At 44.6% G+C, this 72,089-nt stretch overlaps 2 protein-coding genes across 2 annotated transcripts in view; one reads left to right on the forward strand and one right to left on the reverse strand.

Annotated features, from left to right (window-relative positions):
- Positions 1 to 5,953: 5,953 nt before the first annotated feature.
- On the forward strand, positions 5,954 to 27,696 carry LOC119777611 (opioid-binding protein/cell adhesion molecule homolog; the record flags this gene model as incomplete). Its single annotated transcript, XM_038276565.1, has 5 exons — positions 5,954 to 6,092; positions 13,754 to 13,874; positions 13,989 to 14,140; positions 16,724 to 16,759; positions 26,796 to 27,696. Coding segments are annotated over 5 exons (549 nt in total), but the record flags the coding sequence as incomplete, so codon positions are not given.
- A 39,967-nt stretch (positions 27,697 to 67,663) lies between these two features.
- Positions 67,664 to 72,089, reverse strand: part of LOC119777613 (opioid-binding protein/cell adhesion molecule homolog) — a 17,460-nt gene continuing 13,034 nt past the window's right edge. The window contains exon 5 of the mRNA XM_038276566.1: positions 67,664 to 69,254. Within this exon, the coding sequence (XP_038132494.1) occupies positions 69,154 to 69,254 (101 nt within the window). The 3' untranslated portion in view covers positions 67,664 to 69,153. The remainder of the gene's footprint in view (positions 69,255 to 72,089) is intronic.

Below are 72,089 nucleotides of genomic sequence, written 5' to 3' on the forward strand. Positions count from 1 at the left end.
ATTTTCTAGCCCATTTTCCCAGTATTTTGCCCAGTATTGATGTAAAAAACATATTTGGCACAGTTTGGTGACATTTATGGATAAATGTGTCAAAATGGCCTCTCCGCCTAAGAAATTTCTCACTAATACCATTCTAAAATAAATATGATTCATCTGATTGAGTCCAAATTTGGTATATTTTTACACAACATTTAGATTTGAAAGTCTGTAATACTTTTTTGTGCTATAAATAATATTTTGGTAGTGTTTTGCAATGTTTATTTCAAAGAAAATTTTGGCGAGGTCCAAAAATCTAAAATATTTTGTATTTTGTCCCTAATATTTCAGGCAGGGTTAAAGCTACAATGGTGTTGACACCAGAAAACCATTCTATGACATCTTATCTTTACAGACGTACCAAAAGTTTCTTCTTAAATCTAATAGCTTTGAGGCTATAAGTGATTTACTTTTGTGTATTTTTGTCAGGCAGAAATTTATTTATACCCCCTTAGGGTGTAAGAGGTTAGTGTGGCGACTAGAAGAAGCAGGCAGAGGCCGGTTGGTTTAGACTTTGGTGGAACGTTGGCTAAAGCTTTGCTGAATGTTTCATGGCTCTGCAGAAAGTGACTGAAAAATAACAATCTGTTTTCTAGACAGTTTATTTTATAAAATCCTGTCGGCTGAGAATGTCTGACTTTCATTTGTTCGTTTTCACAGAGGTTTGATTTATTCTTCCCTTTCTATTTATTTTTTTATTGTTTTTTTCTGATTCTTGTTTTTTTTCTTTGATGCTGGAAAATAAATCAAGACAATAACTCATGCAAAAAGTTGTGAGTATGAATCTGGTTTGTTCCTGCTGCATGTCAGTGCGCCGCTGAGCAAGTCGCTCGTTCTGTGGATGATTGGAGACGCGTTGGGGGGGTGAGAGCGGCTCCACTTTATTCATAATTCTCACTGCTGTTTACTGAGCAAATGGAACAGGATCCCAGCCTCATCAAAAGGACTGCATCACCTGTGTGATGATGTAAGAGGCAGCTGTCATGGCTGACCAGGTAAAGGAGGCTCTCTGTCCCACATTCCCTCCATTCTTTCCTTCCTGAAGGAGCTGATTGGTGAATCTCCCACCGACAGCTGATGTTTGATTATTGCATTTATATAAATGTGAAGTTTGAAATATTTTCCTGTGTGATAAATTCCTTCGACTGGCATGTTCAAAGGAAAGGCGTCTAAATCCGTACGTATGATCATGGCTTCATACATCCCATCACGGTTTGTCTTAATGAAAGAGGCTCCAGGTGAGAAGGATGCTGATGCAGGCAGAAGCAACTGAAGCCAGAATGAAAACATATCAAAGATCAGATGCAGAGTAAAGAAACAGGATTTCTGGTTTGATGTAGTGAGAGAAACACTGTATGGCTTCATGGCTGAGACTCCAGTGCTGGAGCTGCAGGAAGTTCTCCGTCCAACAGGATCAGCTGTCTGCTGAGGGTTTCTCTGGCTTCACCTGGTCTCTGCTGGCTGGTGACTTCATACTGTAGCAGCCATTCAATATAGCCAAACGCCAGCAAAATCCCCTCCAGCTTCCAGCCACTGCAGTGACCCCCCCTCTTGCATATTTTTTACTCTGACTCCACCCTTTCACTGATTTACAAGGTCTGACAAGGAGGTGGCGCTTCTCTTTAGATCTTAATGTCCACAAATCATGACAGAAAAAAAATTTTAGTACAAAGATTGATGTTTAAATAGGAATTGTAGGGGACCAGCCAAGAGCCAGCCAAAGACCAGCCAAGGACCAGCCAAGGACCAGCCAAGAGCCAGCCAAGAACCAGCCAAGGACCAGCCAAGGACCAGCCAAGAGCCAGCCAAGGACCAGCCAAGGACCAGCCAAGAGCCAGCCAAGGACCAGCCAAGAGCCAGCCAAGGACCAGCCAAGAGCCAGCCAAGAACCAGCCAAGAGCCAGCCAAGGACCAGCCAAGGACCAGCCAAGGACCAGCCAAGGACCAGCCAAGGACCAGCCAAGAGCCAGTCAAGGACCAGCCAAGAGCCAGCCAAGGACCAGCCAAGGACCAGCCAAGAGCCAGCCAAAGACCAGCCAAGCACCAGCCAAGGACCAGCCAAGAGCCAGCCAAGAACCAGCCAAGGACCAGCCAAGAGCCAGCCAAGAGCCAGCCAAGGACCAGCCAAGAGCCAGCCAAGGACCAGCCAAGGACCAGCCAAGGACCAGCCAAGAGCCAGCCAAGGACCAGCCAAGAGCCAGCCAAGGACCAGCCAAGAGCCAGCCAAGGACCAGCCAAGGACCAGCCAAGGACCAGCCAAGAGCCAGCCAAGGACCAGCCAAGGACCAGCCAAGGACCAGCCAAGAGCCAGCCAAGGACCAGCCAAGAGCCAGCCAAGGACCAGCCAAGAGCCAGCCAAGGACCAGCCAAGGACCAGCCAAGGACCAGCCAAGGACCAGCCAAGGACCAGCCAAGGACCAGCCAAGAGCCAGCCAAGAGCCAGCCAAGAGCCAGCCAAGGACCAGCCAAGGACCAGCCAAGGACCAGCCAAGGACCAGCCAAGAGCCAGCCAAGGACCAGCCAAGGACCAGCCAAGGACCAGCCAAGAGCCAGCCAAGGACCAGCCAAGAGCCAGCCAAGGACCAGCCAAGAGCCAGCCAAGGACCAGCCAAGGACCAGCCAAGGACCAGCCAAGGATCAGCCAAGGACCAGCCAAGGACCAGCCAAGGACCAGCCAAGGACCAGCCAAGGACCAGCCAAGAGCCAGCCAAAGACCAGCCAAGGACCAGCCAAGGACCAGCCAAGGACCAGCCAAGGACCAGCCAAGAGCCAGCCAAGGACCAGCCAAGAGCCAGCCAAGGACCAGCCAAGAGCCAGCCAAGGACCAGCCAAGGACCAGCCAAGGACCAGCCAAGGACCAGCCAAGAGCCAGCCAAAGACCAGCCAAGGACCAGCCAAGAGCCAGCCAAGAACCAGCCAAGGACCAGCCAAGAGCCAGCCAAGAGCCAGCCAAGGACCAGCCAAGAGCCAGCCAAGGACCAGCCAAGAGCCAGCCAAGGACCAGCCAAGGACCAGCCAAGGACCAGCCAAGGACCAGCCAAGAGCCAGCCAAGGACCAGCCAAGGACCAGCCAAGGACCAGCCAAGGGCCAGCCAAGGACCAGCCAAGAGCCAGCCAAGGACCAGCCAAGGACCAGCCAAGAGCCAGCCAAAGACCAGCCAAGGACCAGCCAAGGACCAGCCAAGAGCCAGCCAAGAACCAGCCAAGGACCAGCCAAAGACCAGCCAAGGACCAGCCAAGGACCAGCCAAGAGCCAGCCAAGAACCAGCCAAGGACCAGCCAAGAGCCAGCCAAGAGCCAGCCAAGGACCAGCCAAGAGCCAGCCAAGGACCAGCCAAGAGCCAGCCAAGGACCAGCCAAGGACCAGCCAAGAGCCAGCCAAGAACCAGCCAAGGACCAGCCAAGAGCCAGCCAAGAGCCAGCCAAGGACCAGCCAAGAGCCAGCCAAGGACCAGCCAAGAGCCAGCCAAGGACCAGCCAAGAGCCAGCCAAGGACCAGCCAAGGACCAGCCAAGGACCAGCCAAGAGCCAGCCAAAGACCAGCCAAGGACCAGCCAAGAGCCAGCCAAAGACCAGCCAAGGACCAGCCAAGGACCAGCCAAGGGCCAGCCAAAGACCAGCCAAGGACCAGCCAAGAACCAGCCAAGGACCAGCCAAGAGCCAGCCAAAGACCAGCCAAGGATCAGCCAAGGACCAGTTAAGGACCAGCCAAGAGCCAGCCAAAGACCAGCCAAGGACCAGCCAGGAGCCAGCCAAAGACCAGCCAAGGACCAGCCAAAGACCAGCCAAGGACCAGCCAAGAACCAGCCAAGGACCAGCCAAGAGCCAGCCAAAGACCAGCCAAGGATCAGCCAAGGACCAGCCAAGGGCCAGCCAAGAACCAGCCAAGGACCAGCCAAGAGCCAGCCAAGGGCCAGCTAAGAGCCAGCCAAGGACCAACCAAGGGCCAGCCAAGAGCCAGCCAAGGGCCAGCCAAGAGCCAGCCAGGGACCAGCCAAGAACCAGCCAAGGACCAGCCAAGAGCCAGCCAAAGACCAGCCAAGGACCAGCCAAGAGCCAGCCAAAGACCAGCCAAGGACCAGCCAAGAACCAGCCAAGGGCCAGCCAAGAGCCAGCCAAGGGCCAGCCAAGAGCTAGCCAGGGACCAGCCAAGAACCAGCCAAGGACCAGCCAAGAGCCAGCCAAAGACCAGCCAAGGACCAGCCAAGAGCCAGCCAAAGACCAGCCAAGGACCAGCCAAGAACCAGCCAAGGACCAGCCAAGAGCCAGCCAAAGACCAGCTAAGGACCAGCCAAGAGCCAGCCAAAGACCAGCCAAGGACCAGCCAAAGACCAGCCAAGGACCAGCCAAGAACCAGCCAAGGACCAGCCAAGAGCCAGCCAAAGACCAGCCAAGAGCCAGCCAAGGACCAGCCAAGGACCAGCCAAGAGCCAGCCAAAGACCAGCCAAGGACCAGCCAAGAACCAGCCAAGGGCCAGCCAAGAGCCAGCCAAGGGCCAGCCAAGAGCCAGCCAGGGACCAGCCAAGAACCAGCCAAGGACCAGCCAAGAGCCAGCCAAAGACCAGCCAAGGACCAGCCAAGAGCCAGCCAAAGACCAGCCAAGGACCAGCCAAAGACCAGCCAAGGACCAGCCAAGAACCAGCCAAGGACCAGCCAAGAGCCAGCCAAAGACCAGCCAAGGATCAGCCAAGGACCAGCCAAGGGCCAGCCAAGAACCAGCCAAGGACCAGCCAAGAGCCAGCCAAGGGCCAGCCAAGAGCCAGCCAAGGGCCAGCCAAGGACCAGCCAAGGACCAGCCAAGGACCAGCCAAGGACCAGCCAAGGACCAACCAAGGGCCAGCCAAGGACCAGCCAAGGAGCAGCCAAGGACCAACAAAGAACCAGCCATGGACTAGCCAAGGACCAAACAAGGACCAGCCAGGAACGAGCCAAGGACCAAACAAGGACCAGCCAAGGGCCAGCCAAGGACCAGCCAAGGACCAACCAAGAGCCAGCCAAGGGCCAGCCAGGAGCCAGCCAGGGACCAGCCAAGGGCCCATCAAGGAAATAGGGGAAATGTTGAATGGCTGCTACTGTACCTGAAGGAAAAGCAGAAACTAGAACCTGCAGACTTCCAGGCCTCCGGATGCTCCTCATCAGGTAACGAGTGTCTGAGGGAACCTTTCTCTCCATAACAGGCTTCCCTGGTGCCTTCAGGAATGTACCGAACGCAGCCGGCTTAGCCTGGGAGCAATTTATGACTGTCACCTCGTACATCTTTGGAGGGAACCTTTAGTCAATTATGCCGCTTTGTTTTCTGCGCTGAATGCTTTATTAAAGCATGCCCCATTCTTCCAGCAGTAAAAGGAAAGATCTGGTGTTTTATCCTGTTCATGTTCTCCTATATCAGCACCAGACATGAGAGGCAGACTAAAGAGGAGAATAATACGCTGACAGACGAGACATAATGAGTGGAGGCTGAACAAAGCACTAATCAAGTGTCCTACTTGGAAAATGTCAGCGTGCAGAAGAAGGCCTCTTTGTAAGGAGACCAAACAGGTGCATGAATGGTTGACAGCAGTGGGCAGATGTCAGCATATTTAGCAGCTTCAACACTGTCTGGTCATGTCAGATCAAAGTGCTGCGCTGCAAACATGAAGGAACCTCCCCTCATTGCTGTAAATCCTGCCGTTTTTAGCCCCGCAGGACGTTTCTAAAGCCTCAGAATGAAACTGTTGATGTTGTTCATCACAATCCAAACGCAAGGAAACAGAAATGATGAGTAACCGTTTTATAAACTCTCCATTAGCCCTGTAATCATCTCCCTTCTTCTCTCATGCAGCAGAATGAAGAGGTGCGACACTGAAGCCAAATGAGGCCACAGATGTTGACTCATCATATTAAGCGTTAACGACCCTCTCCACTCCCTGTGTCTGATCTCTCACAGGGGATCTGGCTTCAGATGATGAGCTGCTGGAAATCTCATCCATCTCCAGACAGAGGGCCGGGGTGTACCAATGCACGGCAGTCAATGATATCGACACAGACGTACAGACTGTAGACATCACCGTCAACTGTGAGTCCATTCCTTCTTCTCTCATTTACATTATTAATGATGTTTAAACTGGGCTTGACAGAAGTCACACTCTGGCTCTTTAAGCAGATGAGACCATTGCTCCCAGTGATTAACCTCCACTTACTGGGCAGCATGTGACCTTCTAGACAGAGCTTTGTCTCTTTAGATTCTCTGTAAGGACGGAGTTAGAATCACTTATCCAGGCTCAGGTAGCATCCTTTATCTCATCAGCTGAAACATTGCAATGATGTTTCACTTGTTTAAGGACAGCACACCTGGATTACCGTCAGACTGCAATATGTGCTCAGTGTTAATGTAGCCTAATGCTGCGTTCACATCAAAGTTTCAAAAATGCGTAAACCTGAAAATCTGGACGCTCGATCAATCTGTGTTCACGTTACTTTGACGTTTCAACGCTCTGGTCGTTTATCTGCTGTGTTCTTTAGCTTCAAGAAAGAGAGCAGTTTGGCTTTTTAAAATACGTTTTTAAAATAGTTTTAACGCATTTTTTTGTGATAAAGTCCACCTCCAAACATCCTCTGTTAATCAGAATTATAATCCCCCTAAAATCCACAGTTCTTGTTGGGAGCTCCAGACCTCCAGCATACCGCTGGGAGGCAGCGCTGGGAATCCCCGCTGGCTCTATTGTATGTAATTTCCAAACATGCAGTGACATCAACTCAGTTTGTAAATGAATTGTTATTTTAACACACATAGATGTATTTTTTAAGCATAAAATTCTGTGTGATGCTAGCATAGATTTTCCTGCCAATTTCTGTCAGGTTGTAATTTCCACCACATTGGTGGAAATTAGGCGCAACTCATAGATACACATACAAGGCCCTTGCTCTCTCACATTTTATTGATCTCATTTTATTATTACACCAAAGTGGTAATATTATAAAAAACACTTTTTTAGACAACGTTTGACATGTTTCTCACTATAATTTACATGCTAAGCATTTTGCACAACTGCAATTGATTTATTATTATTGTCAGGAAAGCGGACAGATGGATCCAGTATTCAAGAAGAGACAGTCAGTAGGAAAGTTCAAAAGGTTTATTAAATAACAAACAAAACAAAAGTGGAGCTGTGGCTCGCGGACACTGCAGGCCGGAACTTGAAGCAGGACTTTAAACTGGTCTCCTCCCTGGAGCCAGGCTTACTGGATAAAAACTGAACCTCCCCACATATTGAGCCAAAAACCCAGAGGACTCTGCGGGGGAGGAACAGTGGACGATCAGGAGACGAGACAAACTCTAAAACTCTCTTTCCACTGGCAGCTAGGATCCAGGACACGAACCATGAACTAAAACTGAAACAACAGACTGACAGAAAGACAAGAAATGATCTGGCGCTGAATGCTCAGGCTGAACTGAATATAAACCAGAGGAAACAGGTGAGGGGAATTAATTATAATTGAGGCAGGGAAGGAAGAGGGCAGGTGAGAGGAATTACTAATTAGGGAGGAGCAAACAGGCCAGATCATGACAATTATTTAATAATGTATTTATTTATCATTATTATTTACTATTATTTAATAACAATAATAATAAATTTTATTTAACAGCACCTTTCTGGACACTCAAGGTCACTTTACAGAAAATACAAAAATATAAATACAGGAACATAAAAACAGTTATGGATATGGAAAAGATATAAAATAATATTTAATAATATTATTCAATATTAGGGTTGTAAATTGAAAAGATTTTCACGATTCCGATTCCCTTTTCGATTCTATGAAACGATTCGATTCTTTATCGATTCTTTTTTCGATTCCAATTTGGGGGAAAAAGGAGAACAAACTGTTTGATTATCAGAATCCACTTTGTTTACTTAACTATTGCACAATCTTACAAACTCAACAAGATCAAGATGTCCACAGGAAATGTGAAACTGGAGTAACATCTGTGTTTAAATGAAAAATGAATACAAGAACAAACTTAATAACCAACAATGTCTAATAACAAATGATGGGATAATAACCTATTTTAAATAACAAAAAATACTAATTATAATACAGTAGCAGGGAAAATTAACAGTTCTTTTGCAGAAAGATGAGCATATCTGCTTTTTCTGGAAGGATACGGGATCTTTCAGCGCTTATGGTGTCTCCAGCCATGGAGAACACCCTCTCAGATGGGGTGGAGGAAGCCTGCACACAGAGGTAGTTTTCAGCCAGTCAGATAGCAAGGGCAGCGTATCTTGCTTGTTCCACCACCACAGTGTGGCGCTATCCCTGCAGGGGATGGAGGGCAAGCTTTTATAGAGCTGGATTTCCTGATCTACCCTCTGGGCTAAGGAAAGACGGGGCTTTGATTCACAAAGTGACCGCAGCTCGTTGTCTTCCGTACTTGCTTACTGAACGCCGTGTGCGTAACTTGCGTAAAAAACGTGACGTAAGTCGTGCTCCCCAGAGCCGGCGCTCTAGGCTCTGGTGCTGCGGGAATCAAAAAAGGAATCATTCAGCGAGCTGCCAAACGATGCCATGGAATCGGAAAATACAGAACCGGTTCTGAACAGGAACCGGTTTTCGATTCCCATCCCTATTCAATATTAATGTACTTAGTGAATTCTTGAACTGGGTGCTCCATAAAGTTTTAAAAAAGAAAGGTTTGTTTACTGTATGGTCCATTCATTGTAATTTCCACAACAACCAGTCATTTCAAACACACCATTTGTTTTTAAATAAATTGTTGCAAAATTCTAATCACTGATTAAAACCTTCTTCATAACTTAAGAGATAATGTTCTGCTTTAATTAAAAACACAAGTTTTTACACCTTGAAATGTATCTTGCTATTCCAATGCTATATTTCGGGTTATGGCGAACTTCTTGTCTTCATCACAATTAATTTACCTAATCTTTAAATGTATCTGTTTTACAATAAAGACATAAACAGTTAAAAGTAAATATGAAAAAACATTATGTGTATCATAGTATTTTAGAATAAATGACAAATATTTATATGTGATGGAAATAATATTTGTGCCAGCCGAGTTGGGAAATCTGTTAAAAAACACCAATTTGTCTTAAAATATCAGCTCTTATGAATCTTCAAACTTGACTAGTTATGCTAACCGATTACATTGTGAGAATTTATGTTATATTATACTTTTTCTCTTCAAGTTTGCAAGGCCAATAATGCCCGTTGTCATGATTTAATTAAAGATCTGACCCAAAATGCAGAAGACCAAACAGAGAGACCAGGGAAAAGTTTAACAGGTTTATTATTATAATGAGATGAGTCCAGTGCTGCTCTGAACACTGTCCAACCGGAAGTTTCCAGAAAAGGTGTCTTTTATTGAATCCAGTCTGTGTGGGATGTTCCAGTGATTGTCTTGTTTGATGGAGGGTGGACAGGTTTACCCAGAGTGCGGTTGATCCTTGGTGAACGGAGAAGCTGACTACAAGTTAGATTTCCTGCGGTACTTGAACGGGTTATTGCAGAGCTCAGCTTAGTTTGGTTCTTAGAAGATCCTTCCAGGGGAGAGAAGGTCCGAAACATCCAGTTTGCAGAATGACTTCCTGCTGAGAGGCAAAGACAAAAACAGCAAGATTAAAACTCAGGAAAACAAGAAACTCAGTTTGACTCAGCAAACTCAGCTTGGCTAGAGTACCCAAAACTGGCAAACACTCTGGCCTCGAGGTAGTGGCAGTCAGCAGCTTAAGAGCACTCCACAGGTAATGAGGCAACGAGCTGCAGGTGTGCAGGGAGACCCAATGAGGACGGGGCACCACCTGGTGGAGGAGGAGAGGAAACACAGAAACAATCCACAAAGACTGGATTCCTGACACCCGTAGTTAAAGAATCACCCATAAACAGACGATGCACGAGGAAAACATAGACTAGAGCTGCTCCTGTGAGCCTTGCATTACCGCTAGGCTCAGTTAGCCACCTGCACAGAGCAACAATCAGTTCATCTATCCTAGTTTCTATTTCTACAGAGATAGAAATGTTGTACAGTGACCAAATTATTGCATTAACACTAAAGTTAGAAGTGACCTTTTTAAAATAGATTAAATAGTGTAAACCGGCTCGTCTTATTGATGGCATGTCCCTGTTTATCGCTTCGCTCTGCCTCCTGCTGAATTTAACCTCCACCTGTTGAGAGGCAGGTTTACCTTCTATGCATTCAGCTGTTCAATTAGAGAATGCAGGATTGCATATAAAATGCTGCTGAGCCTAGAAAAGCCTGAAGACAAAGAGGTCAGAGATCAATACCAGCATCACTGGAGAAACGTTCCTGCAGGAAGGTCATCAGCAGGCGTCCTGCAATCAGAACAACCGATCATAGGTCGTCTGCTGGCGCCGGATGCCTTCATGGCCGCCGTACTGCAGAACCAGCTTTCTGAAGGCTTCCTGCTGTTTAACTGGAAACTGGAATTAAACGTCTAAAGTAAAGAAAAACAAACTACAGACATGAATCATCATCAGAGCCAGGAACTGGCCTGCTGCTTAGACTGAATAGTTTTCAGTAAAACTGCCCCACTAGTTTTATCTGTTCACATTTATTCCATGTATTTATTCATAAAAGGACTAAATGCACAAAAAAACCTTCAGTAATGCTTCCATCCATTATTTTATTTTTATTTTTTAGGTGAATGTTTTGTATAATTTCTCCTAGATATGACTGATGGTAAATCTTTGTTCTGTTGCATTATTTAACATCCTTAAATGAAGGCGTGTCTTTATTAAACAATACGCTGACAGGAGGCCATGCTAACAGGCTAACAGGCTAACTGATGGTTTTACTCTGCAGTTTGTCTGCTTTCATTTCAGCTTGTATTATTTGCTTTACTTTCATTATTCAAACATGTAATAAATAATTTCAGATTTGATGTATTAATATAAAACTGTTCCCTTAATATAATTAGTATCAGATTTTCTGTTGAGGCCATCATTTCCTTTTTTTGTGACGATAATTCTCCATCATGTCCCATTAAAGTCTGCTGCCACTGATATATTCCTGATTAGGAATCTCAGCTTTACTGACATTTTTCCTGCACTGAATGATTCTTATTGGATTTGATTTGCGGCGTTGTTTAAAGCTCAGACAGACAAAGTGAGATGAGTCTTTTCTTTCTGCTGCACATTTAGAAAAAGGTCACTCCTGTGTTATTTCATCTGGACTTGATTATTGTGGCTCTTCATTTTCAGATAAGTAGGTGAAACATCCAGACAGTCACTGATACAAAATGCCACTGCTAAGCTTTTAAATGGAAATCTTCCACATTTCTCCGCTTGTCTTCTTCTTCCTCAGTCGCCCTTTAACTCATTTTATTGATTTTTCTCCTCCTTCCTTCATAGAGAGGCACTTCCTCATATATTTAAATATTTCATCTCTTAAGAAACACATAAAATGTCTCAGTTGCTCCATAAAGTCTTTAAGCATTTTAAAGGTTTTTCTATGTGTATTTGAGACGCATTCAGGATTAGATGCAGTCTGGATTTATTATCTATATGCAGATTAATAATCTGACTGGATAAACAGTCTGGCTGATTTTAGTGGGAGATAAACTAAAGTCAGTTAAAGTTTTAAACTAAATCTATGGAAGTAAATCTGTGCCGCTGGGATTTGAATTAAAAATGGCACTGAAATTTAAATGTTGTATGTTTGTACTTACTGTTTCAGTGTTAGAATATATTCAGAACACATTTTAGACCTAAAAAAAAAAACTGTATTGTCATTATTTCTACACAGTTGAAACTTCATGTTATTTTTTCTTCAAGCTAAAAATTCACATCACTATTTCAAAGTGGTTACATTTTCAATACTTATTTTTCAGTTTAATTTTTCAGTGTTAAAAAAAATCAGCATATAAAAAAAATTCAACCTTTCAAAATTCAAACTCAATATTTTCAGCCTCCTGAGATTCAACTGGCTCTATTTCACTGTGGTGTCTAAATTCAGCGTAAAAAGGGAAGGGTTACTTCAGGTCACAGACATTAGCAATGGACTGTGGCGTCCAACACCCAGCCAATCCCGTTACGTTTTCTTAGTCACGTGACGTGACGCATGTGGCGCTCATATTGAAGGAAAAACAGCATGACGGACCCGGTCATGCAAGCTAACGCTAACTCAACGGTGAGTTTATTACTTTCATTTTTCTGTAGTTGAGTTAGCGTTAGCTTGCATGACCGGTTCCATGATGCTGGTTTTCCTTCCGTATCAAGGCACCACAACTGCTTAGTGGCATTTTTAATTCAAATCCCAGCAACACAGATTTACTTCCATATAAATCACTTGCAGGACAATTAGGCTTCCCATAAAAAAAACATACTTTTCAAATTAGTTGATCTCTGTTCAAATATTCTTTCATTTTCTAAAGTGTTCATATGTTTAGAAAGTTCTAGTTTCTATTTCTGTGGATTTGAAGCTGATGAAGGAGGAACAGCCTGCAAAGCCTCCAGCAGAGATCAGCCTCCTGAGCTCCGTCAGCTCGGAACACGCATCGGATAAATGTCCACCGGTGGACCTTTATCTGACGTCCACCGGTGGACATTTAGCCGATAAAGGTCCACCGGTGGACCTCTATTTGATGTCCACCGGTGGACGTTGGCTAAATGTTTGTTTGGAAGCCATCTGTCCAGATGTTGGTCTGATGAGCTCAGACTGAACGTCATCGATGAGCTGGAATGATCGCCTGTTTCTCCAATCCTGTGAAAAGTTCAGTTCTCTGTTTTTAGTCAAACTGCACCGAAAGAAGTGAAATTTCATTTAGTGAATTTAAAATGTGATGTTTTAACTTAAAAAAAAAAATTATGGTTTGAAACCAATAATTTCCCTTTACCTGGGATTAAAAACCTTAATCGTGGAAACAATAACTGAAACATTTAGTTTCCAGGTAAATATCTACTTCAGGTCAAAGGTAATAGAGTCACTAAAGGTTTATCGGTTCACTGCTGAATGTGACCTCATCACCTCACTGATTCAGAGTAGATGTGAGCAGCACTGCACACCATCGGCGAGGCGCCGTTCCTGCTACTGCAGTCTGCACTGCATTTTAGTTATTAGGTGAAATGTTATCATATAGAGATGATTTTAAAAACTCTGAAGCTTTTCAGGTTCTTCAGTTTGTTAAAAAACAATTTAAACTATTGAGCTTTTAAAAACCTCTAAGTTTTCAGGAATCCTTTGACCGTCATCAATATAGTTGGTGCAAAGTATCTGTACGTATTCACTATTTGAAATAAACACAGTTTTGAATGTGGTCACTACTTTATTCCAAAGTACGTTAATAATGTATGGAATGGTAAAAATGTGTATTTTCCGATTTGAAAAATAAAGTTATAACAAAGCATAAAACCTGTTTATTATCTGTTATAAATTATAATTTCACTTTTTATGAATGCAGATTCTTTCTTTGTCTGAAGCTAGAAAAACATATTTCTAATAAATCAACATTTAGACTTTAAAACCATCTGATAAATTTTATTTGAGAAAAACTAATACATTTAAGTGAAACAAAAGATTTTTTTTTTATTGTTCCAAAGTTTAGTGCAGGTTTTTCTACTTTTTAACTAAAGCAGTCATTTCTTCTTGTAATTTTCCACTGTGATAAATGAACCTGAAGCTAATCTAGATTACGTTTAAAGCTGAGCTGTGTAGCAGGAAGCTTCCCTGAACGTCTCTCTGCTGCCGACTTCTTCCAGACGCTCCGAGCGTTTCAGACGGCAGAGATGCTGGAGTGACTCTGGGTCAGAGAGGAGAGCTGGAGTGTGAGGCGGATGCTGTGCCAGAGGCAGACTTTGAGTGGTACCGAGACAACAGAAGGTAAATTATGCAAACTTTACATTTTGGAGAAGGAAATATGAGTCATAAAGTTATAATGATAAACTTTCTGCCAGTTTTACTTTAATAAGAGTAGAACATCTTTGTGTTGTTTAGGATCTTTAACGGTTTTGATGGCATGGAGATCGTCAGCAGCGGCTCCCTGTCTAAGCTCACCTTCTATAACGTCACCGATGGGGATTATGGGAACTACACGTGCGTCGCCATCAACAAGCTGGGCAGCTCAAACACCAGCTTCCTTTTGTATGGTGAGTCTATTTCTATAAAAAAAAGCTGAATGAACAGAGTCTCTTTAGTTTTCACCTTTTTTAGACCCAGTCAGTGTCCTTCAAAAGTTTTCACACCCATTGAACTTTTTGACGTTGTACTGCATTCATATCTCAGACAGTGATGTCAGGTAAAGTTTATGCAGGTTAAAAGGTTAAGATCACATTTCAGTTCTGAGTTGGTTCTGTTGGGATTTGACTAGACCACTCCACCATAGACTGAGCTTGGACTGAAGCTGGAAGGCAAACCTCTTCAGGTCTGTTGGTTCCCAGTAAATCCGGTTTTGTTTTCACCATGAAGGCCTGACGGTAGAGAAGCAGCCGAGCTCAGACACCTACAGTAGCAGCCATTAGAAATTACCCCACTTCTCTTGGCTGGCTCTTGGCTGATAATTGGCTGGTCCCTGGCTGGTCCCTGGCTGGTCCTTGGTTGGTCCTTGGCTCGTTCTTCGCCCGTCCTTGGATGGTCTTTTGCTGGTCCGTGACTGATCCTTGGCCTGCCCTTGGCTAGTCCCTTGTTGGTCCCTGGTTGGTTCTTGGCTGATCCCTGGCTGTCCCTTGGCCGATTCTTGGCTGGTCTTTGTCTGGTCCCTTGTTAGTCCTTGGCTAGTCCCTGGCTGGTCCTTGGCTAGTTCTTGGCTGGCCCTCAGCTGGTCTTTGGCTGGTCCTTCACTGATCCTTGGCTGGCCCTTGGCTGGTCCTTTTTTGGTCCCTGGCTGGCCCTTGGCTGGTCCTTTCTTGGTCCTTGGTTGGCCCTTGGCTGGTCTTTGGCTGGTCCCTGGCTGGTTCCTGGCTGGCCCTTGGCTGGTCTTTGGCTGGTCCCTGGCTGGTTCCTGGCTGGTCCTTGGCTGGTCTTTGTCTGGTCCTTTTTTGGTCCTTGGTTGGTCCCTGGCTGGTTCTTGGCTGGCCCTTGGCTGGTCCTTTCTTGGTCCTTGGTTGGCCCTTGGCTGGTCTTTGGCTGGTCCCTGGCTAGTTCTTGGCTGGCCCTCAGCTGGTCTTTGGCTGGTCCTTCACTGATCCTTGGCTGGCCCTTGGCTGGTCCTTTCTTGGTCCTTGGTTGGCCCTTGGCTGGTCCTTTCTTGGTCCTTGGTTGGCCCTTGGCTGGTCTTTGGCTGGTCCCTGGCTGGTTCCTGGCTGGTCCTTGGCTGGTCTTTGGCTGGTCCCTGGCTGGTTCCTGGCTGGTCCTTGGCTGGTCTTTGTCTGGTCCTTTTTTGGTTCTTGGTTGGTCCCTGGCTGGTTCTTGGCTGGCCCTTGGCTGGTCCTTTCTTGGTCCTTGGTTGGCCCTCAGCTGGTCTTTGGCTGGTCCTTCACTGATCGTTGGCTGGCCCTTGGCTGGTCCTTTCTTGGTCCCTGGCTGGCCCTTGGCTGGTCCTTTCTTGGTCCTTGGTTGGCCCTTGGCTGGTCTTTGGCTGGTCCCTGGCTGGTTCCTGGCTGGTCCTTGGCTGGTCTTTGGCTGGTCCCTGGCTGGTTCCTGGCTGGTCCTTGGCTGGTCTTTGTCTGGTCCTTTTTTGGTCCTTGGTTGGTCCCTGGCTGGTTCTTGGCTGGCCCTTGGCTGGTCCTTTCTTGGTCCTTGGTTGGCCCTTGGCTGGTCTTTGGCTGGTCCCTGGCTGGTTCCTGGCTGGTCCTTGGCTGGTCCTTGGCTGGTTCCTGGCTGGTCCTTGGCTGGTCCTTGGCTGGTCCTTGGCTGGTCCTTGGCTGGTCCTTGGCTGGTTCTCTACAATTCATTTTTAAACATCAATCTTTGTACTAAAATATTCTTTCTGTCATGATTTGTGGACACTAAGATCTAAAGAGAAGCGTTATCTCCCAGTCAGACGCTGTAATTCAGTGAAAGAGTGGAGTCAGAGTAAAATAATATGCAAGGGGGGGGTCACTCCAGTGCCTGGAATTTGGGGAGGATTTTGCTGGGAGATGCAGGGAAGTGGGCTGCCATTCGGCTGATGTTTTACTGGTAAGAGCCATATTGAATGGCTGCTGCTGTAACTGTTGTGTAGAAATGATGCAGAGAAGTTCAGGATGTCGCTTTCTAAAGTTAACGTTGCTTTAACTCACAGCATTGGTCTGCTGTGTTCCTTCCCATTCATCCTGTTCACTCGTCTTCTCTAAAAATTCTCTATTTATAGAAAAGCAGCTTTCATGATGAGATCAATTAAAATTTGGACTTAATCAAAGGCAGCTGGTTGTTAGCTTTCACACTAAAGGTCACTCGTTTTAAATGCATGTTTTCGTTTTAATGGGTGTGAATACTTTTTCAGTTTAATGCAAAGCAGTGAGCAGTCAGCACAGAGCTGCTGGAAGGAGTTTCTTTCTCCATGTCAGACGTAGAAAATGTCGTCAGTGTTTCTAGAGATATAATTCTAGATGCAATGATCCCTGAATGAGAATTAGCATGCAGATTGTAAGTCGGCCTCCGGGCTCCACCTGCACTTTAATAAAGTTGTTGGCAGTTTTTCAGTTTGAGCCCTTGAGGATGCGTCTGTGCAGCCAGAATATAAAACCCTGCTGCTTTTCTCCAATCATGTCTTTCCGACTTGTTTCTCTCTTGCACTTGTTTCCCTGATGTAGCGGTAATTCAGCCCACTAGCTCCACACTGTTACAAGGTTAGTATTCCTCACCTGCATGTTTATCAGCCGCTGTCAGAAAGCAGCTTCTGCATGCTGAAACAGAAAAAATAAACGGTCATTTTCACATTAGAAAAGAACAAATTCATAATCTTTCAATCCTTCATTTTGGCTCTAAAGGCCTCAGATGAGAATGATTGTGGGACTGAATTACGAAGAGGATAAACGTGAACGCTAACTGCCACGCACTGATAATGTGACTCTTTGTGAAAATGAAACCAGCTTTCATTAATCATGTTTCATCTCTTCCCTTCCCTCCTGCCCTCTGTGGGACTCTGCCTTCATTGTGATTGTTGCATGCTCCCATTGTAAGTATTCATCACCTTCTACCATTTATTATGACCTTCAGTCAGTCTGTGCATTTAGCTCTAGCTTTGAGAACCTGCTGCTTCCTGGGTTTGATCCTGCTGTAGTAGGAGGACCGGTGATGTCATGAAGGGAGACATCCTGGCCTCCATTAGCTTCTTCACAGCCTTCAGGAGCTGAAGGTCCTGATTACATCCTCTGCTCATCTAACCATGACTCAGCAAACTCACTCTAAATCCCTAAATGATCATAAATCAAAGGTGGGAAAGAAAGAAGTTTCTATTGGTCATTTCAGTCAATTTAAATACTTTTATTGAGTAAATATTAGTGAATGATCCAATCAATAATAAATATCTATATGAAAGGAAACAAAACATACAATAAGACAAATATTTTATCATCAAACATTGTAATTTTAATTTATTTTAATATTTACTTTCTCTTTTAAAAATGTATTTATTTTAGGATATAATCATTTATTTTAAAACATCATTAGCTGCTGCTGTTAGCCATCATTCTGTCCCTTAAATATTCCTTCTAAATATCTTTTATTCCATAATCTAATACTTGTTAAAGTAGAGTCTGCTTTGGTGATGCTGATAATTCCCCTCATGTGTTTGTTAACAGTTAGAATAAAGTAGCTGCTGTATAACAGTGGGGCCTTCAAACCTTCATGTTTAGGTATTTAATAAACTGATTTTCAGGCTTTCCTCTGCAGCCTTCGGTTGCTTCTGGGGAGGAAATGAAATAATCTGCTGCAGCAGAAACACGTCTGGAAAAGAAAAACAGTTCCATGTTTGAAAATGTTTACCTCATAAATAAATGCCATAATCATTGCACTAAATGTTTAAACCCACATTTTAAACATTTACAGTTATAGCTAATTGGACTGATTTTAAATAGCAAAACATAGTAGTTTATAAAGTTTTATTTTTATAGAATAGAATAAAATAGAATAGAAAATCCCTTTATTGTCCCTCAATGGGGAAATTCTGGTGTTTCAGCAGCAAAAAGATTATAGAAAAAATGGTCACATAAATGTGGACCTTAGAAAAATGTATAAGAATAATATAATAGTAAAGAGTTAAAAGGATAAACAATACAATACTGAAAAAGTTTTTAACAATTTAGAACTGTTCATCTGGAGAATTAATAACCAATATGCAGCTGTGGACATTTTTACAGTGATGGATATTTGAAAATAGCAGCAACATCAGAGATGTGCAGAATGACAGCAGCAGGTTATTTAACTGACTAAAGCCGGCCGTACACTGTGCCATTTTTTTCAGTCGTTGCACGCAGCTTCTGCTCACACTGTACTTCAACTAACCGCAGGGTTTAGTCGTACAGTGTGAGCTTACAGCTCACCATTTATGTTCAGCCCGACGCTCTGATGCGATCTACCTGCTCACACTGTGCAACTAAAAACTAGGTAGCATTCAGCTCCACAGTGAGATGGAGCTGCTTTGACTCTTCTATCTGGAAGCCAAACAAATAGAGGAATATGAAGCTCACTATAGTGAACAAGCTGCCTTGGCTATTTGTGCATTTTTGTGCTGAAAGTCCTAAAAAGAAAAGACAACGACGTATTTGGACAAAGACATGGCTGAGCAAACGTGGCTACTACAGTCTGTCAATTTGACAGAAAGAACTCCATTTCACTCATTGCCCCCCCGCCATGCTGCTGGGTTTACATCTGAGAGGAAGAAGAAGAAGAAGAATCCTTCTGTGTGCATGTGCCCTGAGCTATTTGCCCACTAAATCAAACATGTTTGATTTTCTCCCAACCTCACGGTTCCTGATTGGGAGGTGGCGTGAGAGGCTGATCGCCGCTCGTAACCCCCTGTACACTAGACCACGCACCATCAGGCTGAAAGTCTAGAGACTAGACTAGATTCTAGAGTACTCTAGGCTAGAGATCGAAAGATTCTCGCACACCTGGAAAATCGACCCAAAAATCTCACAGTGTCGCCAGGCTTAAGGTAGAAACTGCAAAATCAGCATGAATGGAAGAACTGATTGAGGTTGTTGGGAACAGTGGTGGTTCTAGAGTCTTCCAGCTGCTGGGAGGAAGGATCTGTGATAACGCTACCTGGTGCATTTAGGATGCAGCAGTCTGACACTGAAGGAGCTCTCCAGTTCACCACCAGCTTCATGCATTGGGGTGGGAGACATGATCCAACAGAGATGTTCATTTAGTTAGGATCCATCTGTTTCCCACCTCCTGCACTGAGTCCAGAGGGCATCCAATCACAGCTGGCCTTCCTAATCAGCTGATCCAGACGCTTCCTCTCAGCTACAGATAAGCCACTGCTCCAACAGACGGCTCCATACAAGATGGCTGATGCCACAACAGAGTCATAGAAGGTCTGTAGGAGCGCCCCCTGCTGTCTCCTCAGCAGGAAGACTCTGCTCTGACCTTTCTCATCCAGAGCCTCAGTGCTGGGAGTTCAGTCCAGTTTGTTCTTCAGATGAACACCTCGGTACTGAGAACCATCTTCTATGTTTTTGTAAAGTTAACAAAATATATTTTATTTCATTTACTTTGTTCGATCAAGATAATCGACTTTAAATGATTCATTTGTCAGGAAATTTTCCTTAAACAGATCATTTCTGTTTGGTTAAAAAGCTTAAATAATCCCAGCATCTGAAACTCTGTAACTGAACTCTAGCAGCACCTGTGCTCTTCCTCCTCCATCCTCATCATCAGTTCTGCATCTTCTATGTTGTAGTTTAAACCTGTAGAGATTAATCAGGTTGTTTTCCCACGATCATCAGGTCACATTTTGGCTCCTTATGGAGCTAAAAAAGCTCGTCCTAAACATCTATATTGATCTGTTGGTGACATGATGCTCCCCCGTTACTGAAGCATTATGTCCTCACCAGGCGGAAGAAAAGTAGTTCCCATCAAATGTCTGCATTTCAGCCAATTTCTTGTTAACAAACATTACTTAAAATAACTAGTATGAAAAGTATAGAATTTTGAGTTTAAAAGTTGATACTAGAGGTTAAAGTTCTGGTTTGTAAGGATCTATATTTTAGTGTCAGTCTGCAGATCCCAGTATGTGGATGCACTCGTTTAGGAGAGAGAAATTCAATGGTGCACGAGATGCATGTGTCACTCTGTCAGTGTGAGAGCTGAGCTCCCTGATGGTGACCAAAGCATAAACCCAGTGAACCCTCCATGGCTTCGCTTCATCCTTTCATCTCTTCAGGAAGAAAACTCAGCTGTTTACCAGCGATGGACGAAGTATTCAACAGCAGTACTTCAGTAAAAGTATCGATACTAAAATCTTACTCAACTAACAGGAAAAGTTACTCGGTCAAACATTTAATCAAGTTGAAGTACTAGTTCTCATTTTTATTCATAATTAAGTGTTGAAAATTAAAAATTTCATTTTCTAACATTAGAACATTTCTGTCTAATTTTCAGAGTAATTTTAAAGAACCTGTAACTTTCAGAAACCTTCTGATGTATTGATGCATAGAACCGCCTGCTATAGATTCTACACCACCTGGAAAGAACTTCAGCATTAGAAATAAGGACAGATATTTTATTAGTATTTCTAATTTAAAAACACAACAAATGATAAAATAAAAGAGAGTCTTGATTTTCCTCATTCTTCCATTATAGAATAGAGGTTAAAGGTTTAATATGTTAGAAATTATAACTGATCTGAGACTCATTCTCCTGATCAACTTGGCCTCATGGCAACAACCAACGCCTTAATGATAAACTTCTAATTAAGTTTCTCTCATCGGTGGAACATAATTAAATCTGTAAATCAGTGGCGTCCAGATTCAGTCCTTAAGGCTACTATCCGCCATGATGGATGAAAAACAGAAACAGAGGATTAGCAGAAAATCACTGAAGTAAAGATACTCAAAAAAGTACTTAAGTACAGTAATCAAGTAAATGTTCTTTGTTACTGGATGATGTTTTTGCCTTAATTGCATGTTTAAAAAAGCTTTGATCCAACAGCAGCAGAGAGAAATATCAATGATTAAAAACACTTTAAATACATTTAAAACTAAAGATAAAAGCTATGAGATCATTTTAAATATTCATTCATTTCTCACCTGAACCCAAACTACATAAATCAATCTCATTATGTGATCGGATTTATTTTCAATTCAATTCAATTCAGTTTATTTATATAGCGCCAAATTCACAACACACATCATCTCAAGGCACTTTACAGTTCAACCAGATCATACAGTCAAATTGATACAAAGTTTTCTATCTAAGGAAAACCAGTTGATTGCATTGACTCATTGACTCAAATACAATCCCTCACACTAAGCATGCTTGTAGCGACAGTGGAGAGGAAAAACTCCCTTTTAACAGGAAGAAACCTCCAGCAGAACCAGGCTCAGTGTGAGCGGCCATCTGCCGAGGCCGACTGGGGTTCAAGGAGACAGAAGCAGAGATACAAAAAGCAGCTGTAAAAGGCGGCCCCGTCCAGGAAACACACAGCCAGGCAGACGAGCTCCAAGGCAGCTCCCATGCCAGAGGACGAAGAGAACACATCCACTCAGTCACGGTCAGAGAAACAGGACCACACTGGAAAACAGGCCGATCTCCAACATCTATTAACAACGGTGTTGATGGAAGCAGCACAGCTGATGTTTCTTTCCAGGATGACGTCACAGCCAAACAGGAACAGACGAGGCAAAGCTACTCTGAGGAAAAGCAGAGAGAGCAGAAGGTTAGAGATTGAACTAACAGATTCTGCAGAATAGGAGAACAGAGAGAGAATGAAGCAGAATGATGAAATGGGGGTCCCTATGTCCTCCAAAAGTCTAAGCCTATAGCAGCATAACTATAGAGATAGCTCAGGATAACCTGAGCCACCCTAACTATAAGCTTTATCAAAAATGAAAGTTTTAAGCCTAGCCTTAAAAGTAGACAGGGTGTCTGCCTCACGGACTAAAACTGGTAGTTGGTTCCACAGGAGAGGAGCCTGAGAACTAAAATATCTGCCTCCCATTCTACTTTTAGAAATTCTAGGAACCACTAGTAAACCTGCAGATTGAGAGCGAAGTGCTCTGTTAGGAACATAAGGAACAATCAGATCTCTGATATCAGATGGAGCTTGGCCATTTAAGGCTTTATATGTGAGAAGGAGGATTTTAAATTCTATTCTGCATTTAACAGGAAGCCAATGAAGAGAAGCCAGGATAGGAGAGATATGATCTCTCTTTTTCATTTTCATTAGAACTCTGGCTGCAGCATTTTGGATCAGCTGAAGGCTTTTAACTACAGTTTGTGGACTTCCTGATAGTAAAGAATTACAATAGTCCAGCCTTGAAGTAAGAAATGCATGGACTAGTTTCTCAGCATCACCCCTGGACAGGAGATTTCTAATTTTTGCAATGTTCCTCAGATGAAAGAAGGAAATTCTAGAACCCTCTTTGATATGGGATTTAAATGACAGGTCCTGATCAAAAATAACACCAAGATTTTTTACTTTATTATCTGAAATCAGTTTAATCCCATCCAAATGAAGTGACTGGCTAATCAGCTTCTTTTTCAGAGACTCTGGTCCAAAGACTATAACTTCTGTTTTGTCTGCATTCAGAAGCAGAAAATTAAGAGTCATCCAGGTTTTTATGTCTTCAAGACATGCCTGTAATCTATGTAATGGGTTAGCTTCATCTGGATTTATAGACAGATATAGCTGGGTATCATCAGCATAACAGTGGAAATTAATCCCATGCTGTCTAATAATTCTACCAATTGGGAGCATGTATAAAGTAAAGAGAATTGGTCCTAGCACTGATCCCTGTGGTACTCCACAGGTAACCTTTGAGCGTGTTGAAGATCTATCATTAACATGAACAAACTGAATTCGATCAGATAGATAAGATTTAAACCAGTCTAGTGCTGTTCCTTTAATTCCAACAAAATATTCAAGTCTTTCTAAAAGAATATTATGGTCAACTGTATCAAATGCAGCACTAAGATCCAACAGGACGAGCACAGATACAAGTCCATTATCTGAGGCCATGAGAATATCATTAGTGACTTTCCCCAGAGCTGTTTCAGTGCTATGATGAGCTCTAAAGCCAGACTGAAACTCTTCAAAAAGTTCATTATGGTGGAAGTGATCGCAAACTTGTTTGGCAACTACTTTCTCAAGAATTTTGGATAAGAAAGGAAGATTGGATATAGGTCTATAATTGACCAAGTCATCTGGGTCAAGAGACGGTTTCTTAAGCAGAGGTTTAATTCCAGCAACCTTAAAAGCCTTTGGTACATATCCCTGTAACAGAGATAGATTAATCACATCTAAAATGGAGGAGGATATCAAAGGGAATACCTCCTTAAATAACCTGGTTGGAACTGGATCTAACATACAAGTTGAAGGCTTAGATGAAGACAATAGTTTTGCTAACTCTGAAAGTTCAACTGGATCAAAGCAGTCTAAACCCGGTTAAGATTCTATGATTACCACAGATGCTGCCCCACCCTCTAGGGACAAACCAATTGTGGATAGAGGAGTGCTAATGATCTTATTTTTAATAAGATCAATCTTATTTATGAAGAATCCCATAAAATCATTCCTGCTAAGAGCAGGTGGAATGGACGGTTCAACAGAGCTATGGCTCTGGGTGAGTTTGGCAACTGGATTAAAAAGAAATCTAGGATTATTCTTATTCTCCTCTATTAATGAGGAGAAGTATGCTGCTCTTCCTTTACAAAGGGTCCTCTTATACAGCAGTAAACTATTTTTCCAGACTAGGAAGGACTCCCGCAGGCCTGTGGAGCGATATTTTCTCTCCAGTTTCCTAGCATTTTGCTTCAAAGTACGCAGCTCTGCATTAAACCAAGGAGCAAGCTTTCTATTTTTAACGGTTTTCATTTTCAAAGGAGCTGCGTTGTCTAAGGCAATACGCAGAGAACTAGCAACCCCATCAACAAAATCATCAACCTGTGAAGGGGAATAAGCTAAGCTTTTGCACTCTGCAGCACTGCTCAGCGACACAGAGGAGAGAGAAAGTGAAGCAGATACTTTAAAATTTATAACTGCACTATCTGATAAAGATCTACTAAAATGGAACCTTCTTTTGGGGGAGGAGAACTCTGTTAAAGTAATCCTGAAGGTTATTAGAAAGTGGTCAGAGAGGACAGGGTTGTGAGATAATACTGTGTGAGTCAATGATGTTGAACTATCTGATAATAATCGCTAAAACTGAACTGTCTTTTGGGGGAGGAGAACTCTGTATGAAGAAATACTGTTATTTCTTCACATTCTATGCCGTATGTCAGCACAAGATCCAAAGTATGAAGATGAGAATGTGTGGGGCTATTCACATTTTGAACAAAGCCAATAGTGTCTAAGATAGCATTAAAGGCTGCTCTTAAGCTATCGCCTTCAATGTCAGCATGGATGTTAAAATCTCCCACTATGATGACCCTGTCAGTATTTAATACCAAATCAGAAAGGAACTCTGAAAACTCATCTAAACATTCAGAGTAAGGACCTGGTGGACGATACAAAGTTACAAAAAGAAGAGGTTTTGTTGCCTTGAAATCTGGATCAGGGAAATTAAGGGTAAAATGTTCAAAAGAGTTGTAGGTATTAACTGTTTTGGGAGTAATCAGTAAGTCAGACTGGAAGATTGTTGCTACTCCTCCTCCTCGCCCAGAACTTCTGGGGATGTGAAAATTTAAATAGCTTGAAGGAGTTGCCTCATTTATGCTCACATAAACCTCTTGCTGCAGCCAGGTTTCTGTAAGGCAAAACAAGTCAATGTGATTATCACAAATCAAGTCATTAACCAGAAGACTTTAGAGGAAAGAGATCTTATGTTAAACAGACCACATTTAATCGTTTTAACTTTCCCCCCAATTTAGTTATTTTAATTTTAATTTGATTATCATGATTTACTTCTTTGATGTGTGTTGATGTGTGTTATACCACAACTCTGCTTCCTGGTCTGCACCCTGGGTGGTCAGGGTTTTGGAGGACTAATAATGTGGCCAGATTCCTAGAAAGAACAGCTGCACCATCCAAAGTGGGATGGATGCCGTCTCTCTGAATCAGACCAGGCTTTCCCCAAAAGGATTGCCAATTATTAATGTAGCCCATGTTGTTTTCAGGACACCACCTAGACAACCAGCGGTTGAATGACGACATGCGGCTAAACATGTCATCACTGGTCAGATCAGGGAGGGGACCAGAGAAAATTACGGAGTCCGACATTTTTTTGGCAAACTTACACACCGAAGCAACACTAATTTTAGTGACCTCCGATCGGCGTAACCGGGTGTCATTACCACCAGCGTGAATAACAATCTTACTGTATTTAACCTTATCCTTAGCCAGTAGTTTCAGGTAGGATTTGATGTCGCCCGTTCTGGCCCCCGGCAAACATTTGACTATGGTCCCTGGTGTCTCTAATGCCACGTTTCTGACTATGGAGCTGCCAATCACCAGAGTGGGCTTCTCAGTGGGTGTGTCACTGAGTGGGGAAAACCGGTTAGAAACGTGAACGGGTTGGTGGTGACCAGTGGGCAGAGATCCACGACTACGCTTTCTGCGTACAGTTACCCAATCGCCTGGCTGCTCAGGCACTTTTGGAGGACAGCTACGTGGGGGGCCTACTTCAACAGCCTGAAGCCTGGATTCTAACTCTGACACCCTCGCCTCCAAAGCTACAAAAATACTACACTTATTACACATCCCATTATCACTAAAGGAGGCAGAGGAATAACTGAACATCTGACACAGAGAGCAGGAGAGAGGAGAGGAAGAAGGAAGAGTTGGAAAAGAGTCAAGGGAGGGAGAGAGAGAAGCCATAGCAATGCTAAGCTAGCGCTAGCCTAGGCTAGCTACTTCTTGCTATCAGAAATAAAACCGTGTGAAACTGACAAGTGCTCAGTAGAAAAGTGCAGCAGAAGGTGCTATGTGCTATGTGAACAGCTGCACACTCAGTTGCACACTCAGTTAATCCAAACAGGAGGATTTTACAGTAAAGACAGTAAGCAGAGATCAGGATCAGGATTAGAATCAGGAACTGGATCAGGATCAGGATTAGATTCAGGAACTGGATCAGGATCAGGAACCGGATCAGGATCAGGTTTAGATTCAGGAACAGGATCGGGATCAGAACCCGGCTCAGGATCAGGATAAGATTCAGGTACTGGATCAGGATCAGGATTAGATTCAGGAACTGGATCAGGATCAGAATCAGGAACCGGATCACGATCAGGTTTAGGTTCAGGAACCACATCAGGAACAGGATCAGGATCAGGAACCGGCTCAGGATCAGGATTAGATTCAGGTACCAGATCAGGATCAGGATTAGATTCAGGAACCGGATCAGGATTAGATTCAGGAACCGGATCAGGATTAGATTCAGGAACAGGATCAGGATTAGATTCAGGAACCGGATCAGGATTAGATTCAGGAACCGGATCAGGATCAGGATTAGATTCAGGAACCAGATCAGGATCGGGATTAGATTCAGGAACAGGATCATGATCAGGATTAGAATCAGGAACCGGATCAGAATTAGATTCAGGAACCAGATCAGGAACAAGATCAGGATCAGGAACCAGATCAGGATCAGGATTATATTCCGGAAACCGGATCATGATCAGGATTAGAATCAGGAACCGGATCAGGATTAGATTCAGTAACCAGATCAGGAGGTCACCCAGCAGAATCAGTGACTGCCTGTTTTCTTCTCCTCCCATCAGGACCGAGGGCAGTCCAGGACGGCAGCGGAGGCGCCAAGGTCGTCCATTTTCACACCTGTCTCCTCCTCATGGCATTTCTGCCCTTCCTGCTGCGTTTTTAAAGAGGACTGGATTTGAAAACTAATGTTTGGTTTTGGGGTGTGTGTGTTTGAGTGTGTGCGCACCTTTTTTTCTTTCCTACCAGAAACTTTAACTGATGCACAACAGATGATCCTGCTAAGCACTGATTTTACCCACTTAGTTCTGGTTGTTTCTCTCTTTTATTTTAACTGAACTTTTTCAATATTTTTGTCTAAATTATATAAGTTTGTGTTTTTAACTGTTATTGAAATGTCTCTATTTTATTGCAGTGGTTCTTTTATCTTTAATCCCATTGAATATTATTCTCAGCTGCATTAAAATGCAAATGTCCAGCCGGTGTGAGAGGTGAACGATAAATACCTCAAAGTGACAGAGTGGAGCTGAGAGCCAGACTTTATCTTATTATAACGTATAAATATCATCATTCAATCTGTTTGTTGCAACCAGAACTGTTTTTGACTTTAAAGTATTTTTTCTTCTCAGCGTCGATATATTATTATAATAAAATGGGAGTTGTGTATTGCTAATCTTTATTTTTTTCGTTTTCTGAGAATATTTAGTCTTGAATATGTTGAACATGAGAAAACATGGAGTTGTAATTATTTCCATCATGGATTCTTTGTTGTCTTTTCTTCTCCTCCAGTATAACCTGTACACACAAGTGTTAAGTATGTTCATAATAGTATGAAGTATTTAGAAATGGTGACAGAGTTTATTTCATTTTTTTTTGCAATGATCATTTCTGGATGCTTAATGTTTTACCTCATGTCATTTTTACATAATGAAAAAATAAAGTGAACTTGTTCATGTTAAAAAAGAAGCTCCTGTAGATTTACTGAATTATTTATAACCTGTGAACAGAAATAAAAACATGAATGATCCAATTTATTCAAGTTTCATGCAAAATCTTAGCAGCAGCTCCAACATGGCAGCGCCATCAACCATTTATTGAAGGAAAGAAAAAAAAATCACTCATTATGGGATTCAAAGCATCTTTGATGAGGCTGGAAGTGTCACTAAGAAAGCTAGCTGCAGGATCAGCCGTCTAGAAGACACCAGGCAATGAAATGAGCGACGCCTGCAGAACCGCTAAGATTTCTAACAACTGCAGGATTTACCAGCTGCTGAAGGGACAGAAGCCATGAAGCTGCTTCTCAGTGCTGCCTTGCCTTTTCCCCTCAGAGTCAAACCTGTGTCTCTGACCCACCGCAGGTAAAGGGGCCCTGGGCCCCCAGACTGGTGATGTTCTGCAGGTTCTGGTCTGAACTGTTATCTAGAGATTTCAGTGAGGCTGCATGCAGTGAGGAAACAGCTGGACGTCCAGGATCAAAGATGTTTATAACCCTGTTTAAAGCACTGTGTTTATGGAATAAAAGCTTTTATTGTGTAAAATCAGCCAAACATCTTGAGCCAAGGATCTGGAGTCACTTCAAAGCTCAACAGCAATAGGCTGGGATCACTCCGTCATCATCCCTGAAAACCAGGACCAGAAGACTGACTGAGCTCAGATCCATCACCCTCAGCTGTCCTCACATCCCAGAGGTGGAGCTATTAGGTGTGATGATGACCTATAGGTGGTAGATTGATCATCTGGTGACCTGCAGCTACAGCGTTCTGAAGCTCAGCGCTCTGAAAACAATGGATATGGTGCTGAAGTTCCCCACCCGCCCCCTTCCTGCCTGCCTGTCCTGGACTCCTTCCTCCTCCTGGGCATCATCATAATCAGGACCTCCAGTGGGAGCTGAACACCTCCTCCCTCACCAAGAAGGCCCAGCAGCAGCAGCAGAAGAGGCTGCGATGATGACCTTCTGCTCATCACTTAATCCATCCTCTCTTCATAAAAAGAACAGCATGAGCAGTAAGCATGAATTCAAGAATGCATCCCAGCATTCATCCCAACATTCACTACGTCATTAATCCCAGCATGCAGCCCAGCATTCATCCCAGCATTCATCCCAGCATGCAGCCCAGAATTCATCCCAGCATTCATCCCAGCATTCATCCCTGCATTCATCCCAGCATTCATCCCTGCATTCATCCCAGCATTCATCCCAGCATTCATCCCAGCATTCATCCCTGCATTCATCCCAGCATGCAGCCCAGCATTCATCCCAGCATGCAGCCCAGCATTCATCCCAGCATTCATCCCAGCATGCAGCCCAGCATTCATCCCAGCATTCATCCCAGCATTCATCCCTGCATTCATCCCAGCATTCATCCCAGCATTCATCCCAGCATTCATCCCTGCATTCATCCCTGCATTCATCCCTGCATTCATCCCAGCATTCATCCCAGCATGCAGCCCAGCATTCATACCAGCATTCATCCCAGCATTCATCCCAGCATTCATCACAGCATTCATCCCTGCATTCATCCCAGCATGCAGCCCAGCATTCATCCCAGCATGCAGCCCAGCATTCATCCCAGCATTCATCACAGCATACCTCCCAGCATTCATCCCAGCATTCATCCCTGCATTCATCACAGCATACATCCCAGCATTCATCCCTGCATTCATCCCAGCATGCAGCCTAGCATTCATCCCTGCATTCATCCCTGCATTCATCACAGCATACATCCCAGCATTCATCCCTGCATTCATCCCAGCATGCAGCCCAGTATTCATCCCTGCATTCATCCCTGCATTCATCCCAGCATTCATCCCAGCATTCATCCCTGCATTCATCACAGCATACATCCCAGCATTCATCCCTGCATTCATCCCAGCATTCATCCCAGCATTCATCCCTGCATTCATCACAGCATTCATCCCAGCATTCATCCCAGCATGCAGCCCAGCATTCATCCCAGCATTCATCCCAGCATGCAGCCCAGCATGCAGCCCAGCATTCATCCCTGCATTCATCCCAGCATTCATCCCAGCATGCAGCCCAGCATTCATCCCAGCATTCATCACAGCATTCATCCCTGCATTCATCCCAGCATGCAGCCCAGCATTCATCCCAGCATGCAGCCCAGCATTCATCCCAGCATTCATCACAGCATACCTCCCAGCATTCATCCCAGCATTCATCCCTGCATTCATCACAGCATACATCCCAGCATTCATCCCTGCATTCATCCCAGCATGCAGCCCAGCATTCATCCCTGCATTCATCCCTGCATTCATCACAGCATACATCCCAGCATTCATCCCTGCATTCATCCCAGCATGCAGCCCAGCATTCATCCCTGCATTCATCCCTGCATTCATCACAGCATACATCCCAGCATTCATCCCTGCATTCATCCCAGCATGCAGCCCAGTATTCATCCCTGCATTCATCCCTGCATTCATCCCAGCATTCATCCCAGCATTCATCCCAGCATTCATCCCTGCATTCATCACAGCATACATCCCAGCATTCATCCCTGCATTCATCCCAGCATTCATCCCAGCATTCATCCCTGCATTCATCACAGCATTCATCCCAGCATTCATCCCTGCATTCATCCCAGCATTCATCCCAGCATTCATCCCTGCATTCATCCCAGCATTCATCCCAGCATTCATCCCTGCATTCATCACAGCATTCATCCCTGCATTCATCCCAGCATTCATCCCTGCATTCATCCCAGCATTCATCCCTGCATTCATCCCTGCATTCATCACAGCATTCATCCCTGCATTCATCCCAGCATTCATCCCAGCATTCATCCCTGCATTCATCCCAGCATTCATCCCAGCATTCATCCCTGCATTCATCACAGCATTCATCCCAGCATTCATCCCTGCATTCATCCCAGCATGCAGCCCAGCATTCATCCCTGCATTCATCCCAGCATTCATCCCAGCATGCAGCCCAGCATTCATCCCAGCATTCATCACAGCATTCATCCCTGCATTCATCCCAGCATGCAGCCCAGCATTCATCCCAGCATTCATCCCAGCATGCAGCCCAGCATTCATACCAGCATTCATCCCTGCATTCATCCCTGCATTCATCCCAGCATTCATCCCAGCATTCATCCCAGCATTCATCCCAGCATTCATCCCTGCATTCATCCCAGCATGCAGCCCAGCATTCATCCCAGCATGCAGCCCAGCATTCATCCCAGCATTCATCCCAGCATGCAGCCCAGCATTCATCCCAGCATTCATCCCAGCATTCATCCCTGCATTCATCCCAGCATTCATCCCAGCATTCATCCCAGCATTCATCCCTGCATTCATCCCTGCATTCATCCCTGCATTCATCCCAGCATTCATCCCAGCATGCAGCCCAGCATTCATACCAGCATTCATCCCAGCATTCATCCCAGCATTCATCACAGCATTCATCCCTGCATTCATCCCAGCATGCAGCCCAGCATTCATCCCAGCATGCAGCCCAGCATTCATCCCAGCATTCATCACAGCATACCTCCCAGCATTCATCCCAGCATTCATCCCTGCATTCATCACAGCATACATCCCAGCATTCATCCCTGCATTCATCCCAGCATGCAGCCTAGCATTCATCCCTGCATTCATCACAGCATACATCCCAGCATTCATCCCTGCATTCATCCCAGCATGCAGCCCAGTATTCATCCCTGCATTCATCCCTGCATTCATCCCAGCATTCATCCCAGCATTCATCCCAGCATTCATCCCTGCATTCATCACAGCATACATCCCAGCATTCATCCCTGCATTCATCCCAGCATTCATCCCAGCATTCATCCCTGCATTCATCACAGCATTCATCCCAGCATTCATCCCAGCATGCAGCCCAGCATTCATCCCAGCATTCATCCCAGCATGCAGCCCAGCATGCAGCCCAGCATTCATCCCTGCATTCATCCCAGCATTCATCCCAGCATGCAGCCCAGCATTCATCCCAGCATTCATCACAGCATTCATCCCTGCATTCATCCCAGCATGCAGCCCAGCATTCATCCCAGCATGCAGCCCAGCATTCATCCCAGCATTCATCACAGCATACCTCCCAGCATTCATCCCAGCATTCATCCCTGCATTCATCACAGCATACATCCCAGCATTCATCCCTGCATTCATCCCAGCATGCAGCCCAGCATTCATCCCTGCATTCATCCCTGCATTCATCACAGCATACATCCCAGCATTCATCCCTGCATTCATCCCAGCATGCAGCCCAGCATTCATCCCTGCATTCATCCCTGCATTCATCACAGCATACATCCCAGCATTCATCCCTGCATTCATCCCAGCATGCAGCCCAGTATTCATCCCTGCATTCATCCCTGCATTCATCCCAGCATTCATCCCAGCATTCATCCCAGCATTCATCCCTGCATTCATCACAGCATACATCCCAGCATTCATCCCTGCATTCATCCCAGCATTCATCCCAGCATTCATCCCTGCATTCATCACAGCATTCATCCCAGCATTCATCCCTGCATTCATCCCAGCATTCATCCCAGCATTCATCCCTGCATTCATCCCAGCATTCATCCCAGCATTCATCCCTGCATTCATCACAGCATTCATCCCTGCATTCATCCCAGCATTCATCCCTGCATTCATCCCAGCATTCATCCCTGCATTCATCCCTGCATTCATCACAGCATTCATCCCAGCATTCATCCCTGCATTCATCCCAGCATTCATCCCAGCATTCATCCCTGCATTCATCCCAGCATTCATCCCAGCATTCATCCCTGCATTCATCACAGCATTCATCCCAGCATTCATCCCTGCATTCATCCCAGCATGCAGCCCAGCATTCATCCCTGCATTCATCCCAGCATTCATCCCAGCATGCAGCCCAGCATTCATCCCAGCATTCATCACAGCATTCATCCCTGCATTCATCCCAGCATGCAGCCCAGCATTCATCCCAGCATGCAGCCCAGCATTCATCCCAGCATTCATCACAGCATACCTCCCAGCATTCATCCCAGCATTCATCCCTGCATTCATCACAGCATACATCCCAGCATTCATCCCTGCATTCATCCCAGCATGCAGCCCAGCATTCATCCCTGCATTCATCCCTGCATTCATCACAGCATACATCCCAGCATTCATCCCAGCATTCATCACAGCATACCTCCCAGCATTCATCCCAGCATTCATCCCTGCATTCATCACAGCATACATCCCAGCATTCATCCCTGCATTCATCCCAGCATGCAGCCCAGCATTCATCCCTGCATTCATCCCTGCATTCATCACAGCATACATCCCAGCATTCATCCCTGCATTCATCCCAGCATGCAGCCCAGTATTCATCCCTGCATTCATCCCTGCATTCATCCCAGCATTCATCCCAGCATTCATCCCTGCATTCATCACAGCATTCATCCCAGCATTCATCCCTGCATTCATCCCAGCATTCATCCCAGCATTCATCCCAGCATTCATCCCTGCATTCATCCCAGCATTCATCCCAGCATTCATCCCAGCATTCATCCCTGCATTCATCCCAGCATGCAGCCCAGCATTCATCCCTGCATTCATCCCTGCATTCATCACAGCATACATCCCAGCATTCATCCCTGCATTCATCCCAGCATGCAGCCCAGTATTCATCCCTGCATTCATCCCTGCATTCATCCCAGCATTCATCCCAGCATTCATCCCAGCATTCATCCCTGCATTCATCCCAGCATTCATCCCAGCATTCATCCCCGCATTCATCCCTGCATTCATCACAGCATTCATCCCAGCATTCATCCCTGCATTCATCCCAGCATTCATCCCAGCATTCATCCCTGCATTCATCACAGCATTCATCCCAGCATTCATCCCTGCATTCATCCCAGCATTCATCCCAGCATTCATCCCTGCATCCATCCCAGCATTCATCCCAGCATTCATCCCTGCATTCATCACAGCATTCATCCCAGCATTCATCCCTGCATTCATCCCAGCATGCAGCCCAGCATTCATCCCTGCATTCATATCTGCCCGCATCCCTGTTTTACGCTTAAGGTTGCAAAGTTTCTGCATGAAGCCCAAAGGCAGAGATCAAAGTTTGAATGAGTTTCAATCAAACACTGTTTCTACTCTCCAGGATAATCCAGTTCTGGATCCAAACTGGTCTCGTTACTGGGATCAGTGTCTGATGTTAATCCTCCATCCAACAGATTGTAGGTTAGATGATGATTGCTAGGAAAATCAGTGGCCGGAGACTAAATAGCAGATTTACACACTCTGGGCCTTCCTCAACATGCGGAGCAACCGGAAACGGACAGCAGAACCTTAGTGTTCAAAAAAAGCTCAGGCAGAGGCCATGATGGTCGGCCAGCGCAGATTAGAACAGATTATGGTGAGAGGATGAAGAAAGGAAGGCAGAGGAATAAACAGGAGGAGAAGCTCTGATTATAACCAACATCCAAAGCATCATGAGACGCGTTTACAGCAGCTTTTTATGGCGGATTTAGAGGATGTTTATCTTCATCTATTTAATATTTCCTAGATTATTCACAGATTAACGAGTTCAGTGCTGCTTTTAATGGTCAGTAAGGAAGCAGCTCTGAGCTCAGCTTTTTCATGGAAGTTTTATTGAGCAAAAACAAAAACCATGTTGGTTTAAAGCAGACATTGGTTTGGAAAGCAGAAAGCCCCGCCCCTCTGAGTAAATAAATAAAGCAGCAAAACAAGTTCAAACTTAATATGAAAACACCAAGCGGAGCTCCTCCCCCTTTTCCTATCAGTATGTTTAATAACATTCAGCTTGGTTCACTTTGAATTATTATGTCAGACTAATAATGTTGGTCATTTAGGAAAAAAATATTGATTTTATGAAGTCAATAGTTGAGGATTTTTGTTTGTTTAATATATTTCTAGTTCTTTTATGTTATAACAATAGACATGGCGTCTGGTCACATGTGGTGATCAGAGCTTTATCTGCATTCCTTTACATTTAAAACAGGCTATCAGCTTCAGAGACTTTATGCTCTAAACTTAGAAGAATGAAACGCTTATATTCCTTTACAGTTAGATGAATACAGTAATTCAGATGAGAAGGACCTAAACTGACATTGGTTTACATTTCTAGAATAAAACAATGAAATGTGAATGATTGGTGTTTGGTACAGGATGTGAGTGACAGAGTGACACCTTCAGACGGGACCTGAGGAGAAGCTCATGGCAGAGAGCTGATAGGATTCAGAGGGAAGAGGAGACAGATGCATCTGGGATCAGACTGGGAATGAAAGATGGCTTCCAGTTTGAGTTATTTCCACAATCTGCTTTATAAAAAAAATAATTGACTGGCTCTTATTGCCTTTATTTTTGATATCAGGCCAATAGGAAATGAGAGCAGAGAGGAGGAGGACAAGCAGAGAAGGCCACTGAAGAAGTTCTGCTGTGAGGAATCTGTAACGTCTGCTTCTGATTGTCTTTCTTAGTATATGTGCGATCCGGTTCCCTTACAGAACATGATCCAGTTTAACATAAAAGGCAGAACTAATGAAAGTTAGAGATAAACTCCCACCATCCAGCAGAGTTCAGAGTCGCAAATCATTTTTGGTTAGTAGCAGGTCTTTCTCCAGGGGTGACATCATAAAAACAACATTTAAAAGTTTTGATCGGTGCTTAAAGGATCAATAAGTTCTTAATTATTCTTTTGATCATGTGGTTTTGGGTCATAGGAGGGAAGAGGAAAAACAGGCCAACATTAGTCTGAGGAAGGGGTGAAGAAGAGCGCTGCCAGGCAGAGCTCCCCCATCCTGTGGAATTCCCTGCAGATCAAATTCCTGCCTTCCTCTTCCTTACAGGTCCTCATCCATCATCATCCTTCCCTCCATGGCTTTCATTTGAGATCTGTTCACCTTGATGTGGAAAAAAGAACCAATATCCAAAGCAAAGAGGCATGAAACAGATAGAGCCATTATTGAAAGTGATTGTGGTAATCATGGCCTGGATCTGACAGACTAATCACCGTTTGTTTCCACACCAGAGGAGGAGAGACTGGAGATGATTATTCATCCCAGAGTGATGTTTGGAAATGACACAGTAATTATTCCATCCCAGCCGGTGGGATGGCGCCACTGATCCGCCGTCTACCCTGGACGCTCATTTTGCCACACAATTAACCGCGTTTAGAATGAAGTGAAGTTTGATCACCTCTCAGGGAGCTGTGCTCTCCATCAGGAGGGCTGCTGCCAGTTTACCCACCGCCTGACGCCTCTCTATGGGGAAACAAGCTGTTTCAGGACAATATATCAGGTTTGGTACGGGCCAAAAAAAAAAAACCTGAAAAAAGGTGTTTTTCTGTCTAAAAAAATGCTTTATTTTGTATTGTTAGTTCAATCTCTAACATTCTGCTCCCCTTCATCACTCTGCTTCATTCTATCTCTATAGTTCTGCTGCTATAGGCTTAGACTGCTGGAGGACATAGGGACCCCTTTTTCATCATTCTGCTTCATTCTATCTCTATTCTCCCACTCTGCAGAATCTGTTAGTTCAATCTCTAACGTTCTGCTCTCTCTGCTTTTTCTCATAGTAGCTTAATCTGGTCTGTTCCTGTTTGGCTGTGACTCCATCCTGGAGAGAAATATCAGCTGTGCTGCTGCCATCAACACCTTTGTTTCTAGATGTTGGAGCTTGGCCTGTTTTCCAGTGTAGTCCTGTTTCTCTGACTGTGACTAACTGGATGTGCTCTCTTCATCCTCTGACATGGGAGCTGGCTCGGAGCTCGTCTGCCTGGCTGTGTGTTTCCTGGACGGGGCCGCCTGTGGAGCTGGTTGACAGTTGCCTTTTGTATCTATGCTTCTTTTTCTATGTCTGCTTCTGTCTCCTTGAACCCCAGTGGGCCTCAGCAGATGGCCGCTCACACTGAGCCTGGTTCTGCTGGAGGTTTCTTCCTGTTCAAAGGGAGTTTTTCCTCTCCACTGTCGCTACTAGCATGCTTAGTGTGAGGGATTGCTGAAGAGTCAATGAGTCGATGCAATCAGCTGGTTTTCCTTAGATAGAAAACTTTGTATCAATCTGACTGGATGATCTGGTTGAACTGGGTCTAGAAAGTGACCTGAGATGAAGTGCTGTGAATATAAACAAACTAAACTGGATTAAATTTTTATCCCACTATGAAAGGAAATAATCCAGGCTACCCCTTAATTTGATGATTTCCTGTATTGATTTAAAGCTTTTCTGCTGAGATCCTGTTTTAATTCCATGTTAACGTCCTACCAGGTCTGGATTTGTTGTTGTTTTCATGTCTCCATGTTCCCTCTGATCTATTCAGGCTCATTCAGCTCACCTGTGTGGTCAGATTACAGCTAATACCAGCAGCAGTCCAGCGCTCTCTTCCAGGCTCTAGTAATCAAACTTGTTTCACTGCTACAGATGTTTGGTTTGACTGTGACTGATCTTTGCCCCCATCTGAACACAGACCTTCCCTCCTCCATTAGACTCCAGATTTGGATGTAAACCCGGAGCTCAGCACTGCAGCAGCTGCCTCTCAGTGTAGAACCTGCTCACTCACCAGCGTATCAGACTCTGGATTAAGGACCAGCTTGGATGGATTGTTGGAGTCTCTGCTTCCCCTCAGGTCTGAGGAGGAGGAGTCTCCCTCTGACACCCCACTGGACCAGATGCTCTGTGATCGCAGACCTCTGAGGTTAATCAGCCACAGAGTTTGGAGTGGCACTCCGCCTCCTGAGCTGCTCCTCTAAACATTTCAATAAACATATTGATTGTGTTTTTCATTCCTGCCTATGTTTCCAGGTCCTCGAGGTGAATCATTACATGTATCTTTATTTCATTATAGGAAACAGGAACCTGCAAAACCACCAAACATATGAAAACACTGTCAGATAAAATAAATAGTTTGGTGAAAGCATTAAGACTTTACAACGTTCTGCTTCAGTAACTTCAGAAAAATGCTCTGAGCTTCCCGCTGGTCTTTATATTGCCTTTCTAATTGGACGCATCCTCCTCTTTAAAATTGGATGCAAGTCTCATCAAGTGAGATAATTGCAGCCCTTCACCAACCGAACACGACAGATTATTGTGCTTATGGAACAATTTACTGCAGACGTTAAAAGAGAAATGTGGAAAAGCACTGATCTGTGATTGTTTTTGTTCAGGTAAACTTTCTGAGGCTGATTCAGGCTACAGGTCTGAGTCATGCTCTTTAAATGACAACCTACCAAGTTTGAAGGTAATATAAATAAACTACCGAATATGGAAAATAATAAACAAAAACCTAATGAGAAAAAGCCTAATCTGACAGTAAGAAAGATCAGAACATAACTCTTTGTTTCACAGTGTGTGAGAATGTGACTTCCATTCTGCTTATAAACAGCTCTCCAACCTTTACCTTCTTTTTGCCGGTCGTCTTCCTCACCATGGTTACCCACCTCCTCCTCCTGCAGCTCAGTCTCTCTGATTTAGATTGCGATATGCTCAATCATTCCTTCTCCTTTGGTGTGATCATATGAGTGTCTTGTCACTTCCCGCAAGCTGAGTTTTGTGTGTTATTCCTCAAACTCAGCCTCCATCTGAATCCAACTCTTCTCACTCAGCAAGGTGTTAAATCCACAATACCGTCAGTGACTTAAATCAAGCTGAAGATCGTTTTTGCTCCACTCAGTCTTGAAATCTTTGTGTCCTGAAACAGCTCAGGAAAAGCCTTTACCAAAGACTTCACCCCCAATGCTGAGTCTACTGAAGCTAAGCCTTTAAGCAACGATCCGATTCCTGAACCCTGTTCCACCTCCATCTGCAATAGATCTTCAACGCTGCTTACAAGTGAAACATGCTTTGTTTTTGGCTATTTAGGAGAAAGTGGAAATTACTTTGAAAACAATGTCTGAGTCCACAGAGGTCTCATTGAATCTAGTTCTATTCAGTTTATTTCTATAGATCAAATTCACATCATGTCATCTCAAGTCCCTTTATAGAACCAATTCAACCAGATCATCCCGTCAGATTGATTCAAAGTTTTCTATCTAAGGAAAACCAGCTGATTGCATCGATTCATTGACTCTTCAGCAATCCCTCACACTAAGCATGTTTGTAGCGACAGTGGAGAGGAAAAACTCCCTTTGAACAGGAAGAAACCTCCAGCAGAACCAGGCTCAGTGTGAGCGGCCATCTGCTGAGGCCCACTGGGGTTCAAGGAGACAGAAGCAGACATAGAAAAAGAAGCATAGATACAAAAGGCAACTTGCAACCGGCTCCACAGGCAGCCCCGTCCAGGAAACACACAGCCAGGCAGACGAGCTCCGAGCCAGCTCCCATGTCAGAGGATGAAGAGAGCACATCCAGTTAGTCACAGTCAGAGAAACAGGACTACACTGGAAAACAGGCCAAGCTCCAACATCTAGAAACAAAGGTGTTGATGGCAGCAGCACAGCTGATATTTCTCTCCAGGATGGAGTCACAGCCAAACAGGAACAGACCAGATGAAGCTACTATGAGAAAAAGCAGAGAGAGCAGAACGTTAGAGATTGAACTAACAGATTCTGCAGAGTGGGAGAATAGAGATAGAATGAAGCAGAATGATGAAAAAGGGGTCCCTATGTCCTCCAGCAGTCTAAGCCTATAGCAGCAGAACTATAGAGATAGATCAGGATAACCTGAGCCACTCTAACTAGAAGCTTTATCAAAAAGGAAAGTTTTAAGCCTAGCCTTAAAAGTAGACAGGGTGTCTGCCTCACGGACTAAAACTGGTAGTTGGTTCCACAGGAGAGGAGCCTGATAACTAAAAGATCTGCCTCCCATTCTACTTTTAGAAATTCTAGGAACCACTAGTAAACCTGCAGATTGAGAGCGAAGTGCTCTGTTAGGAACATAAGGAACAATCAGATCTCTGATATCAGATGGAGCTTGGCCATTTAAGGCTTTATATGTGAGAAGGAGGATTTTAAATTCTATTCTGGATTTAACAGGAAGCCAATGAAGAGAAGCCAGGATAGGAGAGATATGATCTCTCTTTTTCATTTTCATCAGAACTCTGGCTGCAGCATTTTGGATCAGCTGAAGGCTTTTAACTACAGTTTGTGGACTTCCTGATAGTAAAGAATTACAATAGTCCAGCCTTGAAGTAACAAATGCATGGACTAGTTTCTCAGCATCACCCCTGGACAGGATATTTCTAATTTTTGTAATGTTCCTCAGATGAAAGAATGAAATTCTAGAAACCTCTTTGATATGGGATTTAAATGACAGGTCCTGATCAAAAATAACACCAAGATTTTTTACTTTATTATCTGAAATCAGTTTAATCCCATCCAAATGAAGTGACTGGCTAATCAGCTTCTTTTCAGAGACTCTGGTCCAAAGACTATAACTTCTGTTTTGTCTGCATTCAGGAGCAGAAAGTTAAGAGTCATCCAGGTTATTATGTCTTTAGACATGCCTGTAATCTATGTAATGGGTTAGCTTCATCTGGATTTATAGACAGATATAGCTGGGTATCATCAGCATAACAGTGGAAATTAATCCCATGCTGTCTAATAATTCTACCGATTGAGAGCATGTATAAAGTAAAGAGAATTGGTCCTAGCACTGTGGGACAATAAAGGGATTTTTATTTACATAAACCCGGTTCAGATTCTATGGCTACCTCAGATGCTTCCAGAGACAAACCAATCATTGATAGAGGAGTGCTTATGATCTTATTTTTAATAAGATCAATCTTATTTATAAAGAATCCCATAAAATCATTGCTGCTAAGAGCAGGTGGAATGGACGGTTCAACAGAGCTATGGCTCTGGGTGAGTTTGGCAACTGTATTAAAAAGATATCTAGGATTGTTCTTATTCTCCTCTATTAAGGAGGAGGAATATGCTGCTCTTGCTTTACAAAGGGTCCTCTTATACAGCAGGAAACTACTTTTCCAGAGTAGGTAGGATTCCCGTAGGCCTCTAGAGCGATATTTTCTCTCCAGTTTCCTAGCATTTTGCCTCAAAGTGCGCAGCTCTGCATTAAACCAAGGAGCAAGCTTTCTATTTTTACTAAAAAAAATTTTTAAGCGGGCTACCTTATTTATATATGCACAGCACTATTGAACGTGTCAATAAAACATGTTGATTGTTATGGTCAGGTATACTGGGTAAATAAGGGGTGGAAATAATGAATAAATTCATGCAAGTTTTAAAAATAATTCAGCATCTCTTGGATAAAAGTGGAATTTATATCTTTGTCTGCATGGCATTTGAAATGTTAAATATTCAGGATTTCTACAGTCTCGTCAGAAAAAATGCAAATTCTTCTTACTTCTAACAAGTGTGACTTTTAAAAAGAACATGCTGGATTTCCCGCTCAAGCCAAACCAATTTTCATAATCTCCAGCAAGAGGAGCGAAGGATCAGCAAGAAGTTATGGAATTTTGCAAATAAAATAATTCTGATCTTCCAGCAAACTCTATCTGTAGTACTGCTATGTGAGGTCTGCATCCATATCACTAACTGTAGACTGCCAATGTGCTGGAACAATTGTGTTTCTATTGGTTTGATGACTGTTTGGAGACTCCACAGGGATTATGAAACTCACCCTCCGTCTTAATAGGCTGAATAAGAAAAAAACCTGCTGTGTGAGATTTTATTTGGAGTTCTGGGAATAATTAGACTACCGCTGTTTCATTAATTTATTTTTCTTAAGGTATATTCACAGAAAATATACTAATAAAAAATATATTTAAGGAGAAACTATGTAGTATAAAATACTAACTGCATTTTTTATATTTTCAGCTTATCTGTGCCATACTGACATAAAAAAAACTGCGTTTTGCATGGAAACAAGCCCACCAGATTCCTTTTTAAAACATCTATGTCCTTTGAATAATAAAGAAAAATGTTATGTATCAAAAGTTCATGTCTTTCATATTGTGCTTTGAGTATTTCACCGACCAGTAAAAGGATCTTAGTACCCGTAGAGAGGACCAATCCTGCCAATACTGCAAACACATAAAGAAATAAATGATTCAATAAAACATTCGCTACAGCATTAAATTCAGTTACAACAACAAATATACACTAGAAAGACGAAATTTATATGGCAGTAGACGGGTTTGAAATATCCTTGCCGGTGATAATGCTAAGCTAGGTGACTCTGAACAAGGAGCAGAGGATCTGGGAAAGTAGAACAGCTGGATTGGATGGGCTCTGAGGAGAGGAGGCAGGAGGTGCTTTCTGGGGAGACGACTAAACAATATGAGGAGCTGTTACAGAGAATGAGGCTGGTAGAGAGTTTGTGTTTATTTAGGTCAACTGTCTCTCAGGGTTCAGCTGCTGATGAGAGGATGATGAGGATCCAGAGAAAGCTGCAGAGAGGACAGGCTGCTGAGATGTTGACAGCTCAGTGGCTGAAACCCTCGATTTAGCTGAGATCTGGAAGCACCTGTTGAGGTTGGAGTGCAAATATTCTCCAAATTTCTCCATCAGGAAATGGAGGTTTGAGAAAAAGAACTTCTAAAAAAATATCTGCTGATGAAATTATCTTCAATTAAAGGAAAGTTTATTTCTATAGTGCTATTAAGTCCAAAGTAAATTCAACATGTTTTACATTAATTAACCAATGAAATGGAAGAAAAATAAAAGCTGAATTAGAGCAAGTAAAGATAGAAAGATAAGATATAAGCAGGTAATAAAACAAACATGAAAAAGGAAATTTTGGAGGTTCGTTCCACTTGATACTTGTTTGTATTTCTCCAGTAAAGGCTATATGGGATTGGTTGGTTTCAGCTCACAACAGGAAAGGGTGTGAAACCTTGAGGTGACATAAGCATTGGAGGTGGCAGATTTACCGTATTTTCACGACCATAAGGCGCACCGTACTAAAAGGCGCAGTCTCAGTTATGTGTGCCATTACTGTGTTTAACACACACATAAGGTGCACCGGACTATAGGTTTTATATACAGGTACATGTCCTCTACTACCTTTAAATAGCTCTACTGCGTATTTAAAAATAGACCGGGAGCAAAACTGAGTATGATTGTGCTTTATTCATGTATTTATTACAAAGTATTAATCAAACCTGGGAGCTGGCCGTGAGACAGACACATCGCAGATGACACAGCGCTGTGATCACTCCTAAATTAACTTAAAATCCTGAAACCTGCCGACAGAATATGTTCGCTTTTATTACCGGTATCCTGGTGCCTGCAGTTTAAATTATTTAGATGAAAAACACCTGCCAGCCGCCGCGTGAACCCGGAGGCTACCAGGCGCACCGCTTGTATGTGGGGGTCTGAGCGCCTCCGACAGAAAGAGTATAGGCAGGATGATAATCTGGATGAACTGACTGCAATTATGAAGTTTTCAGGTGGACTTTCTCACTTAAAAAACATATTAAAACTACTTTATTCCCACTGATCACAGCAAATATAGCTGCAAGATTTAGATTATTTAGATGAAAAAACACCTGCCAGCCCCCGCGGTGAAACCGGAGGAGACCCGGCCCAGAGGCTGCTGTTAAATTAAGTTTTCAGGTAGAAAAATAGAGCGGGAGCCAAACTGAGTATGTTTGTGCTTTATTCATGTATTTATTACAAAGTATTAATCAAACCCATCAAAGTCATCATCCTCTGTTTCTGAATTAAACAGCTGCGCTAAATCAGACATGCCAATTTCCCCTTCTTCGCTGTCAGAGTCACTTTCCGTGCAGCGCGGCTCCTCAGAAATAATGCCGGCTTTTGCGAAAGCTGGAACAACAGAGCCAGCAGACACGTTAGTCCAAGCATCTACAATCCATCTGCAAACGGTGGCGTAACTTGCCCGGCGCTGCCTTCCACTTTTCATGAAACTGTGGTCTCCGTCGGTCATCCATTGCTCCCACGCCGCTCGCAGCCTTACTTTGAAAGGCCGGTTCACACCGATGTCGAGCGGTTGCAGTTCCTTTGTCAGACCCCCCGGGATAACGGCGAGCACAGCGTTCATTTGATTCACCATGTTTTTCACATCGGCTGTGAGATGGGCACGCAGCGATGGTGATGCGTGGAAAAAACCACCTGGTCTCCTCACATACACCTCCCTCACCCACGCTTTCATCATCTCCTCATCCATCCAGCCCTTTTCATTTGCTTTAATAATCATATGTCATCAGAGCGATGTGTCTGTCTCACGGCCAGCTCCCAGGTTTGATTAATACTTTGTAATAAATACACCTTGCAGCTATATTTGCTGTGATCAGTGGGAATAAAGTAGTTTTAATATGTTTTTAAGTGGGAAGATCCACCTGAAAACTGGATAATAAAAGCGAACATATTCTGTCGGCAGGTTAAGTTAATTTAGGCGTCAAAGGGCGCGCCGCACATTTTGAGGGGAAATAAAGACGTTTATATGCGCCCTATAGTCGTGAAAATATGGTAAGTTGCCAAAACTTGTGGGAACTAGTGTGAGAACCTGTGAGTTCACTCTTGGTGGCAACCGACCTAGAGGCTTCTTCCATCACCACAAGTAGAGGCTGCTTCCGTCATCAGACCTAGAGGCTGCTTCCGTCACCAGACCTAGAGGCTGCTTCTGTCACCAGACCTAGAGGCTACTTCCGTCACCAGACCTAGAGGCTACTTCCATCACAAGACCTAGAGGCTTCTTCCGTCATCAGACCTAGAGGCTGCTTCCATCAAAAGACCTAGAGGCTGCTTCCGTCACCAGACCTAGAGGCTACTTCCGTCACCAGACCTAGAGGCTACTTGCATCACAAGACCTAGAGGCTGCTTCCATCAAAAGACCTAGAGGCTGCTTCCGTCACCAGACCTAGAGGCTACTTCCGTCATCAGACCTAGAGGCTACTTCCGTCACCAGACCTAGAGGCTACTTCCGTCACCACACCTAGAGGCTGCTTCCGTCACCAGACCTAGAGGCTACTTCCGTCACCACACCTAGAGGCTGCTTCCGTCACCAGACCTAGAGGCTACTTCCGTCATCAGACCTAGAGGCTACTTCCGTCACCACACCTAGAGGCTGCTTCCGTCACCAGACCTAGAGGCTGCTTCCATCACTAGACCTAGAGGCTACTTCCATCACTAGACCTAGAGGCTACTTCCATCACTAGACCTAGAGGCTACTTCCGTCACCACACCTAGAGGCTGCTTCCGTCACCAGACCTAGAGGCTGCTTCCGTCATTAGACCTAGAGGCTACTTCCGTCACCACAAGTAGAGGCTGCTTCCGTCACCACAAGTAGAGGCTGCTTCCGTCACCAGACCTAGAGGCTGCTTCCGTCATTAGACCTAGAGGCTACTTCCGTCACCACAAGTAGAGGCTGCTTCCGTCACCACAAGTAGAGGCTGCTTCCGTCACCAGACCTAGAGGCTGCTTCCGTCATCAGACCTAGAGGCTACTTCCGTCACCACACCTAGAGGCTGCTTCCGTCACCAGACCTAGAGGCTGCTTCCGTCACCAGACCTACAGGCTGCTTCCATCACCACACCTAGAGGCTGCTTCCGTCACCAGACCTAGAGGCTGCTTCCGTCACCAGACCTAGAGGCTACTTCCGTCACCACACCTAGAGGCTGCTTCCGTCACCACACCTAGAGGCTGCTTCCATCACAAGACCTAAAGGCTGCTTCCGTCATCAGACCTAGAGGATACTTCCGTCACCAGACCTAGAGGCTACTTCCATCACAAGACCTAGAGGCTACTTCCATCACAAGACCTAGAGGCTGCTTCCGTCATCAGACCTAGAGGCTACTTCCGTCACCACACCTAGAGGCTGCTTCCGTCACCAGACCTAGAGGCTGCTTCCATCACAAGACCTAGAGGCTGCTTCCATCACAAGACCTAGAGGCTACTTCCATCACAAGACCTAGAGGCTGCTTCCGTCATCAGACCTAGAGGCTACTTCCATCACAAGACCTAGAGGCTACTTCCATCACAAGACCTAGAGGCTGCTTCCGTCATCAGACCTAGAGGCTACTTCCGTCACCACACCTAGAGGCTGCTTCTGTTACCAGACCTAGAGGCTGCTTCCGTCACCAGACCTAGAGGCTACTTCCGTCATTAGACCTAGAGGCTACTTCCATCACAAGACCTAGAGGCTACTTCTGTCACCAGACCTAGAGGCTGCTTCCGTCACCACACCAAGAGGCTACTTCCGTCATTAGACCTAGAGGCTACTTCCGTCACCACAAGTAGAGGCTGCTTCCGTCACCACAAGTAGAGGCTGCTTCCGTCACCAGACCTAGAGGCTGCTTCCGTCATCAGACCTAGAGGCTACTTCCGTCACCACACCTAGAGGCTGCTTCCGTCACCAGACCTAGAGGCTGCTTCCGTCACCAGACCTAGAGGCTGCTTCCATCACCACACCTAGAGGCTGCTTCCGTCACCAGACCTAGAGGCTGCTTCCGTCACCACACCTAGAGGCTACTTCCGTCACCACACCTAGAGGCTGCTTCCGTCACCACACCTAGAGGCTGCTTCCGTCATCAGACCTAGAGGATACTTCCGTCACCAGACCTAGAGGCTACTTCCATCACAAGACCTAGAGGCTACTTCCATCACAAGACCTAGAGGCTGCTTCCGTCATCAGACCTAGAGGCTACTTCCGTCACCACACCTAGAGGCTGCTTCCGTCACCAGACCTAGAGGCTGCTTCCATCACAAGACCTAGAGGCTGCTTCCATCACAAGACCTAGAGGCTGCTTCCGTCACCAGACCTAGAGGCTACTTCCGTCACCAGACCTAGAGGCTACTTCCGTCACCAGACCTAGAGGCTACTTCCATCACAAGACCTAGAGGCTGCTTCCGTCATCAGACCTAGAGGCTGCTTCCGTCACCACACCTAGAGGCTGCTTCCATCACAAGACCTAGAGGCTACTTCCGTCACCACACCTAGAGGCTGCTTCCATCACAAGACCTAGAGGCTACTTCCATCACCACACCTAGAGACTGCTTCCGTCACCAGACCTAGAGGCTTCTTCCATCACTAGACCTAGAGGCTACTTCCATCACAAGACCTAGAGGCTACTTCTGTCACCAGACCTAGAGGCTGCTTCCGTCACCAGACCTAGAGGCTGCTTCCGTCACCAGACCTAGAGGCTACTTCCGTCATTAGACCTAGAGGCTACTTCCATCACAAGAACTAGAGGCTACTTCTGTCACCAGACCTAGAGGCTGCTTCTGTCACCACACCAAGAGGCTACTTCCGTCATTAGACCTAGAGGCTACTTCCGTCACCACAAGTAGAGGCTGCTTCCGTCACCACAAGTAGAGGCTGCTTCCGTCACCAGACCTAGAGGCTGCTTCCATCATCAGACCTAGAGGCTACTTCCGTCACCAAACCTAGAGGCTGCTTCCCTCACCAGACCTAGAGGCTGCTTCCGTCACCAGACCTAGAGGCTGCTTCCATCACCACAAGTAGAGGCTGCTTCCGTCACGAGACCTAGAGGCTACTTCCGTCACCACACCTAGAGGCTGCTTCCGTCACCACACCTAGAGGCTGCTTCCATCACAAAACCTAGAGGCTGCTTCCGCCATCAGACCTAGAGTATACTTCCGTCACCAGACCTAGAGGCTACTTCCATCACAAGACCTAGAGGCTACTTCCATCACAAGACCTAGAGGCTGCTTCCGTCATCAGACCTAGAGGCTACTTCCGTCACCACACCTAGAGGCTGCTTCCGTCACCAGACCTAGAGGCTGCTTCCATCACAAGACCTAGAGGCTGCTTTCATCACAAGACCTAGAGGCTGCTTCCGTCACCAGACCTAGAGGCTACTTCCGTCACCAGACCTAGAGGCTACTTCCATCACAAGACCTAGAGGCTGCTTCCGTCATCAGACCTAGAGGCTACTTCCGTCACCACACCTAGAGGCTGCTTCCGTCACCAGACCTAGAGGCTGCTTCCATCACTAGACCTAGAGGCTACTTCCATCACAAGACCTAGAGGCTACTTCCGTCACCAGACCTAGAGGCTGCTTCCGTCACCAGACCTAGAGGCTGCTTCCGTCACCAGACCTAGAGGCAACTTCCGTCATTAGACCTAGAGGCTACTTCCATCACAAGACCTAGAGGCTACTTCTGTCACCAGACCTAGAGGCTGCTTCCGTCACCACACCAAGAGGCTACTTCCGTCATTAGACCTAGAGGCTACTTCCGTCACCACAAGTAGAGGCTGCTTCCGTCACCAGACCTAGAAGCTGCTTCCGTCATCAGACCTAGCGGCTACTTCCATCACAAGACCTAGAAGCTGCTTCCGTCATCAGACCTAGAGGCTACTTCCGTCACCACACCTAGAGGCTGCTTCCGTCACCAGACCTAGAGGCTGCTTCCGTCACCACAAGTAGAGGCTGCTTCCGTCACCAGACCTAGAGGCTGCTTCCTTCATCAGACCTAGAGGCTATTTCTGTCACCACACCTAGAGGCTGCTTCCGTCACCAGACCTAGAGGCTGCTTCCGTCACCAGACCTAGAGGCTACTTCCGTCACCACACCTAGAGGCTGCTTCCGTTACCAGACCTAGAGGCTGCTTCCGTCACCAGACATAGAGGCTACTTCCGTCACCACAAGTAGAGGCTGCTTCCGTCACCACAAGTAGAGGCTGCTTCCGTCACCAGACCTAGAGGCTGCTTCCGTCACCAGACCTAGAGGCTGCTTCCGTCACCAGACCTAGAGGCTGCTTCCGTCACCAGACATAGAGGCTACTTCCGTCACCACAAGTAGAGGCTGCTTCCGTCACCACAAGTAGAGGCTGCTTCCGTCACCAGACCTAGAGGCTGCTTCCGTCACCAGACCTAGAGGCTGCTTCCGTCACCAGACCTAGAGGCTGCTTCCGTCACCACAAGTAGAGGCTGCTTCCGTCACCAGACCTAGAGGCTGCTTCCGTCACCAGACCTAGAGGCTGCTTCCGTCACCACACCTAGAGGCTACTTCCGTCACCAGACCTAGAGGCTGCTTCCGTCACCAGACCTAGAGGCTACTTCCGTCACCAGACCTAGAGGCTGCTTCCGTCACCACACCTAGAGGCTGCTTCCGTCATCAGACCTAGAGGCTACTTCCGTCACCACACCTAGAGGCTGCTTCCGTCATCAGACCTAGAGGCTACTTCCGTCACCAGACCTAGAGGCTGCTTCCGTCACCACACCTAGAGGCTGCTTCCGTCACCAGACCTAGAGGATACTTCCGTCATCAGACCTAGAGGCTGCTTCCGTCACCACAAGTAGAGGCTGCTTCCGTCACCACACCTAGAGGCTGCTTCCGTCACCAGACCTAGAGGATACTTCCGTCACCAGACCTAGAGGCTGCTTCCGTCACCACACCTAGAGGCTGCTTCCGTCATCAGACCTAGAGGCTACTTCCGTCACCACACCTAGAGGCTGCTTCCGTCATCAGACCTAGAGGCTACTTCCGTCACCAGACCTAGAGGCTGCTTCCGTCACCACACCTAGAGGCTGCTTCCGTCACCAGACCTAGAGGATACTTCCGTCATCAGACCTAGAGGCTGCTTCCGTCACCACAAGTAGAGGCTGCTTCCGTCACCACACCTAGAGGCTGCTTCCGTCACCAGACCTAGAGGATACTTCCGTCATCAGACCTAGAGGCTGCTTCCGTCACCACAAGTAGAGGCTGCTTCCGTCACCACACCTAGAGGCTGCTTCTGTCACCAGACCTAGAGGCTGCTTCCGTCACCAGACCTAGAGGCTGCTTCCGTCACCAGACCTAGAGGCTGCTTCCGTCACCAGACCTAGAGGCTGCTTCCGTCACCAGACCTAGAGGCTGCTTCCGTCACCAGACCTAGAGGCTACTTCCGTCACCACACCTAGAGGCTACTTCCGTCACCAGACCTAGAGGCTGCTTCCGTCACCAGACCTAGAGGCTGCTTCCGTCACCAGACCTAGAGGCTGCTTCCGTCACCAGACCTAGAGGCTACTTCCGTCACCACACCTAGAGGCTACTTCCGTCACCAGACCTAGAGGCTGCTTCCGTCACCAGACCTAGAGGCTGCTTCTGTCACCACACCTAGAGGCTACTTCCGTCACCACACCTAGAGGCTGCTTCCGTCATCAGACCTAGAGGCTGCTTCCGTCACCACACCTAGAGGCTACTTCCGTCACCAGACCTAGAGGCTGCTTCTGTCACCACACCTAGAGGCTACTTCCGTCACCACACCTAGAGGCTGCTTCCGTCATCAGACCTAGAGGCTGCTTCCGTCATCACACCTAGAGGCTGCTTCCGTCATCAGACCTAGAGGCTGCTTCCGTCACCACACCTAGAGGCTGCTTCCGTCACCACAAGTAGAGGCTGCTTCCGTCACCACACCTAGAGGCTACTTCCGTCACCACACCTAGAGGCTGCTTCCGTCACCACACCTAGAGGCTGCTTCCGTCATCACACCTAGAGGCTGCTTCCGTCATCAGACCTAGAGGATACTTCCGTCATCAGACCTAGAGGCTGCTTCCGTCACCACAAGTAGAGGCTGCTTCCGTCACCACACCTAGAGGCTGCTTCTGTCACCAGACCTAGAGGCTGCTTCTGTCACCACACCTAGAGGCTTCTTCCGTCACCAGACCTAGAGGCTGCTTCCGTCACCAGACCTAGAGGCTGCTTCTGTCACCACACCTAGAGGCTGCTTCTGTCACCAGACCTAGAGGCTGCTTCCGTCACCAGACCTAGAGGCTGCTTCCGTCACCAGACCTAGAGGCTACTTCCGTCACCAGACCTAGAGGCTGCTTCCGTCACCAGACCTAGAGGCTGCTTCTGTCACCACACCTAGAGGCTACTTCCGTCACCAGACCTAGAGGCTGCTTCTGTCACCACACCTAGAGGCTACTTCAGTCACCAGACCTAGGGGCTACTTCCGTCACCACACCTAGAGGCTACTTCCGTCACCACACCTAGAGGCTGCTTCCGTCATCAGACCTAGAGGATACTTCCGTCATCAGACCTAGAGGATACTTCCGTCATCAGACCTAGAGGATACTTCCGTCATCAGACCTAGAGGCTGCTTCCGTCATCAGACCTAGAGGCTGCTTCCGTCATCAGACCTAGAGGATACTTCCGTCATCAGACCTAGAGGATACTTCCGTCATCAGACCTAGAGGCTGCTTCCGTCATCAGACCTAGAGGATACTTCCGTCATCAGACCTAGAGGATACTTCCGTCATCAGACCTAGAGGCTGCTTCCGTCATCAGACCTAGAGGCTGCTTCCGTCACCACAAGTAGAGGCTGCTTCTGTCACCACACCTAGAGGCTACTTCAGTCACCAGACCTAGGGGCTACTTCCGTCACCACACCTAGAGGCTGCTTCCGTCACCACACCTAGAGGCTGCTTCCGTCATCAGACCTAGAGGATACTTCCGTCATCAGACCTAGAGTCTGCTTCCGTCACCACAAGTAGAGGCTGCTTCCGTCACCACACCTAGAGGCTGCTTCTGTCACCAGACCTAGAGGCTGCTTCTGTCACCACACCTAGAGGCTGCTTCTGTCACCACACCTAGAGGCTGCTTCTGTCACCAGACCTAGAGGCTGCTTCCGTCACCACAAGTAGAGGCTGCTTCCGTCACCAGACCTAGAGGCTGCTTCCTTCATCAGACCTAGAGGCTATTTCTGTCACCACACCTAGAGGCTGCTTCTGTCACCAGACCTAGAGGCTGCTTCCGTCACCACAAGTAGAGGCTGCTTCCGTCACCAGACCTAGAGGCTGCTTCCTTCATCAGACCTAGAGGCTGCTTCTGTCACCACACCTAGAGGCTGCTTCCGTCACCACAAGTAGAGGCTGCTTCCGTCACCAGACCTAGAGGCTGCTTCCGTCACCAGACCTAGAGGCTGCTTCCGTCACCAGACCTAGAGGCTGCTTCCGTCACCACACCTAGAGGCTGCTTCCGTCACCAGACCTAGAGGCTACTTCCGTCACCACACCTAGAGGCTGCTTCCGTTACCAGACCTAGAGGCTGCTTCCGTCACCAGACCTAGAGGCTGCTTCCGTCACCACACCTAGAGGCTGCTTCCGTCACCAGACCTAGAGGCTGCTTCCGTCACCACACCTAGAGGCTGCTTCCGTCATCAGACCTAGAGGATACTTCCGTCATCAGACCTAGAGGCTGCTTCCGTCACCACAAGTAGAGGCTGCTTCCGTCACCACACCTAGAGGCTGCTTCTGTCACCAGACCTAGAGGCTGCTTCCGTCACCAGACCTAGAGGCTGCTTCCGTCACCAGACCTAGAGGCTGCTTCCGTCACCAGACCTAGAGGCTGCTTCTGTCACCACACCTAGAGGCTGCTTCTGTCACCACACCTAGAGGCTACTTCCGTCACCAGACCTAGAGGCTGCTTCTGTCACCAGACCTAGAGGCTGCTTCCGTCACCAGACCTAGAGGCTGCTTCCGTCACCAGACCTAGAGGCTGCTTCTGTCACCACACCTAGAGGCTGCTTCTGTCACCACACCTAGAGGCTACTTCCGTCACCAGACCTAGAGGCTACTTCCGTCACCAGACCTAGAGGCTACTTCCGTCACCAGACCTAGAGGCTGCTTCTGTCACCACACCTAGAGGCTGCTTCTGTCACCACACCTAGAGGCTACTTCCGTCACCAGACCTAGAGGCTGCTTCTGTCACCACACTTAGAGGCTACTTCAGTCACCAGACCTAGGGGCTACTTCCGTCACCACACCTAGAGGCTACTTCAGTCACCAGACCTAGAGGATACTTCCGCTAGTGGATTTTTTTGAACTTTTACGGAATTCCCTCAACAGACCTCCGCTTCACATTGCTTCATCTTCCTGGTGCTTCGGCACTGTGGCTGATGGGTGGTTTCACAGTCAAAATATCTTTATAAGTCAACCTTGGCAGAACATCTCCTTGGAAGCAGGGGTTATCTGCATCGTAAAGCATCTCCATCACCATAAATAAAACAAATAAGAGAATAACAAGACTTAATTAAAAGTAATAAAAAGTCCCACAATGAATCTTCTTATAATACTAAATAAAGATGAATCATAATGAATAATCAATAGCAGAATCAGTTCATCAGTGTGAGCTCAAAAAAAGTTCAGATTATGCAGAGCAGATCAACATCTAAAATAATTAGCTGCTTCATTCTGGTGGCGGCAGGAAGGGGATCTGGTATAAAAACTGTCCAAGTCTGACATAATGACTCGCTGTTGTGAACCCACAATCAGGCAGCAGCAACCTGGCCGGGACTGCACACACCCGTAAATAATAAAGTGTGACTCGATCCATGATCACAAAATGTACACACAGCAGTTTTAGTGATAAAACTCAACATCCTTTATTTTTCCAGCTGCAGCAGAACACTGTTATAACAGAGGCAGTAAAGATCATTGCCTCTCGCTCAGATCTAGAGTGCAGCGCGCACAGATTAACAGCTGTCCATTGGCCGAAGTAAGAAGGTTTGCCTTGTTGCTTAAAATTTTACCCTTATGTGGATTTTCTTCAATCAATTCAAAAAATCTATTTCTTAAGATGTAGAGTTAATAAATAAGAAAATATTATTAAGTTTCTCTGTATGATACCTGCCCTAATTTTGTTCATTTATACCCGCACTTGTACAATATTCTGGCTCTTTATCTACCTGTAGCTGTATGTTTTATGCAGTTACCTGCCGGATACTCGCAGGTACCCGACCTGGTGCAGAACCCTGGGTGGTAGAGGGTCTGGCATGGAGGTGTCCTCATGCGGATTCGCCAGGGATTAAGACCTGCACCCTAAAGGCAGGCATACACTGCACGGTATTTTAAATGGTTGTACTCAGCTACAGCTCAAACTGTATTTAAACCTTTTAAACCTCAGAGTTTAAATGTTCACAGTTCATAATGTTTGTTTTCCACTGTGTGACCCGATGCTCTGATGTGATCTACCTGCTCACACTGTACATCTAAAAACCACACATCAGACTCAGTGTCAAGAGATGGTGCTGGTCAGACTCGTCAATCTGGAAGAAGGAGAAGAAGAACTCCCTTGTTTGCACATGCTTAGTGCTGGAGGTTCGGCTAAATCTTTGCGTAGATCTGCTTCAACAGCAGGATTTACCCATCAACACCTTAGGAGGACCAACTGAATTTCAAACATGTCTGATTTTCTCCCAACCTTAGGAATCCTGGGAGGTGGTCGTTAGAGGCTGATCGCCCCTTATTACCCCCTGAACACTACACCACGCACCATCAGGCTGAAAGTCGGCCCGATCCAAGAAATTCACACATGACTGGAGAATCGGCCTGAAAAGAATCGGCCTCGTACTTCGTATTCCTGATGGGGTGTCTAGCTGTGCTCCAGCTGGGAGGTTACACAGGATGGAGGGGTGTTTGGAAAGTATTAGAAACACGAATGACAAAGCATCAGAGAAACGGAAAATGGAGCAATTTGCTCGTATTTGGTCATTAAAGCTAAAGGTATTTAAAATGGTTTAGAGTCCAGCCAGCACTTCAGATGTTTCCATTGTCTGCATTTCTTTCACCTTAATAAAAAAAAAAAGTGCATTCTCTGCCAGTTTCCATCAGACTGTTATGTTTTTTGCTTCTTTTCAATCAAACATCACAGGCAAAGGTCTGTGGGGGGCGGGTTGTGTGTGTGGGGAGGTGTTTGTGTTTTTGTTATCTATATTCGATAAATAGTAGACCATGCAGATCACACACAAAAAATAAAATCTTATACACGGTCATTTAAGAAGGATCCCAAAGGCTGCAGGAATAAAAGTGACTCATTTTATCAATACAACAGCAACAGACATGAAAAAAAAATCTAAATCAGTTTACAAGAAGGAGTTCAGCATTTCTGCGTAGAGAATGTTTGGTTTGTGGAGAGACATGCCTGCCTGAGCGGTGAGGCATCACCAAGCTAACCTCCCCCTGAAAATATGATTAATGAGATGACAGCCATCAACCTTCACAGTCTGCAGTGCTTTCATCCGAGGCCAAGAAATGGGCTTTCTGTAAAGAAGAAAAACAAAGCCTTGGAAATGGTTACACCTCCTGGTGTGATTTAGAAAACCACTATTCAAATAGCTGGCTTTGTGTGCACAATGATTTTATAATGCCAGAGAAGGAGACCCTGGGTTAAATATGTTGTAGAGACACCGGTGCAAAACTCACATGCAAATGAAGCTTTTGTTGAGTGTTAATTGCTATAGGTTGAGATTTTGTTATATAAGTGCTGTCTATGGAAAGAGACAATTATTTTTGAAGTGTTTAAAGCTGCCTCAGTGCCCCTGCTTTCAAATTAGCTTCATCACTATTATTCAGTTTAGCCCTAACTGTGCCTCCTTTTTGGGATTTATATTTGGGATCTATACAAATTAATAAAACCTGTAGATGAAAAAAGAAGCCTTTTCAGCTATTATGGTATGTGTATATTTAACAGGATAATTTCTACAGTTCATGAACAGAACTTGTTTTTTGATCAAAGGTACAACATGAATGGGGTTGAACCGTATTTTAGGGTTTTATCATTGCATCTTTTAACACTATTCAGTTGAAATGCACATGCATGCAAAGAATAAAGGGAACACTTAAACAATCAATCAAATCAAGCTTCTGTGAAATCAAACCATCCACTTAAAGTCAAATTCAAACTGACTGACAATCTATTTCAGATCCTGTTGTGCAAATAGAAAAGACATCAAGTGGAAATTATTGGCAATTAGCAAAAGACGCTCAATAAAGTAATGGATCTGCAGGTGGGGACCGCAGACCACTCCTCAGTACCTCGACTTTCTGGCTGATGTTTTAAATGTTTGTGGAGCTTTCAGACTCATGGTCGCATGACCTAGACTCTACAACGCACACAGTGTTTCAGGTAGTGCAGCTCATCCAGGATGGAACATCAATGCTAGCTGTGGCAACAAGGTTTGCTGTGTCTGTCAGCAAAGTGTCCAGAGGCTGGAGGCACTACCAGGAGACAGACCAGGACCCTAGGAGACGTGGAGGAGGCTATAGGAGGGCAACAACCCAGCAGCAGGTCCTCTACCTCTGCCTTAGTGTAAGGAGGAACAGGAGCAGCACTGCCAGAGCCCTGCCAAATGACCTCCAACAGACCAAAGATGGGCAAGTGTCTGCACAGATGGCTAGAAACCGACTCCATGAGGATGGTATGAGGGCCTGACGTCCACAGATCGGGGTTGTGCTTACGATCGAACACCATGCAGGACGCTGGGTAATTAAGAGAGAACACCGGGATTGACTACTTCTCCACTGGTTCCCTGAGCTCTTCACAGAAACAGCAGGTTCACATTGAGCACAGTGACAGACGTCACAGAGTATGGAAAGAAGCTAAATTCAATTCAATTCAATTCAGTTTATTTATATAGCGCCAAATTCACAACACATGTCATCTCAAGGCACTTTACAGTTCAACCAGATCATACAGTCAAATTGATACAAAGTTTTCTATCTAAGGAAAACCAGTTGATTGCATTGACTCATTGACTCAAATACAATCCCCCACACTAAGCATGCTTGTAGCGACAGTGGAGAGGAAAAACTCCCTTTTAACAGGAAGAAACCTCCAGCAGAACCAGGCTCAGTGTGAGCGGCCATCTGCCGAGGCCGACTGGGGTTCAAGGAGACAGAAGCAGAGATACAAAAAGCAGCTGTAAAAGGCGGCCCCGTCCAGGAAACACACAGCCAGGCAGACGAGCTCCAAGGCAGCTCCCATGCCAGAGGACGAAGAGAGCACATCCACTCAGTCACGGTCAGAGAAACAGGACCACACTGGAAAACAGGCCGATCTCCAACATCTATTAACAAGGGTGTTGATAGAAGCAGCACAGCTGATGTTTCCAGGATGACGTCACAGCCAAACAGGAACAGACGAGGCAAAGCTACTCTGAGGAAAAGCAGAGAGAGCAGAAGGTTAGAGATTGAACTAACAGATTCTGCAGAATAGGAGAACAGAGAGAAAATGAAGCAGAATGATGAAATGGGGGTCCCTATGTCCTCCAAAAGTCTAAGCCTATAGCAGCATAACTATAGAGATAGCTCAGGATAACCTGAGCCACCCTAACTATAAGCTTTATCAAAAAGGAAAGTTTTAAGCCTAGCCTTAAAAGTAGACAGGGTGTCTGCCTCACGGACTAAAACTGGTAGTTGGTTCCACAGGAGAGGAGCCTGAGAACTAAAAGATCTGCCTCCCATTCTACTTTTAGAAATTCTAGGAACCACTAGTAAACCTGCAGATTGAGAGCGAAGTGCTCTGTTAGGAACATAAGGAACAATCAGATCTCTGATATAAGATGGAGCTTGGCCATTTAAGGCTTTATATGTGAGAAGGAGGATTTTAAATTCTATTCTTGATTTAACAGGAAGCCAATGAAGAGAAGCCAGGATAGGAGAGATATGATCTCTCTTTTTCATTTTCATTAGAACTCTGGCTGCAGCATTTTGGATCAGCTGAAGGCTTTTAACTACAGTTTGTGGACTTCCTGATAGTAAAGAATTACAATAGTCCAGCCTTGAAGTAACAAATGCATGGACTAGTTTCTCAGCATCACCCCTGGACAGGATATTTCTAATTTTTGCAATGTTCCTCAGATGAAAGAAGGAAATTCTAGAAACCTCTTTGATATGGGATTTAAATGACAGGTCCTGATCAAAAATAACACCAAGATTTTTTACTTTATTATCTGAAATCAGTTTAATCCCATCCAAATGAAGTGACTGGCTAATCAGTTTCTTTTTCAGAGACTCTGGTCCAAAGACTATAACTTCTGTTTTGTCTGCATTCAGAAGCAGAAAATTAAGAGTCATCCAGGTTTTTATGTCTTCAAGACATGCCTGTAATCTATGTAATGGGTTAGCTTCATCTGGATTTATAGACAGATATAGCTGGGTATCATCAGCATAACAGTGGAAATTAATCCCATGCTGTCTAATAATTCTACCAATTGGGAGCATGTATAAAGTAAAGAGAATTGGTCCTAGCACTGATCCCTGTGGTACTCCACAGGTAACCTTTGAGCGTGTTGAAGATCTATCATTAACATGAACAAACTGAATTCGATCAGATAGATAAGATTTAAACCAGTCTAGTGCTGTTCCTTTAATTCCAACAAAATATTCAAGTCTTTCTAAAAGAATATTATGGTCAACTGTATCAAATGCAGCACTAAGATCCAACAGGACGAGCACAGATACAAGTCCATTATCTGAGGCCATGAGAATATCATTAGTGACTTTCACCAGAGCTGTTTCAGTGCTATGATGAGCTCTAAAGCCAGACTGAAACTCTTCAAAAAGTTCATTATGGTGGAAGTGATCGCAAACTTGTTTGGCAACTACTTTCTCAAGAATTTTGGATAAGAAAGGAAGATTGGATATAGGTCTATAATTGACCAAGTCATCTGGGTCAAGAGACGGTTTCTTAAGCAGAGGTTTAATTACAGCAACCTTAAAAGCTTTAGGTACATATCCCTGTAACAGAGATTGATTAATCACATCTAAAATGGAGGAGGAGATCAAAGGGAATACCTCCTTAAATAACCTGGTTGGAACTGGATCTAACATACAAGTTGAAGGCTTAGATGAAGACAATAATTTTGCTAATTCAGAGAGTTCAACTGGATCAAAGCAGTCTAAACCCGGTTCAGATTCCATGACTACCTCAGGTACAATCGCGGATCGAGGAGTGCTTATGATCTTTTTTTTAATAAGATCAATCTTATTTATAAAGAATCCCATAAAATCATTGCTGCTAAGAGCAGGTGGAATGGACGGTTCAACAGAGCTATGGCTCTGGGTGAGTTTGGCAACTGTATTAAAAAGAAATCTAGGATTATTCTTATTCTCCTCTATTAATGAGGAGAAGTATGCTGCTCTTGCTTTACAAAGGGTCCTCTTATACAGCAGTAAACCATTTTTCCAGACTAGGAAGGACTCTCGCAGGCCTGTGGAGCGATATTTTCTCTCCAGTTTCCTAGCATTTTGCTTCAAAGTACGCAGCTCTGCATTAAACCAAGGAGCAAGCTTTCTATTTTTAACGGTTTTCATTTTCAAAGGAGCTGCGTTGTCTAAGGCAATACGCAGAGAACTAGCAACCCCATCAACAAAATCATCAACCTGTGAAGGGGAATAAGCTATGCTTTTGCACTCTGCAGCACTGCTCAGTGACACAGAGCAGAGAGAAAGTGAAGCAGATTCTTTAAAATTTATAACTGCACTATCTGATAAAGATCTACTAAAATTGAACCTTCTTTTGGGGGAGGAGAACTCTGTTTAAGTAATCCTGAAGGTTATTAGAAAGTGGTCAGAGAGGACAGGGTTGTGAGGAAATACTGTTATTTCTTCACATTCTATGCCGTATGTCAGCACAAGATCCAAAGTATGAAGATGAGAATGCGTGGGACTATTCACATTTTGAACAAAGCCAATAGTGTCTAAATAACCCCCATTCCAAAGGGGTGGACCCGTTCATCTGTTTCAATAGAGCTTGGTCGTCATGACGTAAGCACTTTGCGTCGCCGCCATCTTGAATGCCTCTTTTACCGCTGCTCAGACTACTGCCTATTACTACCGTGTACTGTACTCCCTCTCAGCCGTGTTTCAATTTGATTAATTTCACCTTAACTTGATTTCAACCATGGTAAACCGTTGCTGTATTGTGGGCTGTAACAGCGCAACACATGATCGCCATGGAAACATAGAAAATGGGTTAACTTTCCACCGCTTTCCTGCCTGGAGGCGTAACCACGGAGACCAAGTGTCAGAGATAAAGGCCGTTTCTCAATATGCGTTCTTGAGCGTTCTCGTGTGCTCGTGTACTCGTGAAACGTCATCAGCCTCAGCCCGAGTACCGTTCCAATTCTCGAGAACGCCAGATCGAGAACGCATCAAATCCCCGGATGTTGTTCTCGCCCCGCCCTCTTTATCGAGCATGCATCAGAGCAGACTTGTGCGTTCTTCAGACTGACCGCTTCCCCAGAATGCCCCGCGGCCGCAGCTTGATTCCAGACAGTGCTCACAGTGGTAAGTTAAACATTCCCTTTTCTGCTGATGTTGTTCTTCAAAAGTACGTTTTGAAATCGTTTGAGGCGATAACATTATACATTGAAGCCTCCCTGTGTGGCCTGTTTACAGAGTTAGTGGGAAATTTAAAAAAAAAGTCCGACATTGAGCGGACCAGAGTGACCAGCAGACCTCCGAGGGTAACCGCAGCCAGGGCTAAATTTACCCCGTCTGTAGTGCACTTCTCTCGGTCTAGTTATGTGTGAACTACCGCTCGTTTTGATGGCGGTTTTTTGCGGTTCGGTAATTTTTTTAAATGTTTTATAAGCTTTAGAAATTAAAAATATTGTTTTCAAAATGTTTTGTGTAGGGAATAAATAGTTTGACTGTTAAAGAAATGCTAAACAACGTTGCCTGTGATGACGTCACGAGTACGCTTCTGCTCCAATACACATACGTGCTTGTGTGCTCGCGTTCTCGTCAAGTCCGATCTTCCTGCGTTCTCGCCAAGAACGGACTTGACGAGAACGCGAGTACGTACTCGCATTCTCGTGAATTGAGAAATGCCCAAAGAGTCGTCGGCTAGCTTGGATAAGACGACCGAACATAACTTTCCACAGTATTCCAATGTCATTGAGAGTGTGTTCCCTGCATTTTCATTCTGGTAAGTTAAAGATGCACGGTTTTATTTTATAGCCTACTTTGTTTCTTTCCTTCAAAGTTGGAATCTTTTACGGGAAAATAATAAAAACGGCAGCAGGAAAAGGCTGAAATAGGTGAGAAACCCGGAGGGTTTGGGGAGGGTTGGCCGTTAACATTACTAACTACACCTTTGAAACACATAGCAGCTAGTTAAAAGTACATTACATGCGTGAGTGGTTGTTAGCATTAGCGGTTAGCAGTTGCTAAACTAGCAGGTTCCAGAGCCCGTCTGATCACAGCTTACCTTCGTACGGATTACTGTGTTCCCACTGTTTGCTGGCTTTATGATCTGCAGCTCCTGAACCCATCCATTCATGAACTGCACATGAGACTCCAAGGACTTGTAGCTTGGGAACTGTTTTGAAGTATAGGCGCTCACTCATCGGTGCTCCACTCATTGTTTGGAACTTATTATGGATCCAAATTATTAATAATGCTGATTTTGTCAACATACTGGTCCCTGGCTTCTCTATTTAAGGCGTCCCGGTAAATTCCAGATCCTTTTCGGGATTTTAACATCTTTTTTTTCTCTCACAACGTTGTGTCTGAGCTGTGCTTTCGGAGCGATGCTACCGGAGCTACGGTATAAAAGCTATGCTATCGGAGCTATGCTATCAGAGCATAGCATTCAACATGGCCGCAACCAGTGGCGGCCGGCCCATAGGGGGCGCTGGGGCACCGCCCTCCCTGATAAGAAGAGAGAAACGTAAAATATATTTTTAGAAATTAACTCATAAATGTCAGTTTTACTCTCTAGAGTGTGTACCTATAAGCAAAACAAATTATATAAACTACATTTCCCTATCTACTGTCATTCATTTGTGGATTTCCACAGACAGACTCCTACCGTCTCTGTTCTGGGGGCGCTGATCAGACTGACCCACATTTGCAGAGAATCTGTCAATCATGTACTATTGCTAGGTGAATTTAATGGCCAATCAGCGTCTCAGAACTTTATGGTCTTGGGGCTCTGAAAATACTGCCTTTTAACAGGCTTCTGAACCTAAGCGCAGGTGCAGACATTTAGAGGGACGATGGCGAACGTAACGAGCGAGATGCAGCTTCCACCAAATTCGGTGAGATCCTTATTTATCTACCCGTTTGCCAGAAGAACATCCCTGTTGTAGGATATGAAAATTTCCTGTCATGGTTATTGTGACTGTGATGAATCCACATCCTCTAACTTTGCGCGCCACACACACATTCCTGTTATACTGTGTTTGTGAGGACCAATACACTCGCGCTGAGCCCAGTAGCTCCATTAACTTAAAACACACAAGCTGTTCCTGGTTACCTGCTGGCGTATTGAGGGTGCACACTTTATATTTCAGTGGGGTTAGCCGTGTGTGTGTGTGTGTGTGTGTGTGTGTGTGTGTGTGTGTGTGTGTGTGTGGGTGTGTGTGTGTGTGTGTGTGGGGGGGGGGTGTACGTGTCTATGCTACGGGGACTTGTCATCTTCAGTCTGGCTGCGTCTTTGCTGGGTTCAAACCCAGTTTGGTGTAATTGAATAAGTCAATGAATCTGTGTAAAGGAATTAAGTTGTAAAAATTATTTGTTTTTGTACATCAATTGTTTGTGGAGGTAATATATGGACAAAACTGATTTATGAGAAGAAATGAGAAATAAGAGAGCCTGAGGGTAGGGGCTTAAACTATTTAATGAGGGCTGTGGGAAGAAAAGCGGCAATTTCTGTTTTCTGTTTCTTTGTTACATTGCTGGTAACTGGAGGGAGGCTGAGGCCCAGAGGATCTTGTATATGTTTAGTTTCTTTTGCTCCCTGTTTTGAGTCTTTGAGCTCAATAAATCACCAACACCGGTAACCCGACTGAGCCTGGATTCTTGGAGGCCAAAGAACCCCGTCACAGTGACCAAAATCATCACTGTTACTGTTATTATATAGTAAATTAAATCATTACTGTTAAATTGTATGTATTGTGCAATTGTTTATTTGAATTCTTATTCCGGATTAGTTGGAGACATACACTAGGCTATATCTGTCAGGCCTCGGCCTCTTCTGTTTACCTTCACAGGTGTCTGTCGTTGACTGGAGGGCGGGGCACGCAGACCTGCAAGTGGTTCAGCAGCACCGGCCCTGCACTATTTGAGCAGCGCACAGACAGCGGGAGGACGCCAGAGTGTTACCATTGCGGTATGCCTGATCGGCCACGGCCTTTCGCCTAACCTACCTTTTCTCTGGCTCATACTCCTGCGTTTGTGTCTCCCAGGTTCTCTCTCGTGAATCATCACCTCCTCTCGTGGCGGATCCTCCCAGGTCCTCTCAGGAGTATCGAGGTTGGTCACCCAGTCGGTGGGTCCCTGGCCTCCCGTTTCTCCCTGGTTCCTCCCGCTGGTTCTGATTCCCGGAGGCTGCTCGGACAACTCCACATTCCCCCGCTCTCTGGTCACGCCACTCCTGTCACTTCACCATCAGGCAGCGCCGAGTTCTCACTGCTCCCTCCCGGTCCGGTGTCCGCGCTCTGTGGTAAGCTCAGATCCGTTGGTTTCTTCCTCCAGATTCTCCGCGTTCTAACCTCTTCTCTATCCTCCTTAGACGAGACCGGTTTCCTGGCAGCGCTCCAGTTCTTGTGGTTTTTGGTTGACATAATCTCTGTGATCTGTTTGACTAAGTGTTAATAAAGACCCTGAGACTGTGCCTGTTTTCCCGAGTGTGTTTCTGCATGTGGGCGCGGCACCTAAAGCCAAACATGACAATATCAGCCCCACCAAAAATATTTTTCACCAGCCGCCACTGGCCGCAACGTCCCACTGGCTGCAACGCGAATCCCAAGCCCTATTTGCATGTTTTCTAAACATAAACCAGGCTTTGTTTGGCTGCTGGATAAAACCTGGAACTGAACTCTATTTCTGACATTTTGAATTAAAAATCTTCCTGGATGGAAGAGAAACGTCTTCAGACTTGGAAACAAAGTCCAGTGGATTGATTTTAACTTTTTTGGAACGACTCTGACCTGGATGACTGAGAATCGTCAACATGACTTTTTTTTAATATCTCCTCAGCCACCTAAACCAATGTTTAAGTAGAAAGCATTTTTGTTGCATTAGATAAAAAAAATCTTTAAAAAGAAAAAAAAAAAAAACGACACTAAAGTGCTAGCATCCCTATGGGATGGTCAGTTCAAATTAGCATCATGCTAACCGTTAGTTGTCTGTGTGGATACAGTGGTGTAGCATGCAGCAGCTCCTCCAGCACCTAAAGTGCCGCCTGTCGGCTCCTTCCGTCTCTGACTAAATGGAAAGAATTTGCTTTGAATCTTTCTTTATGGTTTATAGTTTGAGCTTTTTTATAAAGTGCCTTGATGGATCCTGTTGTGAATTTACACTGTTGAAACAAAAAGAATAAAATGATTGGCTGTATGCAGAGATAAATGGCACAAAGGTTTAGCAGCTCATTTTTTAAATAATATTTTAATTCATTCTGTTTCAAACACACCTGTATAGCAGCACATGGATAACATTTCACATTTAAAAAAAGTTTATTAGAATTTGGTGAAAAGTTTTTCCTCTTTTAGATTTACAATTCTGTGGCTTTTATAGGCTTGTGACTTTGACTGAGTCGGTGATTAAAGAGCCTGATAGAAACAATAGACTTAGTTTGCATCGACCCTTATTTCACCAATGATAGAGTTCATCTGTGTTTGGGTTCTTTGTATCAAAATAATAATGATTAAAAAATGAATTCAACCATATTTATGTAGATGAATAAAATATCGAGCAGCTTTGGAAAAACACAAATAACTTCTAGATTCAGTTCTTTTTTAATAGGGATTTAAAATAAAGTGATTCAGGATTGACATCAATATTTTCCATGTTACTCTAACTGGAATGAAATAATATGACAGAGATCCTTTCACCTTACTTTGCAGAGGTTACAGCTTCAAAAAACAAAGACAAAAAAAAAAAACGATAAATAGAACATCCTGTGAAACACAATGCCTGGCCAAAAGGTGAGGAGCATCTCAGCTGGTGTTTCACCAACAACAGATTCAACCTGTTTGATGCAAAAAAGTTCAGATCAAACTGGGATTAATTGGAGGGAGAAAGACTAGTTCAGGTGCTTTCAGGCCATTTACACACAGACCAACTATTACTGAGATTATAATGTGCTTTAAAGACGTCCGTCTAACTTTGTATTTCTTGTAAAAATTGGTAAAAACAGCAAAAAAAAAAAAAAAAAAAAATAAATTATGGAAGAAAATAAAAAATCCTTTTGGCCAGACATTGTAGAAAATAAGTGACTGGTTCACAATCATCTTCACAAGCACAAAGGTGAGTCAGAACAACAAAACACTCCCATATACGTTGGTCTCATCCAGGTTCTTTTATCTTTAACACAACTCATACTTAGAGGTTTGCACAAGAGAGAAGTGAACAATAGAGGGACATCACCTTGGCAACCACTTCTATTTTCTAGTCATCAGAGAGTTTAGCTCAGTAAAAGTTAGTCCACCTGCCATCAGACCAAAGCTCAGTCCTTCAGTCATAGAGAATAAGGTTTGCTGTTGATGTCGGGCACATCAGGTTAAAGAAAACACACATTCACAACACATGGATCATAGCAGCTACTGGGACATTCATACAGTCCACCATGATGGCGGTTACATGTTCTATATGCTGATAAATATTCAATCAAAGACATTCCTATACAGGTTTAGTCACGTTTGACACATCAGGACGATGAAATGGATGAACACTGCTTACATTAACAGGTCATAATTTCACGTCTTGGATCTAAAAGTTTTTTGTTTTTTCCTACGAAATGCTTCAGATCCAGAACCATAAAAACATTTTTAGGTTTTTCTCAGTTACATGAACACCGCATGATAGAAGATATATCATCCAAAATGACTGATAAATAATAATCATGAGATATGTTGAATAAAAATACTCTTGGTTAATTGAGCTGGAATGTTCCGAGCCGATCCCAGTATCAGCCTGTGATCCAATTTACAGCATGACATAAAGACTCAACCGCTGTTGTCATGCCTGATCTCCATTCCTCCAGGAAGATCATTTGTAGCTAATTTAGCAAGAATAAAGAAAAGCCTATCTTCCAGTTCTGCTGCAAATTTAAATCATTTCCGATGGTCTCACATATTTGTCTAAATTCCCCATCCATCTTCTCGCACTTTTTTGATCTTCTGTGTTGGAATAAGGGTCGTCGTGGGGTTGGTGCCTATATCCACTGGTCTTTGGGTCATCTGAGTCTGCTTCTGCTGGAGGTTTCTTCCTGTTCAAAGGGAGTTTTTCCTCTCCACTGTCGCTACAAGCATGCTTAGTGTGAGGGATTGCTGAAGGGTCAATGAGTCGATGCAATCAACTGGTTTTCCTTAGATAGAAAACTTTGAATCAATTTGACTGTTTTATCCGGTGAACTGGAAAGTGACCTGAGATGACATGTGATGTGAATTGGCGGTATAGATATAAACTGAATAGAATTCTATGTGTGAGAGGCGGGTAAACCCTGGAGGGTCTCCAGTCTGTCGCAGGGCAACACAGAGACGTACAACCATGCTCATCCTAGGGACAACTTAGAGAGGCCAACTAACCTAAGAGTCAAGTTTTGGACTGTGGGAGGAAGGAGGAGTACCCAGAGAGAACCCATGCAAGCTCATGGAGAACATGCAGACCGGGAATCGAACCTGGAACCTTTTTGCTGAAAGGTCCCCGTGCAGCCCTCTCTATGATCAAATTTAGCAAAACTGGTACATTTGTTTTGATGTAAAGCGATAGCAACCACGTGGAGGAAGCAGCAAGAAGAAGAAAGAGCAAGAAGACCTTGAAGTCATTCATAATCATTTCACATTATAAGCAAAGTGAAATGACTTCATCTGACTTCCTTAGCAAAGAAGTTGGACCCGATTCAAAGTGGAGTGAAGACTTAGACAGAATGTCTGGGATGCTGTATTGTGTGTTCTACTGAGACATGGCTTCAGGAGAAAGTGTTTCATCCTGGGCTTTCTGACCATACAAGTAGAAAGAGGGTTAGGAAAGCAGAAGCAAGGGATGGGGCTTGGACATGTTACCGTTAAGTTTGTTCCCTACAGCCTGGATATTGATCTGTTGACAGGAAATTTAGATGGTTTCTATCATTTACCAGCAGACTTCATAAGTGTTATTTTGGCTGCCATTTATGTTCCACCATCTATTTTTTCTTTTAATATCAGCTGTGCTGCTGCCATCAACACCTTTGTTTCTAGATGTTGGAGCTTGGCCTGTTTTCCAGTGTAGTCCTGTTTCTCTGACTGTGACTAACTGGATGTGCTCTCTTCATCCTCTGACATGGGAGCTGGCTCGGAGCTCGTCTGCCTGGCTGTGTGTTTCCTGGACGGGGCCGCCTGTGGAGCTGGTTGACAGTTGCCTTTTGTATCTATGCTTCTTTTTCTATGTCTGCTTCTGTCTCCTTGAACCCCAGTGGGCCTCAGCAGATGGCCGCTCACACTGAGCCTGGTTCTGCTGGAGGTTTCTTCCTGTTCAAAGGGAGTTTTTCCTCTCCACTGTCGCTACAAGCATGCTTAGTGTGAGGGATTGCTGAAGAGTCAATGAGTCGATGCAATCAGCTGGTTTTCCTTAGATAGAAAACTTTGAATCAATCTGACTGGATGATCTGGTTGATCTGTCTCTGGAAAGTTTCTTAAGATGGCATGAACTGAAGTCCACGCTGTCGCCCCCCCACACTGTCACCCCCCCCCCCCCCACCCTGTGGGACCGCCCACACTGTGGGACCGCCCACGCTGTCGCCCCCCCACACTGTCACCCCCCCCCCACACACTGTCGCCCCCCCCACACTGTCACCCCCCCCCCCCACCCTGTGGGACCGCCCACACTGTGGGACCGCCCACGCTGTCGCCCCCCCACACTGTCACCCCCCCCCACACACTGTCGCCCCCCCCACACTGTCACCCCCCCCCCCCACCCTGTGGGACCGCCCACACTGTGGGACCGCCCACGCTGTCGCCCCCCCACACTGTCACCCCCCCCCCCCCACACTGTCACCCCCCCCCCACACTGTCACCCCCCCCCCCCCCCACACTGTGGGACCGCCCACGCTGTCGCCCCCACACACTGTCGCCCCCCCCACACTGTGGGACCGCCCACAGGGGCGTGTCCTGCTGGCTGAGCCTGGACTGTTCCCTCCTGAATCCTGTTGGCCACCTGAGCTGCATAACAAGCAGCTGCTGTTTATTTATCTCTTGAGGCCGGTTGTGTTTCTTTGCTTCAGTTGTTGGTATTTTTCATTCAAATTGATGTTTAATATCCATATTATTTTAGAAAAAAATGCTTTCTAAAGTGTTTCCTTTATTTTTCATTTATTTATTTATTTATTTGCTGCTATCATTTTATGACGATAGCAGCAAATCAGATATTTTTGTTATAAAGTACTGGATCGATTTTTCCGTACCATCTGACACGCGGCTACGTCAGAAACAGCAAATCCTGATCAGAACATCCCACATTTGGAATATATAATTATAAAAATAGAAGGAAATTACTATTAAATAAGAAAACATGGTTTAGAAAACTTAATGTCGGCTAAAATTATATTTTTTTCTTGAATTATTTCTTAAGAGTACAAAACATTTATTTTTAACTTCTGTTTTGTTAAAGTTGTAGAATAAAAACAAGTAGAACAATATATGATGACAGAGAAAGTTGTAATACATAATTAAATTTCTGTTAATTATGTTTAACCTCAAAACATGGCGGTAAAATGAAAACATGGAGTCAAGTTGCATAGAGGACTGTTGGTCAAAGAAGAAGCATGAGGACCACTGTGAAGGTCTAACAAGGGATGGATTAAATATGTTTATTTTCACATATTTAAAAAAAAAAGAATTAACATTATTCAGATGAATAACAATGTTTGGAAATTATAAATAGAAATGGCTAAAAATAAGTGCAGCACTTAATAAGCAGTAATTAGAAAGCTGCTAATTGAACCTGATGCTATATTGAGGTAAACAGAATGAGGCTGAATGCTGTCAATCAGCCGTCCGCTGAGGGCGGGTCGCTTTGACCGTCTGCAGACAGCAGCATCATTCTTCCATTTGTTTCAAAGTTAAACTCACATGAATCTGGATCCAGATTGTCAGGAATGTGCCTTGCAGCTGCTATGACTCTGTGCTGATGCCCATTCAGAAATGAATGCATTTTAAGAGTGCGGGAGATCAACGTTCACTCTGTACATTTTATACGCACACGATGATACAGGTAAAAATGAGGATGCACTATGTTAGAGGACTTTGCCTGAGAAATAATGGTGTATACTTTAATATTCTCAACTGATCGTCTTAAAGGATCAGTTTCTTCTGTTTTGCATACAACTGTAAAAATACAGTGAAATTCAACAATCACATTGCATTATTTCCTTTTTTGTCATTCACTTAAAAAAGCTTACTGGTACTGTACAGATATTGAACAGAAGTCACACAATAATAGTATTAATCTGAATTTACACTTCAATATTGGGCAATAAACAGTCAACTATTAATGATAACACACTGTTTTTTTTTCTTTTTTTCCCATTTCACGTACAAAAAGGTTTGGAGACACACAAGCTCTGTAGTTCTACCATCTTCAAATTAGTGCATGTTTAAACGCTTCCCTTGTTTTCATAGTTGCCTTTCACTCTGGGTGAACCTGGAAAGAACAGACTCGGATGTAAAGCCAGAAGGAAATTAGAAAGAAAACAAAGAGTGAACCGCGGGCATTCTTGGTTTCTTCTTCTTGTCATAAGGACTAAATCGTCTGTTCTTGCTGTTCGCTGCTGTGAGAAGCTTAAAGTGAAGGTCACAGGTTTCATCAGAACTTGAGCAGGTGGAATAAGGTTATCGTCAGCAGGAGGCAGAGAGAACAACAGGAGAAGATGGGCGTCCCGTTTACATCATGCATCGCTCCAGGACCTGAAGAAGAGAAACAATTCAGCTGTTAACCGTCTCGTTTAGGCCGGAAAACACCGCAGTTTACCTTCTTTCCTGCTGTCCTCCCCAATCAGCAGCCACACTTCATTTACCTCTATTATTACAGTAAAACATTGATCAGCCTGTGGAATCAGAGCTGTTGCTACAATCCTAATCTGACAGAGGTGTTCAAAGTGTTCATGTTTATTCCTCCAGTTTAAATCCTGCTGTTTTAAAACACTTTTATGGAAGTTAGAGGATTAACTTCAGCTTTTTACTCCAGTAAAAGTGTAAAAGTTCCATTTCTGAAACTTCTTAAAGTATAAAAGTAAAAGTAGTGCAGTAAAAATGTTAAGGCCAGAATGTTGGAGACGATTCTCAGTCATTCAGGTCAGAGTCACTCTAAAAAAGTTAAAATCAATCCTCTGGACTTTGTTTCCAAGTTAGAAGACGTTTCTCTTCCATCCAGGAAGATTTTTCAATTCAAAATGTCAGAAATAGCGTTTAGTTCCAGGTTTTATCCAGTAGTCCTGTCTATGTCTCTGAAAGGGGTTAAAGAGAATTGCTGGCCTGGCTAAATAGGAGAGGTCTTCTGTTTGTCCAGTGGATAGTTTTTTTTTGTTTTTTTTTACTTTTTTGGAATGTTAAGGCCTGCTCTCTCCTATAAAGGAACATTTTTCTATAATTCTGGATGATAACTTCCTTAGGGCCGGATCTATCAAAGGTTTGCGTGTATAAAAACGTGAGCTATTTCACTGCGCACGCTAAAAAATGTACAAACTGATCTATCAACAGCGTGCTAAAAGGATTTGGTCTTTAAAACGCACTAAATAGCGCCTCTTATCCATTTAGTACTTTTTCTGCAATGAATATGCAATATGGGGCGTTTACACGCAAAAGTGCGTCTTGTGGGAGGTGAACATGTAAATATATTAATTTAGCACTCGCAAAGTGATTTATTAAACCTGAAAGCAATTTTGCTAACGGTATCTGACTCTATATTTAACACGTTTCAAAAGAAGGTGCAAATGGTCTGTATGCGTAATTGCGCACACATGGCAGCGGTTATTGCTGCAAGAAGGAGACATGGAAATGAAGCAAGGAGACGCAGAGAACGCAGTTTTTCACTCCGTGTGAATATTTTTGGAATGAAGGAGGAAACGATCATCAAATGGAGAGGTGGCGAAACGTCTTCAAATCTTGAAAACCAAGTCCAGTGGATATTTTTTGAATTTTTTTGAATTTTTATGGAATGATCATCAAAACATATCGTTTATCCAGCATTGCCATTTTGGAGCTGCAATTCCAGTGATTTGCTCCTCACAGAGCGTCAGCTGTACTTGTTCCTCAATGCTGGTCAGAGGCATCTCATCTACTGTGCCCCCTCCTGTTTTGTTCGCAGATGTTTTGTTATATGCCAGTTTTTCTTTGGTTCGCCTTCTAATCTTCTTTTTACTTCATCCACTGTTCGCAAGGTTTCACCAACAGCGTTTACTTTATTACAGATTTGTTCACATATAGCGTTCCTCTGTGTGACAGTCACACTTCTTTGCTGTAGCTCACTTAAATGTTTGTTGGCTTCATCCACCAACACCTCCATTTCCATGGGGTCGAATTTCCTTTTGCGCTTTCTGCTGTCCAAACTCGCCATGCCGCAAACCACAAAACGCGCAAAACCATCATTTAAATAGGGCGTCTCCAACAGTTTTGCACCTGCCACCAGTTACGCAATCGCTCTTGTTAAATCACCCGCAAACCATGGTTCAGCCCCTCGCGCAAAATTCCAGTTTGCGAGCGCAAATTACTGCACGCAAAATTGGATCTTGATAAATCCGGCCCTTAGACTCTATTTTCTTAGTTTTAAAACTAATGCTAACAGAGTCACATTTAATTTTGCATCATCTTGATAAACTATTATTTTTTTTTGTATATGGTGAGCAACAAGTTGGGGCAGCACCGAGTCCAACAACAACAAAATTAATTGTCTGGATGAAACAAATTATCTTGATGGTTTTTAAAATTTCTTTAAATACCAACAGGCCATAATGAAAAGTAGCTTAAATGAAACAAAACTATTTTCAAAATATAAGGAGTAGAAAGTTATCTAAACATAATTACTCCAGTAAAGAATAGATAACCAACATTTCTACATCAGTAAAGTAATGTATTTCTACTCTGTTACTTTACACCTTTGTTATCTGATCACCTTATTGTAGATCGCTATCCATTGTTTTTATTTCAAATTTCTTATGCTGGAATCAAAGGGTTTTCAGAAGATGTTGTAAAATTCCCTGTATTTTTAAATTAAAAACCTGACAGATATAAATTATTAATATTAATTTGCAGTTACAATATTTTGTACATTTGTTTGATTTTTGGACAGGAAGAACTCGTAGAACCGTGTGTGTTTCTGCACTAAACAAAGAGGTGCCTCACACTGCAAAAACACTTCTAGAAATAAGTAAAAAATTCCTCACATTCTTATATTTACCATTATTTTGATCAGGTAAATAAGATGATCTGCCAATGGAATGAGTATCTTCACTTTTAGAAAAATATGATAAAAACAACGGCCCTTGAAGTAAGACAATGCAATTCTTTTTTCTGATTTTAAATGTAAATTGTCTTCTTCCTTTGGTAAAGTGTTTATCTTACTTCCTCAATTCAAGAAAAAACTGACTTATTTAAAGCTACAGTGTGTAATTTTCAGCGACATCTAGCGGTCAGACTGCAGACTGCAGCAACATGAACATCTCCCCCCCACCGCTTCTCCCCCCCAACAGTACGGCGAGCGTTACGGGACAAAATGTCTTCCACGACGTCCGCATCACCTACCTT

This window comes from Cyprinodon tularosa, unplaced genomic scaffold (assembly GCF_016077235.1).
Source record: "Cyprinodon tularosa strain WSP-4 unplaced genomic scaffold, ASM1607723v1 ctg1251, whole genome shotgun sequence".
NCBI lineage: Eukaryota > Metazoa > Chordata > Actinopteri > Cyprinodontiformes > Cyprinodontidae > Cyprinodon > Cyprinodon tularosa.